At 36.0% G+C, this 71024-nt stretch overlaps 6 protein-coding genes and 1 non-coding gene across 9 annotated transcripts; 5 read left to right on the forward strand and 2 right to left on the reverse strand.

The window, feature by feature from the left end:
• The first annotated feature begins 3636 nt into the window (after positions 1-3636).
• On the forward strand, positions 3637-7282 carry LOC111804554 (ras-related protein RABB1c-like). Its single transcript, XM_023689404.1, has 6 exons — positions 3637-3917; positions 4116-4255; positions 4538-4620; positions 5757-5961; positions 6043-6111; positions 6933-7282. Exons 1-6 carry the CDS (start codon positions 3872-3874, stop codon positions 7023-7025), a joined length of 636 nt encoding a protein of 211 aa, XP_023545172.1. The 5' UTR covers positions 3637-3871; the 3' UTR covers positions 7026-7282.
• Positions 7283-12514: 5232 nt separating this feature from the next.
• LOC111804249 (probable galacturonosyltransferase 4) lies at positions 12515-17704 on the forward strand. The gene is made up of 10 exons (XM_023688983.1): positions 12515-12860; positions 12947-12981; positions 13061-13102; positions 13220-13340; positions 13431-13600; positions 14354-14616; positions 14780-15137; positions 15277-15475; positions 15615-16003; positions 17069-17704. Exons 1-10 carry the CDS (start codon positions 12761-12763, stop codon positions 17342-17344), a joined length of 1953 nt encoding a protein of 650 aa, XP_023544751.1. The 5' UTR covers positions 12515-12760; the 3' UTR covers positions 17345-17704.
• Positions 17705-19104: 1400 nt separating this feature from the next.
• On the forward strand, positions 19105-30912 carry LOC111804246 (sodium/hydrogen exchanger 6-like). The gene is made up of 21 exons (XM_023688979.1): positions 19105-19439; positions 19580-19691; positions 19771-19795; positions 19891-19976; positions 20072-20183; positions 20527-20589; positions 20677-20696; positions 20773-20870; positions 22275-22303; positions 22403-22434; positions 22529-22576; positions 22665-22725; positions 22822-22919; positions 23003-23078; positions 23174-23193; positions 23549-23646; positions 23745-23854; positions 24657-24746; positions 26012-26103; positions 26185-26270; positions 30563-30912. Exons 1-21 carry the CDS (start codon positions 19241-19243, stop codon positions 30583-30585), a joined length of 1578 nt encoding a protein of 525 aa, XP_023544747.1. The 5' UTR covers positions 19105-19240; the 3' UTR covers positions 30586-30912.
• An 8839-nt stretch (positions 30913-39751) lies between these two features.
• LOC111804244 (serine/threonine-protein kinase D6PKL2-like) lies at positions 39752-42661 on the forward strand. Its single transcript, XM_023688977.1, has 3 exons — positions 39752-39838; positions 40277-41270; positions 41558-42661. Exons 2-3 carry the CDS (start codon positions 40402-40404, stop codon positions 42435-42437), a joined length of 1749 nt encoding a protein of 582 aa, XP_023544745.1. The 5' UTR covers positions 39752-39838; positions 40277-40401; the 3' UTR covers positions 42438-42661.
• A 4931-nt stretch (positions 42662-47592) lies between these two features.
• Positions 47593-50701, forward strand: LOC111804248 (phosphatidylinositol/phosphatidylcholine transfer protein SFH11-like). Of its 3 annotated transcripts, none has more exons than XM_023688980.1 (11): positions 47593-47839; positions 47931-47959; positions 48390-48473; positions 48554-48607; positions 48691-48768; positions 49068-49121; positions 49226-49285; positions 49365-49460; positions 49617-49718; positions 49820-49900; positions 50073-50701. In XM_023688980.1, the coding sequence occupies exons 1-11, from the start codon at positions 47785-47787 to the stop codon at positions 50328-50330; spliced, it is 951 nt and encodes a 316-aa protein (XP_023544748.1). In that variant the 5' UTR covers positions 47593-47784; the 3' UTR covers positions 50331-50701. The 3 variants fall into 3 exon arrangements, with proteins under 3 accessions (XP_023544748.1, XP_023544749.1, XP_023544750.1); XM_023688981.1 differs by lacking the exon at positions 47931-47959 and adding an exon at positions 47960-48082; XM_023688982.1 differs by lacking the exon at positions 47931-47959.
• Positions 50702-51047: 346 nt separating this feature from the next.
• Positions 51048-53377, reverse strand: LOC111804245 (WEB family protein At1g12150-like). Its single transcript, XM_023688978.1, has 3 exons — positions 53291-53377; positions 52976-53205; positions 51048-52810 (listed from the first exon to the last, which is right to left on the reverse strand). Exons 2-3 carry the CDS (start codon positions 53162-53164, stop codon positions 51350-51352), a joined length of 1650 nt encoding a protein of 549 aa, XP_023544746.1. The 5' UTR covers positions 53165-53205; positions 53291-53377; the 3' UTR covers positions 51048-51349.
• Positions 53378-66016: 12639 nt separating this feature from the next.
• On the reverse strand, positions 66017-66098 carry TRNAS-CGA. The gene has a single exon. It is a non-coding gene; the product is annotated as a tRNA-Ser (tRNA).
• Between the last annotated feature and the right edge of the window lie 4926 nt (positions 66099-71024).

Below are 71024 nucleotides of genomic sequence, written 5' to 3' on the forward strand. Positions count from 1 at the left end.
TTGTTTTAAATAGCTTTAGGCGGCATTGTTTTTTTTATTTTAAAGGGGTACCCCGCACATGATTTTAATAAAATTCTGCATGATTTTCATCGTTTTCCAAATAAATCTCTTTATCTTTCGTAACGGCCCTGACTGCTACCGTCAGGATAAGTTGGGTCGTTACAGCGCGTGTAAGTGTTTTTTTGCCCGTTCGACTTTCGTTTGCCTGATTTTCAACCTGATTCCTATTCTAACCCAATTTTTATGTGAATTAGGTCCTAGTTGGGCAAAATCAGTATTGTTGGACACTCTACTCGCTTAGGAACGTTAACGTAAGGGCACGCGTCAACCAAATAAGTCGCTACACGATATTTAGGAAGAGATACTTGTAGGAATCGCTTGGTTGCATGCATGCTAGTCTATTTTCTTAGATGTAGCTTTCCATGGATTGATTGTAGATATTTTGGTTGTTAAGAGTACGGATGTATTATGGAGAATTATCTATTTTCTTAGATGTAGCTTTCCATGGATTGATTGTAGGTATTTTGGTTGTTAAGAGTATGGATGTATTATAGAGAATTGTCTGAGTTTGCATTCATGTCTTAAGCTTCCGTCTTATATGTATATGTTTAATTCATGCTCAAAGGAGAAAGGGAACTTGTGAACTCTATGCTCTGAGAGCTTGATGGATGTTATCGCCCCGTTGAGCATGTTTGTTTATTTTTGCATGAATTATGTATGATGATGCTAGATATAGTTGCATGCACACTCGGTTAGCTTTCATGAACCAGTGTAACGATAAGTCTAGGGTTATGTAGTTAGAGTGACAAGTCACTAAGTATAAACCTAACTCTCTCCCTAGGAGCCTAACAAACCACCACGGCATACGGACCACCTCTAGAGTACCCTTAGGCTGCTTTTGTGTGATTGGTGTCAACTTTGTGGGAGAGCAAGGGGTTTCTAATTAGAATCTAACTGCTCTTAGTCGTTTTAGCATGGGAAACGTGTGCCCACGTCATATAGACCATTTAACTCGATGGGTTAAGGGGGGATAGCTCTCCTTGACCAGCGGGACTATCATGAGCCTAGGGGGTCGCAGCTCACTTCCTAGGTAAGATACTGGATAGTCTCAGAGCCATACCGAGGTAGCTATGAACAAAGAAAGTATATTTGATGCAGAGGCTGTTTAATCTACAAATGTCTGAATGTGGATCTGTTGCTGGTCATATAGACGAATGCAATATGATTGTAAGTTAGCTGACTTCGATGGAAAATAATTTCGTGGATGAAATTAAAGCATTGATTTTGATTTCAGCTTTACCCAGTCTTGGGATACTGTTGTTGCCGCAATCAGCAGTTCACGAGGAGCTGATAAATTGAAGTTCGATGAAATTCGAGATGTAGTTCTTAGTGAAAGTATTTGCAAACATGAAATCGGAGATTCATCAGGCAATGCTCTCAGTGTTGATCGAAGGAGAAGAAGTAAATCAAAGGGCCCAAACAATGGGCGATCAAAATCAAGGAACCAAGGAAAATCTCCAAACAAACCAAACGTAAAGTGTTGGAGTTGTGGAGAAAAATGTCACTATTGGGCAGATTGTACAAAGAGGAAGCAGAATCACAAATCAGAGGATGACGATGATTCTATACATTCAACATAAGACATTGGGCATGCTCTAATCCTCAGCGTGGATAGTCTGATTGAATCCTGGATTTTGGATTTAGGTGCATCTTTTCATTCGTCTTCAAATAAAGAGTTATTTCGAAATTTAAAGTCTAGAAATTTCGAGAAGGTGTATCTTGCCAACAACAAAGATTTGAAGATTGAAGGAAAAGGGGATGTCTGCATAAAAACTTCGACAAGAAATCAGTGGACATTGAAGGATGTCAGATATATTCCTAGTCTCAAGAAGAACATGATCTCTATTGGTCAGTTGGATAGCACAGGTTATGCAACAAAGTTTGGGAAGAGTTAGTGGAAATTATGAAGGGTACTATGGTGGTAGTACGTGGCACAAAATCCAAAACCTTATACACCACTGTAGGGTGTATGAACATGGTTGCTGTTGCTGAGAGTGCTTCAAATTCAAGTCTATGGCATAATAGACTTGGACATATGTGCATTGTTGAGTGATCCTAACACTTTGTCCTTCATGTTTTCTTCCATTGTCAAGCAAAAAAAAAAACTAGTCACATATGGACTTTTTTGTTTTGAAACGCTCTTCTTATGAAATATATGATTGATTTTTGAAATTATGTTTTCCTTCGAATTTCATGCATGCGCACTACACGTCATTGTCCTTTTGCATCACGACTCGTAGTAAATATTGGTTCGTGACAAGGGCTGTGTCAGAAGAGATGATAAGTTGGAATTTAGAGGGACCTCATGCATATTGTATGTTCATAAGCATAGGGATACTTCCCTAGAGACGATGAGTGTGGACATGCATAGTATGATGATGAGGGTATCCATGGGGAGCATGACACTAAGGGATTGTGCTGACCTCTAGACGTCGCTACAGATTAGCTTGACCAGAGAGGGTTCAGGGGGTGTGCGAGCCTCCTGGAGATTCACACTAGCATATGTTGGTCGTGTGTAGGGAAGTACTACACATTCAATTTGTCTGAGACTGGAGGCGACCCCTAGAGAACAGAGATAGGTCCCAAGAGCATGATTGCTTGTGCTTTCATTTGTATGGCCCTCTAAAGTGGGACCACTTACTGAGTATTCTTCAAAATACTCAAGCCGTGTGCCACATAATTTCTTAGGTAAAGACAAGGCGCACCTGTATGGAGGACGACGACATCGCGAGCAGAGACTGTGGCACATGCATAGGGTAGACTCATATTTAAATTTCTAGTTTTAGGTTATAATAGGTTGTTTTGCATTTCATCGTTTTAAATTATTTTGTATTTGTTTTTATTTTTTCTAGATTTCAGTATTTCGTATTTAAACACGTAAGACCATTGTTTTTCAGAAAAGGGTATGTTTTAAATGTTTTCGACATTTACACTATAGATGAATTTTCTTTTAAAAGTGATTTTTTTGAATAAGAGATAAGCATTAGACGTTAGTAGCGAATCTAAATATGTAGAAATTTAGGGTTGTTACAGGAAATTTGAACTTTTGAAACCTCGAACATCTATCAATTTAGTCATCTACAAGTCACGAAACTTAGTGGAAGAGAGGAGGAGGGGTCAGCAGAGAGATAAAGGAGGAAAAGGAACAAAAAAAGACGTCGAAAACGACATAGGAAAGAGAGAGAAAGACGTCAGAAAATCACGCTGCGAGTTTGGTGAAGAAGAAACAATCCGACGGATCTAGATCCAGGTCGGACCAAACATGTAACCCACTCAACAGCCATTGGTCTCGGTCCAGTGCCACACTGTCAGCCCAAATCACACCTCGACTCGTGTATCATTAGTTAAATTTTTTTTAATATAATTATTAAAATTGATTATATTGCTAAATAAATATAAAATATAATTCAAATGAATTCTTTTAATAATTTAATTTTGACAGTTTTAAAATTTAATTCCATAATAGAAAGGGAATCAAAGAGTTACGGTGATGAACAGGAAGATCCGTTATTAAATCCCAAAATTAAATTCAATATGTATGGTTCGAACCATAGATCAAGTGGTTCATAAAGTTTCTATATTTATAGGATTTGCCAGCTCGAAGTCAGACATCGTAATTCCATTCCAACACGCAGAGGCGTCCCTTTGCCTTGCCTCGCTTCGTTGGAGCTTCGCAATTGAAACTCCTCTACGGTTTCTCTCTACGTTTCCCCCTTTTTCTTCCGCCGATTCACCATTCCAGACCAATTCTCTTCTGTACACTCGATTCCTCTCGCGGCGGCTTGTGTTTTGCTCTTCGATTTCGACCGGAATGTCATACGCCTACCTTTTCAAGTACATCATTATTGGTGATACTGGTACGCCTTTGTATCTATCTGGTTTTCGTTTTGGATCTGGTTTCTGAATTAGGTCGTTTTGATTATGTGTTGATTTGTGCTTAATCTACGTGGTTGATCTGTCTGTCTGATTTGTGGATGTCAACGCTTCTTTTTAATTTGAGAATTTTCTTGCGATTGAGGGGTTTCTTCCGACTTTTGATTGTGTATATTCTTCAGGAGTTGGAAAATCATGTCTTCTTCTCCAATTTACCGATAAGCGATTCCAGCCTGTTCATGACTTGACTATTGGTGTCGAGTTTGGTGCTAGGATGATCACCATTGATAGCAAGCCAATCAAGTTGCAAATATGGGATACGGTTAGCTATCTCTCTTTCATCTCTTCCTTTTCTTTTATTGAACTGAATGAGTTCTATTCTGGTTTATGAATCTGTACGCTACCTAATCTAGGATCCGTCTAAGGGAAAATCATCCCTTAGACGAGTGGGTGATCTTCTGCTATAAGCTTAAATCTTGGTTCAAATAAAATGCACAAACAAGAACTTGTAGTAAAACCAGGAAATCTCCATTCATGCTACTATATAGAGTTCATACTATCTATGAGACTTATATTGATGTCAAGTTTCCCAAAAATTTTACAGGCTGGTCAAGAATCTTTCAGGTCTATTACAAGGTCCTATTATAGAGGGGCTGCTGGAGCATTGCTTGTCTATGACATTACCAGGTCTTGTTTCCTCTTTGTTCCTTCCTAAATTAATACTACTTTCGAGTTTTGATGTAGGAATATTACTGTACTTTAGTGATTTGTGTTTGTTGCCTTCTGTAGCCGTTGGGTTGTGACCGTGAGTATGTTAACTTTCACAGTTCATTATTGATCTTTTCCGAGGAACCTAATATTCAATGTATTAAAACAGTCATCTTGAAGTTGCAATATAATTCGTGTTGGGAGTGAGAGTTCGTTAAAATTCCTCAGTCGCAGGAAACTTAGTACTTCTCATGTCACAGGAAACTTAGTACTTCATGAGAGTAACAAGAGTTTGCCAGAGAGATTATTGGTTAATGGAACTGACCAATGTGTTAGCTGAATGCTGTTCGCAGTAGATTATTAGTTGTGGTATGTTTTTGTGAGATCCCACATCGGTTGGGGAGGAGAATGAAGCATTCTTTATAAGGATGTGGAAACCTCTCTCTAGCAGACGCGTTTTAAAAACCTTGAGGGGAAGCCCGAAAGGGAAGGCCCAAAGAAGACAATATCTGCTAGTGATTGGCTTGAACCGTTACAAATGGTATCAGAGCCAGACACCAGGCGATGTGCCAGCAAGGAAGCTGAGACACGAGGCGGTGTGCCAGCAAGGACGCTGGGCCTCGAAAGGGGGTGGATTGGAGGGTCCCACATTGATTGGAGAAGGGAACGAGTTCCAGCGAGGACGTTGAGACCCCAAGGAGGGTGGACTGTAAGATCCCACATCGGTTGAGGAGAAGAACGAAGTATTCTTTATAAGGGTGTGGAAACCTCTCCCCAGCAGACACTTTTTAAAAACCTTAAGAAGAAACTCGAAAGAGAAAGCCTAAAGAGGACAATATTTACTAGTGATGGGCTTGGGCTGTTATAGTTTTTGTCTTGTATAGTGTTGGTTTGTGCGAATAACATAAGCAAGACCATAATTGTTAAAATAATGCAGTCACTCAGATTTGACAATAGTTCTTACCTGTTTCAACTGCCTGAAGTTTGATGTGATTCATTCTACCTTCTAATTTAATTTGATATACTGTATAAGCTGAAATGGGGCCTCATACTTTAAATTTATTGAGTCAATGAGGATCTCAGACTGAAGGTTATGTGGCTATCATTTTTTTCAGGAGGGAGACTTTTAATCACTTGGCTAGCTGGCTTGAAGATGCAAGACAACATGCTAATGCAAACATGACAATAATGCTGATTGGCAACAAGTGTGATCTTGCGCACAGAAGGGCTGTCAGCACCGAGGAAGGAGAGCAGTTTGCAAAGGAGCACGGTTTAATCTTTATGGAGGCCTCTGCTAAAACTGCTCAAAATGTTGAGGAGGTGATAGAATATGACGTGTAGATTTATAATATTCAATTTTTTTATCTCACAATTCTCCTGATGACCAATCATTTTTAACAGGCATTCATAAAAACTGCTGCGACCATTTATAAGAAGATCCAGGAGGGAGTATTTGATGTATCTAATGAGGTATGCAGTCTGCCTTAACTTATTGCTAGCTGTTTTGTTTTACCTTCGTCATGTGGCTTCGTGGCTTCGTGTAACAGTCCAATTCCACTGCTAGTAGATATTGTCCTCTTTGGGCTTTCCCTTTTGGGCTTTCGAGCTTTCCTCTCAAGGTTTTTAAAACGTGTCTGCTAGGAAAAGGTTTTCACACCCTTAATACTCCCCAACCGATGTGAGAACTCACAATCCACCTCCCTTCGGGGCCCAGCATCCTCGCTGGCACTCGTNCCCCCCCCCCCCCCTCAAGGCCCGGCGTCCTTGCTAGCACACCGCCTCGTGTCCCCCTTCAGGGCTCAACCTCCTCGCTGGCGCATATCCCGGTGCCTAGCTCTATTTCATTTGTAACAGCCAAAACCCATTGTTAGCAGATATTGTCTTGTTTGGGTTTTTCCTTTTGGGTTCCCTTCAAGGTTTTTAAAACGCGTCGGCTAGGGAGAAGTTTCCACACCCTTAATAAAGGATATTTCGTTTTTCTTCCCAACCTATGTGGGATCTCACACTTAGTTTTTAGTCTAAATTATTTAGGACCCATTTGATAATAGTTTCATATTTGTAGTTTTCGATTGTTTTGAAGTTCATGCTTGTTTTCTCGCACGATTTTTTACTATGGTTTCACGGTTTTTAAAGAATCACTTGAACAGTTAATCAAATTAAAGAAGAAAAACCAAAACTTGGCTTGGATTTTGAGAGAAACTCATACTTAAAAGTAGTGTTTATAAGCTTATCATGGATGAATATGATGAGAATGTTGTAATTGATGCTATGTTCTATCTGATATGGTGCAGTCATATGGGATAAAGGTTGGATATGGTGGAATCCCAGGGCCATCAGGAGGCAGAGATGGCAATATAGCTCAATCTGGGGGTTGTTGCAGTTAAACACATCTTGCTGCTCAATCTAGTACAAACTTTGACGATATCTTCTTTAAATTCCTTTGTTAATTATGAGTGTCAGAACCCATCACAAAAAGAACAAAACAGAAAAAAAAGAAACCCATAATAGGTTATCATCAGGTACTTGTATAATCATTTGATGTGTCATGTTTTTTCTTTTCTTCTTTTCAATAAGCTAATTATGTCTTCATCGTATTTGATTGTAAAGGTAAATTCATATTAATGCATGTTATTTGTGACAACTGCCTCCTACTTTGTTTTATTGGTTAGTATCTGATCTGTACTTGAGTTTATGAAGCATTTATTTTTTAGTATATTAGGGCTTTTAAGGATCGACATTCTTTGAACAACTAGAATAGAATGTTTTTAATTTTAAACGTTTATTTATTTTATTTAGTTTTTTTTTGTTGTCTTCTTTTAAAAGATTCAATGTTCAGGACATGTATATCATAGCGATTTTAGATTAAGTATAGAATTTCGAGTTGTTGCCGTATTAGAATAAATATGGGTCTTGGGGGGACGTGGGTGAAAGGGACGGCAGCGGCTACATTCCAGCTGTGCCGTAGTTTGTGGCGCCCTGCATCCCAGCTGTGCCGTAGTTTGTGGCGCCCTGCATTCCAGCTGTGCCGTAGTTTGCGGCGGAGAAGAAACATCTGAACGGGTTGAGTTTAGGAAATCTAGGAGGAGCTGCAATTCTCAAAAGCTAAGGGCTGGAACCAAAATCAATATATATTATTTAAAGGATTAATCAAAATATTCAACACTAGAATTAATTACTAAAAAAAAATTAATAAAAATACTCATAAATTTCAAACTTTTATCTTAAAAATACAATTTTCAAAAATTTTAATAGCAGCTTTAAATTTCTTTTTCTTTTAACTTTTAAATGAAATTCTTAAAAATATCCATGTCTAGTTTTAGATGAAAAATGTTATTATTTTGTTTAAAAAATAACCTTAAACTTTAAAAGGTTTTATTAATATCTTTTTATTTTTTCAAAAAATTAAAAGTATTTTTGCCGTTATATTAAAAAAAAATACTGATAAAAATTTAAAAGTAACATCAAAATTTTTTACTTTTATGAAAAAATTCAAAAAATTCTTATCAATCATCTATCAATATCTCAGGAATTATCTATCAACAAGTTAATATTTTTAAAACGGATTACTAATGATGTTTTTTAATTTTTTTTTTTTAAAGTTAAAAGTATTTTTAAAAGTTATTTTTGAAATAAACTATTAACTATTTCCATCTAAAATTATTCAAAATTAATGGTAGNTATATATATATATATATATATATATATATATATATATATATATATATAGTTTTAAGGATACTTTTTAGATTTTTTTTAATTATATTAGACAAAATGGAAAGTTGAATGTATTTTTATTAATTTAGCCCAAAAAAATTATCTTGGTTAATCTTTTTATTATTATTATTATTTTGGTGACTATATCTCTCCTGTATCTTAACAATCTTAATGAGTCCTCGAGTTCGACCGTCAATACATGTCCTTCTCTAGCTTTCGCAAGCTTTTGAAGCAAATCAGAAGGGTAAGTTGATATAAATATAAAATCCTCCAATCAAAGTTAATAAAAAAAAAAAAAGAAACCATAAGTTTTGATTTTTAATACAAGGTATATATTTAGGTGACTCAATCTAATGAGAAAAATTATTTAGTTTATAGTATAAGGTATTTACATAACAGTTATTAGCTATTACAAGATTTTGCGTAGAGATTGAATTAATGATATGGACAAGAGACGGAGAACACCGTAACGAGTCTTAATGAGAAATTTAATACCCAATTTTTCTTTTAACATTTGTACTTCTCANAACAATAATCGTACCGGACGACTATTTTGTCTCATACAACTAAAGTATTTGTAGTTGAGAATCTTTGCTTAATCCACCCCCACCATAGTGTAAAAGTTGTCTATTTATAATCAAATAAATTACAAGAATATGGAAAGAGCAATAAATGGAAAGATACCTCGAGTAAGAACGCGAATGTCTAGATATTTGTCTTATAATAAAATATCAAATATGATATATATGGTAAACTATAATTTAGTATCAAATATCGTTAACAGTAGTTATATTGATATATTTATAAATTGAAGTGTTTGATATCTCACAAATGTTATATAATGGATCTCACGCTACTCTTTAGATAACCGTAACGAGATTATTTGTTACCCGAAAATTATTTTATCTCATACGGCTAATGTATATGTAGTTATATTGATATATTTGTAAATTGAAGGATTTGATATCGATATTTAAAATCAATTGATATCGCGTATGAATATAGATTGAAACATATAATATATCATTAATTAGTCACTAATGATAAAATTTATAACTTAGTTGAGGAAAGTAAGGAATTTTCTTATTAATTTAAATAGTTTTTATAATTTTTTTATTTACAAGAATATTTGTGGGGCACTCATTAAAGATAAATGTATTTAAAAAATATAAAGGCTAAATTAGAAGAGCAATTTTTTTTTTTTTTTTTTTTTCAGGTACGTGAGGCGTTCAATCGAGATAGTACGTGATTTGAGGGGCGGATTGTCACAGAGGAATGCATGTCCCGGGGTGTCAGTCTAGTCTTTTCCTTTGTATTTAAATTTTCATATTTTTGTTCTTAGAACTTTCGATTTGTTTGAATCTTTGTATTGCAACTTTTTTTATTTGAAATAAATGATTTTGCCTTTCTACATTTTCAATTGTTTTCTTTGCATCCTTATTGTCGTTTTGAATCACGACTCATAATAAGATATTGGGTCGTGACAGGTGGAAATCTAAGTACATGGACATTCAAGATGCTTAATGTATCGTGGACGCTTGGGAGAGTTTAGAACAAGAACTCCGCTCACCTCTTTCCAGAGAATGTCAAGATAATAGCAAGAAGGAAGTTAAGGGAGGTGAGGTATATTGAGAATATCTGAGACTACGTCAAACAGTTTTCTTAACTTATGTTGGATATTCATGACATGTTCGAGAAAGACAAGGTCTTATGTTTGGTTAAAGAGTTGAAATCATGGGCAAAGGCCAAGTTTTATAAAGAAAGGGTCAAAGACAATTCCACGACCTATACTACAACCGTACGACTATTTGACCTTAGTAATGATCAATCCCAAGATGAAAGGTGGATCCAGACTTCCACCAGTGGGGATTAATAAAAATTACCAACCCAAAACTCCCCTAAAGATACGGAAGGTGATAGACTTGAAAATATAAGAGGGGAAAACAAGTACTCCGAACATTAGGTAGAACTCAATGGAAGAGACTTCACAACCAGAATAGAAGGTTCCTTGTCTTGCTTCATATGCAAGGGGACCCATCAAGAATCTGAATGCCTACAAAAGGCCGCACAATATGCCTTTTAAGCAAAACTTGGAGTAAACTCATAAGCTGAGTATATAACGACAGAAACTGAAACACGGTTAGTTAAGAACGTTAAACAACCATGCGAGCGCACTAAAGTATTTGTGAACATTAATGAAAATCGGACTTTTAATTCCACTTTTGTTTCTCATTCTTAACATGGTATCAGAGTAGGAGAAGAGGAAGAATAGAAGAAAAGTGACAGAGGAGGACGGATGAATTGGGATCACCTTCCACGAGATATATCATCCTTTTACGTCCACATCTCAAAAGTTTTAATTTCTAGTCTCTATAGCGATTGTCCATGATTGATCACGACAAATCATCAATATTTTTTCTTTCAACAATAAGATCAAGAACCTTATGCTTAGAGTAGCGATTGTCCATTTTTATTTTATTTTTTATTATTATTATTTTTTTTTTTTGGAGAAACATCATTATTATATTCACCATTCAGCCCGAAAATTCATTTGTTCCAATAAATTAAATGGGACATATACCAACGTTGGTTGGAGTAAATCATTTATGCATGAACCAAGAAAGAGCTCTTCGAGTTTCGAGATACATCAAAGGTTGTTTATTTATGGGATTTGCATCTTTTTGGGAAATTCAATAATTTCTTAAAAGTCTTAACTGGGTAAGACACTTGATCTTCATGCGACAATAAGAATAAGATTTGTTTATTAAGGAAGACTATGTCCCGAAAAAAAAAAAAAAAAATTACACACCAGTGTGGTGCTTGTCATATCAGCTCTAATGTTTGAGTTGACACTCAGAATTTAAGTGTAAAAATGGTTTATGTATGAGATCTATATATGACAACCTTTTTTGGTTTTTTATGTTTTTCATATTAATTAGGTTAAAGAACTAGACTCGATTGAACCAGGACGTCATGAGTTGAGGACATGCATGACGTGTGCCCTTTTAAAAGATCGATCACATGATAGGCTGAGGTCGAGGAGTTGTAATTTGGGTTTCACCCAAATCCTATTTTCTTCTTTGCCTCATGACTCGGTCCTTCTGTATTGTCTAACTTTATTCTAAATAATCAATCAATTATAAATTATAAATTAAAAAAAAAAAACACACACACATTTGTAGCTGTTAATATAAACCCTAAGTTAATTTAATATTTGCACATTCAAATATTAAGTTTTAATTTATGATTAATTAAAAAAATTATTAATATTATTATTGATGATGTTTGTTGTCAATAAGACATGTGGAATATTTGACTTCTTGTCCATATGCTTAATGAATTGAGTTTGGTTTATATTAGCATTATTAATTTATTTCATTTTTCATTAATTTAATAAAAATTTGTTGTTTAGATTATGTTTAAATGACTTAAATAAAAAGGAAATTTCAATATATATTTAAAAGTTAAAAATTAAAACATTAAATTAAATATTTAAAAATCTAGAGATGAAAAAAAAAAAAAATAGATACACGTGGTTACACATTTATAAAGCATCACTAACCGTGGTTACAAAATTAAATTCTTAGTGGTATGGTTTAATTGTTAGATAAACACGACTCTCCACAGTAGTATGATATTGTCCACTCGGAGTATAAACTCGCTTTGCTTCGGGCTTCCTCAAAAAGCCTCGTACCAATGGAGACACTATTTTTTTTTTATTATAAACCCATGATTATTCTCTAAATTAGCCGATGTGGGACTTTCATCCACCAACACCTCCACTCGAACAAAGTACGTCTCCCCTTAACCGAGACTCAATTCCTTTTCTTTTGGAGTTCTTTGTTCGACATTTGAGAATTCTATTGGCATGGCTAAGTTTAAGGCATGACTCTGATACCATGTTAGATGAACACGACTCTCACAATAGTATGATATTGTCCACTTTGAACATAAGCTCTCGTGACTTTACTTTGGACTTCCTCAAAAGTCCTCGTACCAATGGAGACGATGATTCCCTAAATTAGCGGATGTAGACTTTCATCCACCGACATGAATAACTATGGTGTTTTTTAGGTCATTGTCTGTGAACTCCTATCTTTGTCTTAATGTCTTTAATTTCTAATTTATGGTGTTTTTATTTATTGAAGAAAATGGAAAATGGGAATAAAAGTTACGTCAGTCTCTCTCCCTCTCTCAGTGTGCCGCATTTTTTCTTACGAATGAAATTCTGGGTTCTGAAGGTGAAAGGAAAGTTTCTCAATAATCAAATTGGTGTGGCTATGGTTGATGAACATCGATAAGGACCTCAATCGCAATTGCAATCGCGTCGTTTCGATTTCTACTGCCATTGTCTTCTTCTTCCTTTCATTTCTCTTTTCAAATCTGACCGATAGAGGGAGCAACAATGATGGTGAGGAATTTGGTGCTGTTTTTGCTTTTTGTCACTGTCATTGCTCCGATTGTGCTTTACACTCATCGTCTCGGATCCTTTAATTTCTCCTCCTGTAAGTTCTATGCTCGATTGAACTTGGTTTGGTGTTCGTCAATATTTCGTTGTTGATTTTTGTTTTTTGTTGTTCTTCTTTCTTAGCGAGAGGTGAATTTCTGGAAGATTTCTCAAGCTTTGTAAGTGGAACTATGTGATTTTCTCTTTAATTTGTTGAATTATCTGAATCAATATGTGCATTGTTACTTTTCTTTGCAGACTCTGAGCAGTCATTCTGAACATTTGAATATACTTCCTCTTGTAAGTATTTTCGTGTTGTTGCTTTCTAGTTCTCCTCCTCTTTGTGATTTCCTGCTCGGCTTATTTCTGCTTTGAACTTGTAGATCTTTGCTTATTCGGTCTTAGTTCTTGTATCAGGAATCCTCTAGGACTCTTAAAGAACCCGTCGGAACTGTGTACTCTAACAATACAGCTCATCCAGAACCGGATGCGTCTGCTACCGAGCATAATTCAACCGATGTTCAAGGCGCAAATCAAGGTGATTTTTAAAATAATTTTTTCTTTGAATCGAACATTTTATTATGTTGTCCCTTGCGCCTTTATAAATTTGCGAATCTTATCGTTACAGATTTGCAATTGCCTGAATCGCGGGAGCATAAATCTGCTCGTGCACTGTCCACCACGAAGGAGAACGTCAGTTCGATTAGAGAGAATCCCCTCAGGCAGATCACCGACCAACATGCGCAGAAGAATCTCCGCAAGGGCAGTTTGGTACAATTCGACACGAAGCGTGTGAAGGTAGAAAACTCTACAATTTTGATTTTTTTTTTTTTTTTCATCTACAATTTTGACTTGGTTATAATGAAAAATTCCTCTAAAACCTTTTAAAATTTGGTGAAAACGTTTCATGTCTCTTAAATAACGTTGATGGCTTTGGAATATAGAACATTGCTTCCTTTCATCGTGCCTTTTATGTTATGAATGATAAGTGCAGGAGAGCGGATTCTTCTTGAACTGTTTTGTTGTAGTTGATCAAATTAGTACTTCAGCTAGATGATAGTGGAAGATAAATAATCTAGATGAAAGGTCTTGGATTTTCTTAAGTTACATTTATTTTGGAGTGCTATCATGCAGACTTCAGTATGCGTTGTCCTAGATCAAAAGTAGGATAGATAATAATTAATAGTTCATAATACTCGAAAGCTTTAACCATTTGTGATTAAAGAAAAAAATATATTAATCTAATCTTTGCTGGATCAAGCTTAGCTATTTATGGAATCAAAATTTAAATTAAGCTGTCCTGTTGCAAGCATGTTAATTAATCAGTTTACTAGCTTAAGGAATCGTGATAGTTTTGCTATCTTGTGTAAGGTTATGGATTTTTTTTACTGAGTAACTTCGATAGTTATTCATTCTCAGTTGCAGTTCTTTATGATATCTGAGTTCAGCGATCAACTGCTAGATTGATGTATGATTTTCTTTCCAGAAGATGTACATCTCAATTATCTTCTTTTTTACCCTGTTCCTTCCCCTCTGTGGTTTGATTTCCAGGTAAGAAAGCGTGAACAACAATCCATCCAATCCACTGACCGCAAGTCTAGAGAATCATCTAAATCAGAAAAAGGCAATGATGAAGCTGTTGCACCAAATGCAAGGGTTCAGTATCTTAAGGATCAACTTGTCCAGGCAAAACTGTATCTTTCCCTTTCAGCCACGAGGAATAATGTTAATTTTATTAGACAACTACGCCAACGGATGAAAGAAGTCCAACGTACTTTAGGGCGTGCAAACAAAGACTCACAGCTGCCCAGGAAGTAAGTGTATTTCTCTGGAGCATGCTACTATGTGACATCTTGCAGTGCATTTTTATATTTCATGTCATTCCTTTCTACATTCTTATTTGTAATAGTTAAAGACTTGGTTCGTAGCCATAGCTTTCAATATTTGATTATTAATTACATATCTTGATGATTGCAGTGCCCTAGAGAAGTTAAGGGCAATGGATGGAGTATTGAACAGAGGAAAGCAGATTCAGGATGACTGTGCTTCAATGGTCAAAAAGGTTCGGGCTATGCTCCAGTCAACAGAGGAGCAGCTGCGAGTTCACAAAAAACAAGCATTGTTCTTGTCACAGTTAACAGCAAAAACACTTCCCAAGGGCCTTCATTGTCTTCCCTTACGCCTAACTACAGAATACTATAGCTTGAATTATTCACAGCGACCGTTTCCCAATCAAGAAAAACTAGAAGACTCCAGCCTGTATCATTATGCATTATTCTCAGATAATGTATTGGCAGCAGCAGCTGTTGTAAATTCGACTATTGCTCATGCAAAGGTACATCTATTATCCTATGCATACATATAATAGTTCTAAGCTTGAAAGAAAAAGAAGGGAATGTGAAGAAGTGTGACATGTGTTTCTGAATGTATCTTTGCTACATCACCACTTATTATATCTCATTGAACTTTGGTAGGATGCATCAAAACATGTTTTGCACATTGTTACCGACCAGCTCAATTATGCTGCAATGAGAATGTGGTTCCTAGTTAATTTGCCTGGTAAAGCGACTATTGAGGTTCGGAGTATTGAGGAATTCTCATGGTTAAATTCAAGTTACAGTCCAGTTCTCAAGCAGTTGGGTTCTCCATCAGCAATAAATTATTACTTCAAAGNATTTTTTTTTTTTTTTTCATCTACAATTTTGACTTGGTTATAATGAAAAATTCCTCTAAAACCTTTTAAAATTTGGTGAAAACGTTTCATGTCTCTTAAATAACGTTGATGGCTTTGGAATATAGAACATTGCTTCCTTTCATCGTGCCTTTTATGTTATGAATGATAAGTGCNATATGAAGTTCCGGAACCCAAAGTATTTATCTATCTTGAATCATCTCCGGTTTTACTTGCCAGAGATATTCCCGAAACTGAAGAAGGTGCTGTTTTTGGATGATGACATAGTTGTGCAGAAAGATCTTACTGGCCTTTGGTCTCTTGATCTAAAGGGGAATGTAAATGGGGCTGTGGAGACTTGTGGAGAAAGTTTTCATCGTTTCGATAAGTATCTTAATTTCTCAAATGAGCTTATATCAAAGAATTTTGATCCTCGTGCTTGCGGTTGGGCATATGGAATGAATGTATTTGATTTGGAGGAATGGAAAAGGCAGAACATCACTGATGTATACCACACGTGGCAGAACCTTGTAAGTTTTCATATATCACTCATCTTATCTTAAACTTTTTTCTTACATAAATCCAGTCCCATTGGTCTGCTTAAATTTTTATTTTTTGCCTCGAGTGTTGATATTGTTTTGCACTATCCTGGTTTGTTCATTTGGGGATAATTTAACCAAATTCCATGTAGTTTAATTCTCTAATGGTGACAGTGGCCACATTGTGTGAATCAGATTCTACTTGAGTAGTTATACGTTTTAGTGATTATCTGACTGTGGCGATTGTTGAGGATTGTTGGGTAGGAGTTCCACATTGGCTAATTTAGGGAATCATCATGAGTTTATAAGTAAGGAATATATCTCCATTGGTATGAAGCCTTTTGGAGAAGTCCAAAGCAAAACCATGAGAGCTTATGCTCAAAGTGAACAATATCATACCATTATGACGACTCGTGGTTTCTTACATGGTATCAGAGTCGTGCCCTTAATTTAGCCATGTCATTGGAATCCTCAAATGTTGAACAAAGAAGTTGTGAGCCTCGAAGGTGTAGTCAAAAGTGACTCAAATGTCGAACAAAAGATGTACTTTGTTTGAGGGCTCCTGAGAAGGAGTTGAGCCTCGATTAAGGGGAGGCTGTTCGAAGGTTCCATAGGCCTCAGGGGAGGCTCTATAGTATACTTTGTTCGAGGGGAGGGTTGTTGGAAGGGAGTCCCTCGTTGGCTAATTAAGAGAATGATCACGAGTTTATAAATAAGAAATACATCTCCATTGGTATGTAGCCTTTTGGGAAAACCAAAAGTAAAGCCACGAGAGTTTATGTTCAAAGTGGTGGACAATATCATACCATTGTGGATATTTGTGATTCCTAATAACGATATCTTCTATAGAGTTCCAATAAGAATTAGAAGACAAAGAAACTGAAACAAGTCCAGAGAAATATTTCGTATGACATGAAACCATTGAATCCTTACTGTCCGTGTAAAATTAGTGATTCTCTTATCTGTTCTTGAAATTATGGTATTCCCCTGGCCTTTTTTCTGCAATAATCAAACTTGACATGGATTCTGTCTAAAATTCAATTTCTATTGCATCAGAATCATGACAGACAGTTGTGGAAGCTGGGTACCTTGCCACCAGGTCTCATAACATTTTGGAAGCGCACACATCCTCTCGACCGATCCTGGCATGTTCTAGGCCTTGGATACAACCCCGACGTCAACCAGAAGGAAATCGAACGAGCTGCTGTCATACATTACAATGGAAACATGAAACCCTGGCTGGAGATAGCCATACCCAGGTACCGTAACTATTGGATGAAGTATGTCGATTTTGACCACGAGTACCTTCGACAATGCAACATTAATCCATAACAGGTACACACCAAAGCTCTCTCTTGGTAACAACACTCATACGGTTTCGTAGGTGGCATTCGTTTCCCCCTTCGTTTGTAAATTTGATTTTTATAGGTCGATTCTTTCGGTAGAGATGACGCATGTTTCTTCTAAAAAGTTAGATCCTGTTAAGAAATCACCATATGATCAGTTAGTAGCTTTGCATCATTTGTATTGTTGTGGGTACCTGGGATCCCAGATGTGGTTCAATTTGTAAATGATTGAGAGTGTTTTGTGTCTCCTTGAGACTTAGTGGGCTAGGCAAGGATTCTCAAAGGGCAATGTAATATGTGCATTAAATTTTACTAGTAAGAAATCAAAGCTCCCTCAATTTATTCAGAGCAATATGCTCATAACTTAAGAGTTTAAATATATATATAATTTTTTAATTTAAAAAAAAAAAAAAAACTTATTTTCTTTTGTGAAGGGGACTTGATAAAATGGTGCAAGAGTCATAAATTTATATCTTTTTAGTTTAGAAACCCTTAAAATATTATATATTTATTATATATTGACGCGTATGTGATATAAGGTGTTAGAATAATAAAAAGAAAATTAAATTATAATTTTATTTTTAATTCAACACCATTGGAGTGAAGATTTGTGACCAATAACACCATCGTTTAATCATTAAATTATATTCATGTTTGACGATGTATTGATTATTTAAATCAAACTCCAACTTTCTTCTAACGATAAAAACCAAAAAAATAAATAAGAAAAATTATTAATCGGTTATGTGATTAGAATTGTATTCAATTAATAGAAAAAAATAAAATAAATAACAAACCTCAAGTAGAAACAAGGTCTTACGACCTTTTTCTTATCTCTCCTCTATAGAAAGGGGGAGCGTGGTATACCTTATCGTTTGGTCAACGAGACGTACGTAAGCGAACTCAAACCCATAAATAGAGCCTAGGGCGACGAACATGGTTCAAGGGTGTCTATACAAAGCCCTTTTCTTCTCACTCAAAGATTTGAATGAAACTTGATTGATAAAGAATGCATTTTTTCGTTAGAAGCTAGATGGACTAACTAAAAGGAAATACCACACTCCGGGTGTCACGATTGTAGGTCGTGTTCAATTATAAGTGACTATATTTACTCCATTTTGTAACGAAAATAATTGTGGGTTCTATGAAATCCATGCAATTAGAAACATCCGTGTAAGGATGGGGAAACATTTCCATCTCCATCCCTCATTTTTCATCTCGGTGAAAATTCATCATTTATTCATGTAATAATTCGAGATTTTTGCAAAAATTTGAGAAAAAAAAAATGTAATGGTAAGAAAAAAGAAAAAAAAAACTTATTAATTACCATTTATAATAATATATAAATATATATATAAAATGGGAGTGACTAAAAATATAATCTTTTAACTTCATTCATTTTTTAACGTTTTTTTCTCCTCATTCTTCATTCTTACGTATTTTTTTTGTGGGTGGAATAATTTATTTAGGTTATAAAAAATATTAAAATCTGTAAGTATTTAAAATTATTAGGTAAAAAGTGTAAAAGAATAAATTTTGTGTTATAAAGATTGATTTTGATTATGATCAGATTTCATTTTTACTATTAATAGAAATTTATAATTTAAAAAGATAGTTAGAATTACACCATCAATAAAAACACAAATAAAAAAAAAAAAAAAAAAANAAAAAAAAAAAAAAAAAAAAAAAAAAAAAAAAAAAAAAAAAAAAAAAAAAAAAAAAAAAAAAAAAAAAACAGAAATTATGTTCTTTCTTGAATCATATAAATAAGTATAGATTCTGGAGAAGCGAGTTTCCGAATCCTGTTATTCGCGTCATCATCTTCATCAACGTATCAAATTCCGAAACAGCCACAGACTTGAGCAGCAGAAGAAGATCCATCATGGGCATGGAGGACGAAGCCCAAATTATGGTCATCTCTCCGGCAGAGCCCAAAGGCAGTCCGGTTAAGGATCAACAAGCTGCCGGAGTTGGCATCCTCCTTCAGATCATGATGCTTGTTCTCTCTTTCGTTCTCGGCCATGTCCTTCGCCGCCATAGACTCTATTTTCTTCCCGAAGCCAGTGCTTCTCTTCTCATCGGTATCTTCTTCGTTAAGTTACGACTCACTTCACAACTTGCCATTGCTTTTTTTTTTTTTTTATGTTCTTCCTGTATTCGCGTTTGTTTTTCTTCGTCGTCTCTCCATTTTCTCGCTTTCCTTTGTTCACTTGTCTCTCAGGTTTAATCGTCGGCGGCCTTGCCAACATTTCGAATACTCAAACTAACATCAGGGCGTGGTTCAACTTTCACGAGGAATTTTTCTTCCTTTTCCTTTTGCCTCCGATCATATTATATCCTTCGTTGTCCTAATTTATTTCAAAGCCGATCTTCTTTTTTCTCCCGTTCTGTTTCCTTAACACTCTTGCGTACTCAATCAGGATTTAGTCTCTCACCTGTAAGTGCAAAATCTCCTATCAATGCTTCCATATTTCCCCTTAATTGTGATGTTTTGGTTGAGAATAGTATTGCTTAATGTTGCTGCTTTTGTAGAAACCTTTCTTCTCAAACTTTGGGGCAATTGTGACGTTTGCAATCCTGGGAACCTTTATAGCCTCCGTTGTTACGGGTGGTCTTGTGTAAAGCTTTTCTTCTTCCCTTTTAATTGCAAATCCTTCGTTTCATGTACCTTTTAATTTATGCCACCATAAACTGGTTGCTCTTTTCGTTGCAGTTACCTCGGTGGATTAATGTTTCTCATGTATCGCCTTCCGTTTGTTGAATGTCTTATGTTTGGTGCTCTTATTTCGGCAACAGATCCTGTCACTGTCCTGTCCATTTTTCAGGTGTTCACATGATCCATTTGTAAAAAAGTACATCATGAAATAGTTAAAAGTGCTGACAATAGAGACCTCTTAAATTCATAATCTAAAGTTCAGGGATGCAACTGATACCTTTCCAAATTGAAGGATTAAGACAAAACCTAGAGGTTCAGGAGCTTAATTTGTGACTTAAGCTATTGTGATTTTCTTCGGGAGATTATACACCAAACTGCCCCTTATTCTTTAAACTAACTCATCATGTATCTGCCTAGAGTTTCATTGATACCATATGCTGGCTGTTAAATTTTGTAGATGATATTTTGTTTTACTCATTATGTAACTCATTATTTTCATGTCATCATTCTAGGAACTTGGCACAGACGTGAACCTTTACGCTTTGGTGTTTGGAGAATCTGTATTGAATGATGCTGTATGTTTTTCGCATTAAGTAATTATTGATATTGGTTGAAAATGACTCTATTTAATATTTCTGGTTCTCTTGTTGGATAATTGGCAGATGGCAATTTCCTTGTACAGGTATGTAAAGTAGTTGATTTGTTTCTTGTATTTCCATTATTATTGAGTTTATTCTAATTAGTTTCATCTTTTGCAGAACAATGTCCTTGGTTAGGAGCCATGCTTATCATGGAAAAAACTTCTTCTTTGTGATTGTTAGATTTCTCGAGACTTTTGTTGGCTCAATGTCTGCAGGTTATCTTTCTCTTATCTTTTCATTAAACAAACATCTTTTGCTACTTTATTTCCACTTCCACATTTTTTATAATCCAATTCTAGAGAACTTACGAGAAGCAACACATTATTATCATTATTGTGAGATCCCATGTTGGTTGGGGAGGAGAACGAAACATTCTTAATAAGGGTGTGGAAACCTCTCCCTAGCAGACGCGTTTTAAAAACCTTGAGAGGAAGCCCAAAAGGGAAAGCTCGGCATTGGGCGATGTGCCAGCGAGGAGGCTAAGCCCCAAAGAGGGGTAGACATGAGGTGGTGTGCCAGCAAGAACACTGGGCCCCAAAGGGGGGTGGATTGTGAAATTCCACATCAGTTGGGGAGGAGAATGAAGCATTCTTTACTGGGCTCCGAAGGGGGTGTATTGTGAGATCCCACGTCAGTTGGGGAGGAGAGCAAAACATTCTTTATAAGGGTGTGGAAACCTCTCCTTAATAGACGCGTTTTAAAAACCTAAGCTCGAAAGAGAAAGCCCAAAGAGGACAATATCTGTTAGCGTTGGGCTTGGGCCATTACAGTTATGCATCTACGGGATATTGAAAATAACCCTATTTGATGTTGTGAGAGTTGGTACGTAGCTGCTTTTAATAGCTTGTTGTTTGTTACTTCATTGTTGCTTGCTAGTCCATACTGATTCTTATTACTTTATTGGTTTATTAATTAGTTGAGTTGTTACTGTTAGTTAAGAGTTATCATGTGTTACTTTGTTATCTAATGGTTAATTGACAATTCCTAAAGGGAACTAAGCTTCTGTCGGTATAACATTTTTTTTTTTGGGAAATTTTTTTTCCAATAATTTGGAGGAAGGAAAAAGCATGGAAAAATAGTTTTACAGAACTTTTTTCCTATTATTGCATTTTTCAGGATCAGGATGTAATTTCTCTTTTACGACCCTAATCGAAATGCATACATTTGTCTCATACACTATGTCCGCCCCTCAGTCTTGGACATTTTGGCGGGACTTTGGCTCAAACAAATCAATTATTTATGAAACCTACTCATTTTCTCCGATTATAAAAGTTGCTTGTGTATAAAAAAAAGTAGTCAATGATTTGGAAACCATCCAAGACTACAATTCTGGCAAAACAGGATGCCTTCCTTCACTATACAGGCTCCTCATTAATCTCAACCATAAAATCCTCTAGAAAGATCAATTTTCTTGTTGTAGGTTAATGAAGACTTCTGCTATACCAATATAACTATCAAAGCATCAGCATTATTTAGATGACTACTTTCATGTACGCCTCAAATTTCGTGCATGACCTTGTTTTGTAACTTCTTTATAACAATTAATACAGTTATCTTTACTGAATAAATAAACGGAAGTTCTTAAGGGTACTTATCATGGAATGCCTGTGGATCTGCAGGTGTTGGAGTTGGATTTACCTCAGCGTTGATATCCTTTTATGATCAATGTTATCTTTATTGCCTGTAGCTATATTATTTATTTTCATTCTACTTTTCTGATATCATGTTGAGCCTTAATTCTCAGAACCTTTTCAAGTATGCAGGCTTGGACATTGACAAGTAAATTCTATGCACTTGAAGTGTTTGTTGATTACTAAATTATAATCTATTTTTGTTTGGACGAGAATCTGAATTTGGTCGTTTCTTTATCCAGTCTTCAAAATTTGGAGTGCTGTATTTTTGTTCTTTTTCCATATTTCTCGTAAGCAATCTTCTTTTCCCGTTAAGTTTTATAATTTTTATTTAGCTATTTTTACGTTGGTGGATTTTAGCATGAGATCTTTTACTAGGTACATGCTTGCAGAAGGTTTTGGGTTGTCTGGTATTGTGTCGATATTGTTCACAGGAATGGTGAGTAAAGCTGACCGTATTCTTTACGACGTTCTTTTGTTCAATACATCTATACTAGTTGTTGGTGTGCATATAATCCTTGATGTTCTTTGTTAGGTGATGAAGCATTATACATATTCGAACTTATCAGAGTCTTCACAACAGTTTGTTGCAGAATTTTTTCACTTATTTTCATCTCTGGCAGAGACATTTATGTAAGGGAGACATGACCAAATTTTATCTAGCCTTAATCAAGGATCCTTTACCCACTCGATGCTCATAAGCTTTTCTCTTTCAGCTTTATATATATGGGCTTGGATATTGCAATGGAGCAACATAGCTGGTCACATATTGGATTCATTTTTTTCTCGATTGTATCCATACCTTTACGATCAGTCTACTTTTCCCGTTTTTTCTTTCTTGATCTCAAATTTTTGTGGTTCCTTAATCAGTTTTATGTTCACCTCAGTTATTTATTGGTGTTGCAAGGTATTGCTGCCAAATTTTCTCTCCTATTTGCCAACCTTAGATCATTAAATTCTCACATAAGTTTGCATCTTTGGAGATACCATCTCTTTCTTTTATTAAAGCTTTTGAATGGAGTTTCTCATGTAATCTTTACATTGTGTTCTTATTTTATACAAACCAATTGGCTAGGCTTTTTACAGTTGGTTTAGTTTTCAGTTGATTTACCCTCCATTACTTTGATGCCCCTTTTCTATATCAATATACTGTTTCATATCCATAAAGAAAAACTTCACTTTTGACACGTTTTTTTTTCTTTCCACTTTCATAGGCTCCTATCTGTGTGTGTGACTATAGTATTTTGTGTGATATTTCCTAGGGCTGCAAATGTCTTTTCTTGTGCATATTTAGTCAACTTAGTTCGGCCTGCACATCGGCAAGTACCTCCAAAACATCAGAAGGCACTTTGGTACTGTGGTAAGGAGCATTATTTCTTCTTTATTTATTTATTTAATAGAATTTGGAGAGAGGAATCTATTATTCTCGAATAGGGTTCTAATGTGTTATAAATGTAGGACTTCGTGGGGCTATGGCTTTTGCTCTGGCTCTACAGTCGATCCATGATCTTCCAGACGGACATGGGCAGACAATTTTCACTGCTACTACTGCAATCGTTATTTTGACGGTAGGCAGTCTAAGTTTTGTCACTTGTATCATATTCTGATGAACAATTTCGTGTAATTTTTGTCAAAAAAGCGTATTTTTCTTTCCTTAATGGTTACAACTATTAAAAATTGAATTTAGATATCATATAAGCTATTGTGCTACTGTGTTCCCCACGCTTCTGTTGTAATGATGCCTCAAAAAGTTGCCAATTTACTGCATAATGCAGGACTGAAAGTAGAAGTTTGAAACAGATTAAGTTCCTCAATGCGTTTTTGAAAGAGGCAATCTTTGACCAGATGATTCAAGTCAAGGGACCCCATCCAATGGATACAAAAAGAATGGAGTGGATGGCGAAAGTTCGAATGACAAAAAGTTTAATGTAGTATGGTGGAAGAGGGTGTAACAACCCAAGCCCACCGCTAGCAGATATTGTTCGCTATGACTCGTTATGTATCACTGTTAGCTCACGGTTTTAAAACGCGTCTACTAGGGAGAGGTTTCCACACCCTTATAAGGAATGCTTCGTTCCCCTCTCCAACCGATGTGAGATCTCACAAAGGGGAATGCGGAAGGGAAGATGCGGAAGGGAAGATGGAGAGACAAGCTAGTGAATGGAGGACATGAATGACTCATGTTTCGGAATAGATAAAACCAGAAGGGTAGCTTAAATATTCTTTTCTGAAAAAAAAAATCCAATTAGAAGCATAAATCTTTATCCCATAAATATTCCATCAGTACTATTTTTTGTCTCCTTCCTGACTGGACTTAAGAAAATTCATTTTCTTCCATTTTTCTCATCAGTTTCTTTTAAATATTTTCAGGTGTTACTTATTGGAGGTTCAACTGGTACAATGCTAGAAGTTTTACAAGTTGTAGGTGGCAATGATAACCATGAATACGCTTTGACTGAAGTAAGTTTTATCTGCATTTTGACTCTTTTCTTTCTTTGTTTATCAATGCTCTTGGATACGCAGTTGTTTTAATTGCATCCATGATCTTTATGAATGTTTTTAGTTACACGTTTTGCGAAATGTGCAATGCATGAACACTCTAAGATACACAATTATTTTAGACAAGGTAACCATGAATTTGCTGTGCCAGTCATATGCACGAGTAAAGTGAACATAGAATAGCATTGGAGGAAGAAGGTTTGCACCCAATAAAAATACTCCACCCAGGATTATGGAGTTGGGTCGACCACCTCCCAAGAGGGTCTCATAGTGAAAAAGGTAGACTTCCTTGTTTATGAAATGGTTTTGGAGATTTCCTCGGGATGAAGGGGGCCTTTTGAAGGACAGTTTTGCTAGTGTTTACGGATTGGGATTTGCATGGTTGGTCTACTCAGCCTGTAAATTTAGGGAAAGGGAATTTGAGAGAAAATAGAGAGCATACAAAACAATTATTGTTTGATTCACTGGGCTGGGCTAAACCTTCGACACCAGCATGGATACTACTTGCCTAACCCCTCGCTCAGAGGGACCGTAGATCGGAAACTGATCGACCTGAACAACATATATGAATCCCCTCAACCCCTTTTTTCATTACTAATGGATAGGGGCTTATGCACTCCACTCACTGTTGTATAAATGAGCGTTAGAGCGAGCAAGGGAAGCCCTCTAACGCTCGAACTGTCCTCGCTTCTCTGGCCAATTCTTAGAAATTCCGGTTCTTTTGGGTTAAAGAGCTCCTCAAAAAGACCCTGGAAAACCTAAAAGAGGCTGAAACCTCTATAGAACTAATCCGAGGAAGACCTCGCAAAATCCTAGTTTGAGGTCTAAGTTTTACCGACACAATGAATTGTTAAAGTTGTTAAAAAGATTAAATTTATTGTAACACATTGATTTAAGCTTTTAGGTTTGACACTGATTTAACTTGGTATTAGAGCGAGACTCTTATGTATGAACCCTTGTAATGTCATTTCTTCCTCAATTATTATTATTATTTTTCTTTTGGTACGAGACAATTTCATTGATGATTGAAAGTTACAAAAGAGATGTAATATCCAACGAAAAAGTTGTTCAAGGGGTTCTTCTAACACTCATTATTAAATTATTTGATATTTTTGGGTGTTTAAGCTGGAAGGTTCATGCATTAATTTCTGTATACTTTTCGAATTAACCATGATAACCGGGCAGTATTAGAGACCTTTTAATCTTTTGTTCCCTCTTACTATCAGAGTACTGATGTAAGCCATGGCTACATTACTCATAATGAGGAAGGATCATCAAGGAATAAGACCAAAAGGAAACTTAAAGAGTTTCATGAGAGGTGACATCTAATATCCGTCTTTCATTTTCGGACTTGTCTGTTTATGGGGATACATCGCTAAAATGCCTCTTTTTTCCTCAGCTCTACGATATTTACTTCATTGAATAGGAACTACCTGACGCCATTCTTTAAGAGTCGCAGTGGTGATGATGAAGAAAACGGCAACAGTAAGAATGACTTTGTTTATCTCTCGTAGTTCTAGTTTATTTTTTTACAAAAATTTCCTATATATGTTTTATTTTTGGAAAAATATTACCATTTTCTTAATTGAAAAGTGAATTATTTGAAGAATGGAATTTTAAAAATGAAATATTGGATTCAATAGTAAAAACCGGGTAGAGATATATAGGTGGTAGGTGGTTAAATCTGTTGGGATATGGTAGATAATTTGTAGGTCGTTAAATCTGTTAAAGCTATATTTAGTAAACTGAAACCAGACCCCATTCGACAGAGCTTTAAAATGTTCTATTTCATTCTCTATATTCTATTTTGGTGTACATACTTGAAGTCATCAATATTTCTCCTTGCATTTTCTCTCTCCTATTTCTTTGTGTTCATCTTGATCGAGTGTGTGCATGGTGAGTCTCCCTCTTAAGTTATATTCCACTTTCCAAAAGAGCCTTGTAGACAAATTACAAAATAAGTTTCAACCTTCCAAGAGGGCCATTCTCTTGTAAAGACTCGTCCATACGAGCATAAAAGCATAGCAACACAGAAGAAGGGACCCGATCTATAGGTTTTGTTGCAACAACCCTGCCGGTGAGGTTGATAAGTTTTGTTGCATTAGCAAGTCACACATTGTGTCTCTTTTTCCTGTACATTATTTTCATGTCGACCAATATGAATCTCTAGTGATATGCTTGTATATTCGAAGGAACCCCAAATTCTTTCCCAATACTTAGTTGTGGTATGCATGGAGGATGATTTTAAGTAACTCTGAATGTTTCGAGATGACTTACCTGTTCTTGTATAAGAGTGTTGTGCTGTAGAGTATACATATGCACTATCTGAGTTTTCCTGAAGTTTTTGTAAGATTTTGATCAACTTTTGGTCACAGAAAACTTACCCCTTTACAATTTCTACGTTCAGAATGTGAGGAACCACAAAAACTCGTAGTTGGCTTTGAAAGAGACTCGAGATAGGATGTAAATAACTTCATTTTCAAGGTTCGGTTTGATGGTGTTCTGCTCGAGTAAGCCTTTCGATGAGTGTTGATCCATTTGAATATAAATGTTTGCCCAAGAGATAGGGTCGCTACTTTTAAATTGATAGCCCAATCGCCATTAACTTTTGTATGTGATATGAACCAAGAGACATCAATCATACAATAAGCATATTGTATGATTGATGTCTCTTGGTTCATATCAGTATGCCTAGCCTGTATTCGATAGTTTTTTTTGGCTAAAGTAAGCAATTGGGCGATCATTTTGGGAGAGAACCGCCCCAATCCTTTTCCGATGTATTTGTCTTTATTATAAATGGAAGATTCAGTAGCTCCTTTGTTTCTTATAAAAGCGCCATTCTTGAGAAGATCTAATTAAAGAGCTAACATTGCCCTTCAATTGGCCACAAATCCTAGTACTAAGTTGTGAGACCAAGGAATCCCTTTAGCTCCTTTAGGTTGGTGGGAATAGGCCATCGTAACATTACTTTAATCTTTTTCGGGTCTGCTTCTATCCCTTCAGAGAAGAGAAGACACAGTGGCCCAAATACTCTATTCTCTTCTAAGCACATTAACATTTCTTAAGGTTGGCATATAGGTGGTTGTCCTTCAACTGCTAAGGTGGTTGTCTTTCAACTGCTAAAAAAACGAATCATCTAAGTGATGTGGGAATGAGGACCAAGACTACCAAAATGTCATAAAAAAAGTACTAGCATAAATCTTAGGAGGAACGGCTTGAACATACAATTGATAGGGACTGGAGCATTGCGGGGGCATTCGTGAGGCTAAAAGGGCGCCACCAAAAATTCATAATGGCCATTGTGGGTCTAGGAAACAGTTTTGAGTGTCACAATCATGCTATGAAGAGAGTAAGTTGTGATTCTCACGTGCGAACAAGCAAGGTGGTGACACAATAGTGGCGCCTAGTTGGCCATGCGATGGCTTAGACAAGATGAATGTCATGATGTGACCGAGGAGAACGATGCATCATCTAACACACCACAAAGATGTGCATGAAAGCTAAACCGAGACATAGGCAAGAGAGAAGCAACAATGTCAACATGATATCAGAGCTTGTTGAAGGGTTGGGTAGGGCCCCAAGCCTTAACCTCGAAAGTCGGGGTTCTGAAGGGAATTTGGGCATGCGGTTCTGGAGTCAAGTCCTTCCATATGAATTATGAAAACTCGCCAAATCTGGTGTTAATCGAACACCGGACGGATGCTCCACGACACCGTATGTTTGTTCGCCAAAATCATGTGTACACTTGCCAAACCAAGAATGTCTCAAAATATATCTTAGGGGGAGGCATGGTGTCAGCTTTCCCCCATTCTTGGGTCATGTGGTCTAAGCGAGCTACCCCGTGGCACATTCGTGTGTGATAGTGAGGGGTGAGCGTCGCGAGACGAGTGTCTCGGGCGACTTTCTTTGAAATAGGTTTTTCAAGACAGTGTTGAACGACACAAGTATGCTAACATGGTTCTCCTGTCCATGTGTCGAAGGTTGGATTATGCACCTGCTATCCGGAATGGATTTTGTAAGTGAACTAGTATGGACACGAGAGGGTCCAATGCCTTGATATAACCCAGATGGATGAATGTTCAGGATGTCTTGATATTATGAACGACACATGGACCTGTTTTTTATGGGCAAGACCGAGTGAGCTATGATGGGTGATGACATCTTAGTACTTGAGATGACATCATGACATGAAGTCCATGTCAATTGGGATCTAAGAGATGCGGCGTTGCATTGAGATACCTTATCCCTGAGTAAAGCCAAGGTTGAGCTGAATGTCCTGGCCTAGTGTAGAGGCAAGTTGATTAAGTCTCAAATGATTGAATATGCACGTACGGGCAGCGCGTATGGCCCAACAAGCTTGGATTCCGCACAAGTTGTGTGTTGGTGAAGATGAACCTCACCTAATGTTCGACGAAGCCAGGAGAAAAAATGAATATGGGGCTTGGGTTCCCTTTAAGGCTTGTCGTGAGCATGTCAAGATCACGAACCACACAGTTGAAAATGTACGACCATGACACTGAGCACATCCTCCTCATGTACTCATATTTAATGATACCTCGACTTGAGGTCATTCTTGGCTTAAAACCGAGTTCCTACAGCAACTGAAAGTTACGGTGATGTTTAGAAATTAATCGATCAACTAACCTGGGAGGATGGTTTGGGAGAGTGATCGTTCGTTCCATTATGCTCGTGGGTGTTCTAGTGAGAGCTTGAAGTTCAATCAAATAATTCACGAGTCCTGCCAACCCGCTCTTACATATTCAATGGTTTTGGTTAGAACCAACTCTTACATATTCCTTTTCCTTCCACTCTCCTTGCCCTTTGTGTGCATACTTTCTCTCTCTCTCAAATAAATATGGAATTCTGTCTCATATCCAAAAAACAAAAAGAAGAAGTAAAAAAGAAGAGTTCTAGCAAGCTCGCAATTACTATTACTTGGGTTATAGTCGAGCATGAAATATATAATGACCCAAGTCCAACACTAGCAAATATTGTCTTCTTTGGACTTTTCCTTTCGGGCTTACCCTCAAGGTTTTTAAAACGCGTCTGCTAGGGAGAAGTTTCCACACCTTTATAAAGGATGTTTTGTTCTCTTCCCCAACCGATGTGGGATCTCATAATCCACCCCCCTTCAGGGTCCAGCGTTCTCGCTGGCACTTGTTCCTTTCTCCAATCGATGTGGGACCCCCACCAAATCCACCCCCCTTCGAGGCCTAGCATCCTTGCTGGCACACCACCTCGTGTCTACCCCCTTTGGGGAACAGTCTCCTTGCTAGTACATTACCTGGTGTCTAACTCTGATACCATTTATAACGGCTCAAGCCTACCGCCAGCAGATATTGTCCTCTTTGGGCTTTCCCTTTCAGGCTTACCCTTAAAGCACGTCTCTTAAGGAGAGGTTTCCACACCCTTATAAAGGGTGTTTCCTTCTCCTCCCCAACAGATGAGGGATCTCACACAATCTCGATAACCAACTTTTTCGAAGGCATATTGTTACAATCCTTCTAGAACTTTAATCACTTTTACAGAGTTGCAAGTTTTAACATGGCGTTGCGTGGTATATTAGTTTTGAATTAAATTGGCGGTAGAACCAGTTGAACATATTTCTGCTTTTGATAATCTATTCTGTATGATGTATTTCATTTATAATATATGAAACTGTACTTCACCCAAAAGCCTTAAAACACTGTTGTTGAAAGTTAGGTTGGTTCATTGTGGCTAACTTTATCATTATTTAGCTTCGAACTGATTTGATTCTGATAATTTTGCTTCAATAGGCAGGCCAATCCGTGGTTCTTGAAAGCTTGTTCTGGCATGACTAACACTCGGTTGTAGTATTGCGATATATCATACAAGCTGGAGAACTCTGTGTATAATGTTATGCATCCCATCCGCTCTGAATTAGGTGGAGACGAACCAGTCGAGCACGCAGTTCGGAAGTTTCGACTTCGAGTGAATGATTATGATAGAAATTAATTCTTTACATGGTCTGTTTTGGACTGAATGAATAAATGAAGTGAAAAAGTTGAGTTTGATGTTCCGTTATAGGCTGTCAATGAAGTGGAAACTATAGTTTAATATGTCTACCTTCTCAAATGGATCCTTTATACAAGTACCCTTACCCTTACCACAGGAAGGAGTCCATCTATCTGCCCAGCTTCGGTAGATTTCGCCCTTATTTTTATATCTAGACAGAGACGTTATTACATGCATAACATAATTAATATGTGCAGAAAATGCATTAAAAACGAAGGTTTGGACTTATACGTTTGTTTAAAATAATAATGTCAACATGGTAAAAGAAAATATTAATATAAGTTCAAATGCAACAACGAATATGTGGAGCAACCTACAACCACTACTAAAAGAAAAGGATGAATACTACTATTCTAACTTAGCTTCAATGGCCATCACAACATCGCTTCATCCATGTAGGGGTGCCTTACTTTTGTATTTAAAAAAAATAGCTTTTAAGAAATAATCAATAAGTAACTTTAGGGGTCAGGAAATGCATACACAAACCATCAATAAGCAATAAGTAACTCTATTCTTTTTAAAATGTAATAGCATGGTTTTGAACTCCTTCCAGTCTTGAAAGGGTTAGATGTGTGATACTTCTCCACCCATGGCCCATGTACGGTGTATATGGACCCATCAAGTGGACTCGTATTCGTACCCTTGGACCAAGCTTTGGGCTAACGCACTTATGCACTGCCAAACATCACAGAGGGAGAGGACATGCATGATATCGTGACGAACATAAATATTGAAGGTATGCATTTACACTAAACATAGCGAGAAAGTATTTGGATGCATATGACAGGCATAAAATGCATGAGGTCCTCTTAGCTTAAAATCATAGCATATACTTAAAATACAAATTGTGCTTTCTTTCATTCATGACATAATGTACATACAAATTGTGTATACATAATACTCATCATGTCTTTCATCATATCACCAAAAGCATAGTATAATTCCATAACATGGCATAGTATAGTATACATAGTATAACAATCATAGACATGTAGAGGTCACGAGACACGTGTCATACATCACCAATTCGTTCAACCAATCCAACAACAGAACTACTTACTTGGTTGACCTAAATCGAAACCACTAAATAATCTAAATCGAAACCACTAAATAATCTTAAAAGTTGTTCAAATCGGCTCCTTGAAGTCCAATTTAATATATCTTACCCACATCATCAAGTTAGGCATAATATACCATCCAATTAATCCATCAGTATCAACTATTTAAAGTCGTCAAGTCGATAGCAGGAAACTGATTGGGAGCGAGCCGAGGTCTGGAGCCGACTCGAGTGAGGGCCGGACTACGGGTTGAGTAAGTGGTTCGGGCTCTGGTTCGGTCACAAGCGGCGCGCACGAATCTCAATTCCAGATCAAGCCGGGTACACGGAGTGGACACGCGGGTCAAGATGCACGTTGGATTGCAGGTTTGAGGCGAGGTTCGTGGGTCGCGCTTGTGCGACTCTGAATTGGGCTGCAACGGGTTTGGGTGCGTGTCATGTGGAATACGCTGTGTACCGATTAGAGGGACATCCGTAGATCTATTATATACGCCACTAGTCCAATTCGATAGAATTTCGAAGAGTCCAATGAAGCGTGGGCTTAGTATTACAATCCCACTTTGATAGCAGCGAACTTACGATTGTGCGGCACTCACTTTCTAGCAAGTGAGTTAAGCCTATTCGTTCTTGCGTCGCCTACGGCCAAGCGATGCTCCATCCTCTGCCTCCGATTCAAGAGGAAAGTTTTAGAAAACTAGGGCAAATATATTTCAAAAGAGAGTTTTAAAAGCAAGATTTGAGAAATTGGAAATGGTGTTATATGGGAATGTAAGCATAAAAGCAACAATAACGGCTTACTGCATATAAGTATCGGGTAGGAAGAGGTTGACAACTAATCATATCACCCTATAGTACATTTTGAGGCATTTTAGCTTTTGAAGATGTAGACACGATTTTGGTGAACGGTCATATACCCTCATACTGACCCAATATGAAATGGTAAAGACCTATCTAGTATGAAAGCATGTAAGAGGGGTTTGGAACGAGCATGCAACCATAAACAACATGTCCTGGACAAGCAAGACCGGAATATCTGACCGTGACACTCAGCTTGCCCTTCCGATCAAACCTCAGAATGTCTTTCATTGGAGTTACAAAATTGTAAAGACCCGTCTTTCCCTACCTCAAAAAGTAGACCATTACGTAGACACGGATATAAAATATTGGTAAATTTTTTCAAGTTTAAAATAAAACATACTGCAAGACGTTAAATATATTACATCAAAAATAAAACAAAGTTAAATATTTACATGCACACACATACAATTTAATTACAATGATCATTTACCAATGAAAGGGTTTTTTCTTTTTTTCTTTTTTTCTTTTTTTTTCTTTTTTCCAAAAGACATATACAAATAAACATGAGACTCAGGTCGATGGTCTCTTCTGCAACCCCATGGCTCGACGCACCCCTTATTATCGTCAGTGATCTATTGATCACCTGAAAAAGAAGGTGTAACAAGAGTGAGTATTAAAATATTCAGTACCCAACCTACTTATAGAATCTCGTCGAACTTATTCCTATACACGAAATCTGAAGCCATGTGCTCCTTGTTTAGCCAATTATGTGGCTCAAGATTTATACTACCCTTTTCAAGTTCTTATATACTGAAACCCTACACGTACCTCCTCTTTGAAGTATTTTATCCCCTTTGGTGTTCATATCTTGAGGGCTTTAGGTACTATTAACTCTATGTTTTACGTTTATCTGGGTCCGTCATTAGCCTTGCATGCGTCTGAGGTCCAGTGTGGCCCATGGAAAGGCCTCAAAGTACTTTCTTTAAGTATGGAGGAGTCCTTTGCTATTAGAGTAATATTTATTCTCTACACTTAACTACCTACTTGGATCACTTTGCCCTTTCCAGCTGAATCAATAATCCACATGTTCTTACACCCTCCTTGGGTTAGAATAGTCCTGTCTAGGAATAATAATAACATGTTCGTTGTCTTTTCAAGCTAAAACAGTGGACTACCTGTTTAGAAACAATAACTACCTATTCGTTGCTTTTTAAACTAGAACAGTAGACTACCCATTCACTGAGGCTACCTTGATAAGGTGCATCCTATGATTCATAGAGTTACTTGTAGGTGACAACTATTTCTTATGTACCAAGTAGACCCTAATCCTTGTTGGTTAGTCTACGAATAGGGTTAGAGCGGTGGGCGCACGAGTGTTATATGGCGAGTATGTGGGCACACAATTCCTAATCATATGGCACAAGCATGTCCTTTTTTTTTTTACCATTATTATCTTTTCAAGTTCTTTCTATTGCCATTTACACTAAGATCTTTTCAAATAGCATATACATGTTTTGGTTATCACATACTTTACACCAATAGTCATATGAAACCATTAATCACCGACATTTCTAGTTTTCTCGGTGGTTTAGGGTATTTTGAAAAATGTCACTTACCTCGAACAATTAGAACACTAACGACTTCGTCAAAAAGAGCCTATATAATATGTATTTAAAGACTTAGGTAAAATAGTCTTGGAGTTCAAAGGTCTATGACAATCATTATCCACTTGTCCTTTTTTTGCTGATTCGACTTTAAATAGGTTTGAATTCGTAGATAGGAAGACAATAGGATATGAAAATGCTAGTCAATCCAAGAAGATTTGCAAACCTCTAGCTCACAAATGCTAAAACGCCAAAATCAAGAAGACCTTTAGATTTAAATATTAAAGAATTTCGAGATGATAAAAAATCAATCTTATTGACTTGTTGGCCCTTAATCTCAAATTACTCAATTAATTGGTGTTTTGATGATAACAAACATGTTCTTAACTCCTAATAACTTCAAAATTTTGAAGTGTCCATAGCGTAAAGTTGGGAATAACGACTAGGGGTGTACATCCAACCCGACAACCCAGACCAACCCAACCCGAACTATAAGGGTTGGGTTGGGTTGGATTAGCATTTTGGGTAGGGTTGGGTTCATTTTTCTGAACCCGAACTGAATTGTTACGGTTTCGGGTTCGTGGATAAAACCTTCGAGTTGATCCGAGCCAAATAAAATATAGAAATTATGTTAAGAATCTTTCCGTATTAATAGGTTTGCTAGAGTGTACCTCGACCTCTCTAAGGACACTGACAAAGTCATAATTAATATGTTACAATCTTCGCTTCTTGTTTTTTATTGATTTTTTTTTATTTGAATAATGAAAGATCCATTTGTGTTTATTTGTGAACTTTTAATATATTTTATCTAAGATTGTATCGGAATAATTATAAAGTGTGGATAAATAATAAAACTTTTAAAAATCTTTTTTTGATCCCTCGACAACCCAACTCGAAAATAGAGGGTTAGGTTGGGTTGTGAAAATTTTTGGATTGGATTGGGTTACCAATTCAACCGACCCAAACTTTTAGATTGGGTAAAAAAAAATCCTTTAACTCAACTCAGACCACGTACACCCCTAATAATTATTCTAACACTTTTTGAATCACCTAAATCAGAACTAAAATGGATGAGTTATAGGGAAAACAAAATGTTGAAGCACCTTATGACATGATAGCTGGGTTGGCATCATGGACCAATCAAACTACGACGCGTGTACTTACCTTTTTAGTTGTTTTTTAAATAAAACAATATTATAATAAAAGGAATAAATTTAAAACTTATGACTTTAATTATTATTTTAAAAATAAATGGAAAGAAATTTAAATTTGTTCATCATTACTACTATTATTACCATTATTACTATTATTATCAAAAAGATATGGTCATTGATATCATTATTATATTATTATTTTAAATTAAAATAAAATAAAATAAGAAAAAAAAAAAGGAAACTTTTTAAATTTGTTCATAATTCTATTTAAACATATATATAGACGCCATAGGCTGACATTTCTTCTGTGACTACTAAGTTCCTAGACACGCCCTCACCTCGACCAACATCCTCATGGATTTGAAAAGGAAAAGTAGAACGAAGTAAATAAGCTACTTGTAGGCTCTTATCGCGTCCTTGGTATACAGATGACCAAGGTTAACTTAGGCTTTAGGCTTGTCGATCTTGTGCACAGACTTTGTGTCACGTTAGGCTTCACAACGATGCCCAAGTGCTTGGAGTTGAGGTGCTACCTCAAGTACACTCTCACGAACATCACCCAATGGCAGAAGCCATTAGAAGAAAATCAAATTCCATTAAAGGGATAGGTTAGAAGAAAAGGCATCCAATGGCCCTTCATTGTTAGGGGAATTCTATGGAAGATTTGCATCTTTGTTTGGTGTTCCTTTGACGAGAAGGGAAGAAGGGAATATCTCACCTATATTTGGGTTTTGTATTTAAGTTTCCCATGTTAGCTTGTTCTTAACATATTAAGTGTTGACATGTCACCTAATTACACAAGTTTGCTTCCTATTGGAGGACACAACAATTAAGTAATAATTATGGAGCATTTAACTTCTTCTTCTTATTATTATTATTTTTTTATTTATTGTTCTTCATAGACAAAAACAAAACAAAACACATGGTATAATTTAATATTTAAGAAGTACAGGAGCACGGGTTGGATTGGGGTTCCGAAAATCTTTTGGACGAGTGATCTAAACAATCCAAATAGATGTCATAGTTCAACCCAACCCTTTTGTTTATGGGTTAGATTGAGTGTTTTTTGTTTAATTATTTAAAAAAAATCATATTTATTCACGTGTGGGTTACAAATATTCACAAATCGATTGAGTTAATCTTAAAAGTAGAGTAGGATTGAGTTGAATTGTAACCCTATTTTCAGGTTGGTTGGGTTGTGTCACCACCTCCTAAGCCCATCGCTAGCAAATATTGTTCTCTTTCAGCTTTCCCTTTTGAGTTTCCTCTCAAAGTTTTTAAAACGCTTATGCTAGTGAGAAGTTTCCACACGCTTATAAAGAATGTTTTGTTCTCATCGGAATCTCACAATAAACCTTGAGAGGAAACCTAAAAGGGAAAATCCAAAGAGACCAATATCTAATTGCAGCTTTTCCAAGTTTACCCATGAACTGGTTCAAATTTTCGGTATTATAAAAATTTAACCCAACCCATGATTTGAGTTGGGTAGTTCAGGTTAGGTGACTTATCGAGTCATATAAACACCCTCGAAAGCTGTATCAGATCGTGACGTCAAACAAAAACTTCTTTTTTTTTCTTTGTTTTTGGTAATTAGGAAGTGAATGAATCATATTGGAATCCCCTTTTATGGTATATATCCGAATGGCATAGTGTGTTGGAAGCACATGTGATATGGGGTTTAAGTGATCCAAATGGGATGCGTTGTCCCATCGACAAGGGGCCATGAGGGGCCTCCTTGCCTTCTCCTTCCCCAACACAGCTACCAAATGCAACCTTCATTAAGCCACAAATCAATATATGCCCACTTCCCTCTTCTTCCTTCCTTCTTTCCTTTCTAATCCCTTTATTCACTTGGACCACCACCAACTTATGTATCTCATCCATCCTTCTCACCTACATCCACTTGTTTGTCTACCAAAACTCGGCTTTTTAAAACCCTAAACTACTCTAACTTCGTGTCATTTCATACATACAGGTTGCAAATGCGTACGTTTCAAAAAATAACTAAGTTTTGTATCAGTTACCCGTTTCAAATCAAATCTAAAAGACAATACATCCAAGTTGTTTAAAAACGTAGAATTCTATATATAAACAGTATGAGGATAGTCTCTCATGGTAACTAACGATCCCTCTCGTCACACTGCTCTTGCACGCACTTACTCTTACCTAAAAAAAAAACGTAGTTATTTCTTAAAATGTATGAGCTTACAACGTGTATGTTTTTTTTTCGTTTACTTTAAAGTGGTGTCAACATGCTTATGATAACGAACTCGAGTCGATCTAGGATTATAGAAAATCCAGTTCTTAAGTCGAGTTGGTATTTGTGTATAAGGAATTAAACTTTTTAATGTTATATTTTATTAAGTCAACTTTAGTTCGGTCTTTATGATTATAATTTTTTATTTTAAAAAAATATTTTGATTATATTTTTGTATTATCCATCTAATATTTATATCATCTATCATTATTGTCTACATCTTTTATACATTTGACTGACTCATATGACCCCTCTGTGTTGTTAAAGTGTTAGCTAACCCTCTATTTTTCGACTAGAGTTGGATTGAGCCGTTGATTAAAAAGAAAGATTCAGAGTAGTTAATCTCATTGATTGGTAAAGCGTTTGACTAAGAGTGAGAGCGGGAGCAACGTGCGACAACAAACGACGAGCAACATGCGAATGAACACGATCAAGAGAGGTGTGGCGTGGCGTGGCGTGTGATTGTTGCAAGCCAAGCAACTTACGGCTACAAATGGGACAAGTGCATAAATGGAACAGAACTAGTTCATTTCTTAAAAGGGGAAAATATATCAAACCTAAACCAATATTATATGTAAACGAACTCAACCCAACCGAACACTTATAATTTAAGTAATTTTTGTTTATGGATTAATAGTTTTATTTATAAACTTTTGAAAGATTTATTTATTCCTTTTTAAGTTTGATTGGATATTTTGTGTTTGCATTAGAAGAAATAGGATAATTAAATTTAAAAAAAAAAAAATTTAAAAATTCCGGTTGTCCTAACAAGTGTGTGCAATTTTGAATATAACTATTTATACCAATTATTATTATTATTAAGTAATTTATAAAAAAAGAAAAAAAGGAAAAAATCCAACTATTTAATATTACTGTGGATTTCGTAATTTATATCCTTTTAATTTCCAGAAATGGATTGCAAAAAAAGTACATATTTTTAATGGATAACCAAAACAAACTACTTTCACTTGTGTCAAAATATAAAATACAAAATATCTCCATATTTCTATTATTTAAATTAATTTACAAAATTACAAATTCATCCTCCCATTTTTAAAAAAAAAAAAATCAAATTAGTCCTAATAAAATTTTGAATTTTGAAAAATATTAAAAACACTAATTTTTGGAGTCAGTTGGTGAGAATGAAAATAATAGTAAATTGAAAGAATAATAAATGAATACACACCGTGAAAGACAAATATTTAGATGTGATAGGTGTGGTAAAATATAATTTAGGACTAAATATCATTCTTCGAATCTTTTAACTCATATTTCAAAATTTTAAAAAATATTTTGTAGGTTAAAAATATAGATTTTTTTATTTTTTTTTTAAATAACAAGATATTATAAGTTAAAATTTTTTTTATTGGACTTTAAAATATTTTATGTTAAATATGTTGTAGTTCAAAATTTTAAAAATTTAAGATACTATTAAACTCAAAATGGAAAGCTACATAAAATTCAATAAATTTTTAAATTTTCTATTAAATATGCTAAAAACCTAATCAATAGTTTTTAAAAATTAAAAGGCTTAATAATAATTAAAAAAAAATTAACTATTTTTTTTAAGGTTGACAAGAAAAAGAAAAAAGGAAAATGGAAGGATTAAAGTTATAATTGAATGGAAATTAGAGGAAAGGAAGCAAAAAGAAATTGGACTAAAAAAGAATAGAAAAGAAAGGTAAAAAGAGGGTCTTTTGTGAAGGAAGGGAATTGGATAAGTGAAGTTTATAGGCCCCATGATATCTTTATGCATAAACTGGATAGAAAGAAAAAGAAAAGGAAAAAGAAAAAGAAAAAGAAAAAGAAAAAGGGAAGCTTTTTAATAAAGGGTGAGAAATGAAGGGTTTGGTTAATAATGATTTCACTCACAGAAATGGAGGGTTTTGGTTTGGAGGCATCACAGACAGCTGCTGGACATCAGTCGTTTGGTGATTCGGACCCCTTTAGTTCCTGGACAAAATACCGATGCTGAATTATTGCCTTTCTCAAAAACCCCTCTCCCTTTTAGCTTTGACNAGTATAATCTTCACCCTCGATCCTATTTAGCTCGAGAAGTATCTCTCTTCCCCCTTTCTCCATTGTCAAGGACTCGAGCTCTTCACCAAAACCAACCAAGCTCTCTAGCACGATCCCCTTCAATTTGGGTATTCTTCTCTCTTCTTCTTCATCTTCATTCTGCTCTTGATTTCCCCTCTTAATCCTTTGATTTCTTCTTGTTCTTCTGGTTTTTGCATCTGGGGTTGCGTTTTTCTCTTGGATCTGTTCTGGGGTTTCACTGATTAAGCTTCAGGTTTTGATTTCAAGATCTGGGGTTTCTTTTCTCTTTCCCCCCACCCTTTTTGAAGCGGTTTTAGGTTCTGAGTTGATTCTAGTTTGTTGGCTAGGGTTCTTGATGACTTCTGTACTGTTACTGAGTGTTTGAATCTGTCTGAATCCTTGGTTTCTTGTTTTGTTTCTGTCTGTTTTCATGTTTTTCTTCACTTCTTCGTTGTCTTGTCTGTGATATCTGCTTTCTGCTTTGTCTCTGACTGAATATTCATCTTGATTTTGCTTTGCTAAATCCTTGGATGACATGTTCTTAGGACATCGTTCTCTGGATGGAAGACCAAAAGACAGACAGGAGAGCTCTTGATGGTGTGTGCTGAAGCTGCTGATTAATGAATTTTCTCAAATCTGGTTTGTTCCAAAGCTCTTTTTGTTATCCCTGATGGCCTCAAAGACGAGTTTGAAACCTTCTGCAAAGCAAACTAAGGGGATAAGCACTGTTAAATCGACTGATGCTAGTGATCTTAAATCCTTACCTTCAGTTGTTTCTGGAGGAGATGTATCAAACTCCACACACAGATTCTTGAATCATTCTGCTTTGATTGATTCGTCGAAAACCAAATCCTCGACTTTGAATCCTAAAGAATCTACTGAGTCTTGTAATCAGGAAGTCAATGAAAATTCCTTGAACTCTATAGATCTTGAGAAGAAAACATCTGAATGTGGGAGTGGGAAGGATAGTTCTGCTTCTGCCAAAGTCAATGATGGAACAAACAGTCTTGCCAAGACTAGTGGGAGCGCGAAAGTTAGTGACCGTGTTGAGATGGTCGAAAGTGGCAAGAGTAGTATATGTCGAGGAAGTACGAGTAGCGATATCAGTGATGAAAGCACCTGTAGCAGCTTTAGTAGTAGTATCAGCAAGCCTCACAAATCAAATGACTTGAGATGGGAGGCTATCCAAGCTGTACGTGCAAGGGATGGGATGTTGGGATTAGGCCATTTTAGACTATTGAAGAGACTAGGTTGTGGCGATATCGGAAGTGTCTACCTGTCGGAATTGAGTGGCACTAAGTGTTATTTTGCAATGAAGGTTATGGATAAAGGGTCTCTCGCTAGTCGAAAAAAGTTGCTTCGTGCTCAGACCGAAAGAGAAATATTGCAGTCTCTTGATCATCCATTCCTTCCTACATTGTATACACATTTTGAGACTGACAAGTTCTCATGCTTGGTGATGGAGTTCTGCCCTGGGGGAGACTTACACACTCTAAGGCAGAGACAGCCGGGGAAGTATTTTCCCGAACAAGCGGTGAAGTATGTTCGATGCTTCGAACTCTATGAACGTCTCTTTCAATTTTGTTGACTTGCATATAATGGTTCAATTCCTTTTGATTTCCCATGATTCCATAGACTATCAGCATCATTTCTCTCTTTTGGAGAGATAGTGGCCCCTGTTTTACAAGTAGAAGAAACAGTTAATACATGTGATTCTATGATAATATTAAGCTTTGAGCATAAGACAGCATTACATTTCTAAGGTTTAGTCTTACATGTTAGAAGACCTGCATAAAACTTATTAATGGTATGATATTTCGGTGCAGATTTTACGTAGCGGAGGTCCTCCTAGCACTCGAGTATCTTCACATGCTTGGGATTGTATATCGGGACCTTAAGCCCGAGAATGTTCTCGTGAGGGAAGATGGACACATTATGCTTTCAGACTTCGATCTTTCCCTAAGATGTGCTGTTAGTCCAACATTAGTGAAGGGCTCATGTTCTGAGTCCGAACCCTTACGAAAGAATTCAGCTTACTGTGCCCAGCCAGCTTGTATCGAGCCTTCCTGCATCCAGCCATCCTGTGTAGTTCCCACGTCGTGTTTTACTCCCCGACTTTTCTCTAGCAAGTCAAAGAAGGATAGAAAACCCAAGACTGAAATAGGAAACCAGGTAACACCATTGCCAGAGCTGATTGCAGAGCCGACGGAGGCGAGGTCAATGTCATTTGTTGGTACACATGAGTACTTGGCACCCGAGATCATTAAAGGCGAAGGTCACGGAAGTGCTGTTGACTGGTGGACTTTTGGAATCTTCCTATACGAACTGTTGTTTGGTAAAACTCCTTTTAAAGGATCTGGGAATCGGGCGACGTTGTTCAACGTCGTTGGTCAGCCATTGCGGTTTCCAGAATCCCCAGTTGTCAGTTTTGCTGCAAGGGATCTCATCAGGGGATTGCTCGTCAAGGAACCACAGCATAGGTTAGCTTACAAAAGAGGGGCAACTGAGATCAAGCAACACCCGTTCTTTGAAGGTGTTAACTGGGCGTTGATACGATGTGCTTCGCCACCAGACGTACCGAAGCCTGTTGAGATCGAGAGGATACCATCACCAGCACCTCCAGTCAGTGGAAAAGCAGTGATGGCTACTAGACCTGCTCCTGATTCCAAATTATCTGATAATTATCTCGAGTTTGATTTCTTTTAGTAAAATATGGTTCACATCACAGACACAGACACAGACAAGTTCCTCTCGGAAGATGGGTTCGAATCATTCTACCTGTTCATGATGAAGTCGAAGAAGTAAAGTTATTGATAGATGGGTTGATGAATTGTACTTGTTTTTGCCTGTCAACGATTTCAATTTTCACTTTGCATAAGTTATTGTATGTACCTTTTGTCATCTAAAGCTTCAGTACAGTTCACTGCAAAGTGAATTCAAGGCTGTCTGTTAACGTAACATCAGTGGATCAGGAGACATGAAGATGATGTTCTCCAAGAGAAGAAACCACTGATGTTCTTGAATTGGATGTTAATGTTGCTGTTGCTGTTGCTGTTGCTGCTGAAATTCGGAGATGAGGGAATATGTGACAAAGACGACCGAGGAGGACAACTCACTCATTTCGTAGGTGGATTCCTTTCCTTCATATATGATTTTCACATCACAGAAATTTTCGTACTCGTTAGAAATCACGACCTCCACATTAATATGATATTCTCCACATCGAGTATAAGTTCATAGCTTTGCTTTGAAACTGAGGATTAGGTTGTTTGTTGAGAGAGGGAGGAGACAGACCTGGGTTTGATGCTCCCTACTAGATCAAGAATTGCCAATTGGCCACCATATCATTCTCAATCATCACAGCCCTTCACCTTAACCTGTAAAAAGTTGGTGACATTGTCAAAAACTTGTTCACAAAATCGAACTGAAATGCACAGGACGCAATCTTATCTACCTGAGCAGAGCATTCATCAACAAACTTCTGAAACATTCCCACTTTTAATTGCCACTAAATTGCTTAAAATCAGTTATGTTTCGCATCAAATTCTACTGATTCTAGGGTTCTAGCAGAACCGAAGAAAGCTATTTTAAATCTGAAAGAAACAGAGAGAGAGAGAGGACATACATGGGCTGGGGAAAAACTAGGCGATAGAAGATTGGTAAAACTGCGAAATCGAGATTCCATTGTGAGGCGTCCATACTGGAATCGATGTTATCTCCGATCCCGACGTAAACGCAGGGGTTCGATTTGCGAAAATCGAAGGAAACCAATTTTCCTCAACCGCAATCCCTAGCTCGATCTCGAACAGCTCGCTCCATTTCTCCTCTTCATTCTTGATTAAGCTTCGATCTAATTGGAAATCTTCACCGGCGAAGTAGTGCTTCCTCGTCGATCCTTGATCTTCAGAACAAATACCTCCTTCCAGCAACAGAAATTGATCGGTGGAAGCCAGTATGTTGGAATTCCACTTTTGAAATTTCTCAGTTGTTTTCCTTTTCTGCTGAAAAGGATAAGATCCACTACCAAAATCAAAGAAATAAGAACAGCGACTGCGGAATCTAGAACAGAAAGGCATGAACAACGACGAGGAAACTGAAAATTTGCAGTCGAATTTGTATGCGATTCACTGATTACTTGATTTCATTATGCCGTCTACTCTCATCTACCATTAATGTGGGATTTAAGCTTCTAACGTACAAGAATTGAGCATTAAAGCAATTGATCTAATACCGGTTTTGAAGATTGAGTGAAGCCAGCAGCCCGGATTTGACATCATAGCCGAAACCTCTCTTCTGGTAACCCTGCAATCTGCATGCATGTTAAAAGGATCACCTATGGGTGGAATATGTAAGAAAACAATTTAGCATCGTTAACTGGTGTACATTCAACCTGGACCAACCCAACCTAAACTATAAAGGTTGGGTTTGGTTGGGTTGGATGAGTTTTTCGGATTAGTTTGGATTCATTTTTCTGAACCCAAACTCACTCGGTTCGGTTTCGGGTTCATAGAGAAAAACTCTCGAATTAACTCAAGCCAAATAAAAATATATAAAATATACTTAGAACTTAAACATTCACATCTAAATTCAACCCCAATCAAATACATTAATTAATTAATTTTTTTTTTTAATAATTATAAATTGATTTGTGTTTATGGTACAAAGTCGTATCAGGTCCAGTTGCTTCGTAAACTTTTAATTATTTATTATTTCAGATTGTATTCCAATAATTATAAATTGTGGATAAATAATTTTTTTTAACAACTGACAATCCAACCCAAACTAAAAAATAGAGAGTTGAGTTGGGTTGGGTTGGTTACTATTCTAACGAACCAAACTTTTGGTTTGGAAAAAACAGATCTCTGCACCATCTAACCAATCATTTTTTACCAAATTTATCTTAGCATAATGCACCATTAAAAAGCTGACTTTTCTACCTTTTGAAGGAGGAAAAAAAAAGAAAACACTAATCATTTGGAATGCATTAGTTTTATTCTTTACAAATTCTAGTTTTCTTCCCTATTTTCTTTTTTACTTTTTCTTATTCTATTTTCTTTTTTTATTTATTTACATTTAAATGGTTTCATTTTCATATGTTAGCATTGGAACGGCTTTACATGGTTTAGAACTTCATGTTTAAGAAGTCAACTTTTTTGGTAAGTTGGAACTCAGAATTCGTAAATTTTGACGGAGAAACTCTCCCTCTACCCTAAAAGTCGTGATATGGGTCTTATTTCTTTCCCTTTAGAAAATAAAGTGGAACAATATTGCTGAAGAAGTTGAGGGGAGAAGAGGCCTGTATCGACTAGATCGAGAAAAAGTTTGGAGCGTTTTTAAAAAAATTCATAGAGGTGAGTAGACACTATCTCCGAGTCCTAACTTTGTGTAGAGTGAACCAAATGCTGTGAGGATAAATCCTAGACCTTCATGGTTGATATGTCTACATTTTTTATAAAGAAACTATCGTAAAATAATGGTTAAAACATTCGAACATGACCTTAATTTAGCACTAAGTGCATCTTTTAGGTGATTATGCAAGACCGGGTAGATTAGTAGAAAAAGTGTCACCCTGATCTATCATCTGTCAATCTGTATAGTGTATGTGCGGTCCCCTACCACTCAAAGCATAATCATCATTTGAGTTCATGTGGCGAAACTCTAGTAGACTCCACATTGTTGTCATGAAAAGGGGGTGTTTTCCCTCGGTAGTACACATGTCGTGATAGACCCATAAGCATAATCTAGAAGAATATGAAAGGTACGTACCATCATTAATCCCTAACATACTCATAATCTAGTCATACGAACATAGTTACCAATGGGTCATGCAACCGAGCACATATCAACATGGCTAAGTCCCTATTTACATGGTCAACCTGCTTATTTTTATTATTTTTATTAAGTTAAATAGGTAATAAGACATAAATTAAATTTAGAGGGGTAAGAAAGAAAATAATTATATATAAATAAAAAAATAAAGAGAAACTGGCGTGGAGACACGTGTACCCCCAGAAAAGGGGTATGTGGAGGGTAAATTGAAGAGTCCAGAAACTACAAAACTAAAATAGAATTTGAAGAAACGAAGCAGCCATTTTGACGTTGAATTCAAATCACCAAAAAAGAAAAGGTGTAATTTTGTAAATAAATAACTCATTATTATTCAAATGTGGGCCCCACCTATCCGTTCATATTAATTATTATTATTATTATTATTATTTTCTTTTATTTTCCCTCCTTTTGACATGTTTGCCCATCTTGATTCCTTTTAATTATGTAAAATTCATCATATCTCCACCTTTTAAAAAAACTTTTTTACTTTTTTTTTTTTGACATTTTGTATTAAATTGGAATATCTTATTATATTTTTTATTTTTACTTTATCTTCGCTTTTCTAAAATATATATATATTTTTATTTTTTTATTCACTAATCAATATAAAATATACGTGTATAGAATAGGTAGAATATTTAACTTTCTATCAGTAAATATAAAAATTTTAAAAATAATTGAATATTTTTTAAAGACGATAAATACTTTTATTTCTTTAAATTATACCCAGATTGATAATTAATCTAAATATTTACTCATATTTATATTAATACATTTCCAACTTTTTAAAAATTTAAAATATACCCATAAATTTTTATCGATTATCTCTGAACTTTTTAATGTTACTTTATAAAAGTTCTATATAATGTATTTTAAGAATGTGGTACCATAAGAGTATTTTTGAACTTTTTAAAGAGTTCAAAGGTATTAATGAAACTTTTAAATTATATTTTTTATACATAAAAGTTCAAGAGTATTTTTGAAATAAAATATTAATAATTTTCCTTCAAAGTTCAGGATATTAGAATATTGGTAGACAAAGTATAACGTGGAATGATATTTATTTTTATTAATTTAGAGTATTTTATTTTTGTACAATACTTTTAAATATTTTATTTTTATTTATAACTTTTATATGGAAAATTTAATATGGGTCCAAATAGCTTATTACTGAAAGTTTAAACAAATATTTATGTTGGCATATATTGATTTAGATTCTTGTTAATTATTTTTTAAAATAATTAAAGTGATTAACTAAAATGATTATTTATACATAATTCAAACATTAATATAGAATCTTAGAAAATTTGAAAACTAAAATAGAGAATAGGGTGTAATGTTGAAATTTTGAAAAAAGATTTTGATAAAAAATTATTAATGACTTTGAATAAAATTATTCTCTTCATTTTTTTTCTTGATTGGTAATATGAACTAAAATAGAATCTCCAAAATTTATAATGGGAATATATATATTTTTTTAATTTATTGATTTTAACTAATTAAATTTATTATAATTAAACCAAATATATATAATATAAAGTTATATATAAAAAAGCCATTTTAAACCATAATTGAGTAATTTAATTATTTTTGTAGATTGATAGAATACGTATTTTGAAAAATTGTTTATATGAAAATTGAAAAATACTTTAATTTTTTTTTTATAAAATTTAAAAATATTTTTACAAATAATTTTTTTATATAAAGATTAAGCTTTATAAAATTAAAAAATAGGAATGAATTTTAAAAAATAACATTAACAATTTGGAATATAATAAAACTTTTTTAATGATATATTATTATTAAAAGTTGAATATAAAAAGTTTGGGTCGAAATCTATTAGAGGTATTTTTTTAATTTTTTTTAAAAGTAGAATATTTTGAGAGGAAACCACGTCCTTCTCTCTCCTCTGACTCGCAGAGAGAGAGAGAGAGGACATGGCGTTGACCTGCCGCTTGTGTTGACGGGTCTGTTTCCCTTCCCTTTCTCTTCTCTTCTCAGTCTTTAAATGCAACGACGGTATCTGTCCTCTGTACTTAATATCATGTAAGGAGTCACAACAACACAAATTTCAATTTTCTTTTCCATTTTTTTTTTAATTTATTCAAAATTTAATTCCAGTGAAGAACAAACACCCAATTTCTCTGTTCTTTAATTCATATTTGCTGGGATAGAGAGCATTCTGAAGAAGAAGAAGAAGAAGAAGAAGAAGAAGAAAGACGAAATGGAGGTCCGTTCTGAGGAGGCGATCCGCCAGCTTCAAGCTTTGATGGATCACGGTTAGCGCCTAATTTTTCTTTCTTCTTCTCTCTACTCTTTTAACTTTTGTTTTTCTCTCTTTTTTTCAATCGGGTTTTTGTTTAATGCCAGTTGAGGAGCGATTGATGTCCACTTTTCAGGTTCGCATTCTCTTTTTCCCCTGTTTTTTTGCTCCGATCCGTGTGTTTTCTGCGAGTTTCCTGTTTTTGAAGTGGATTTCTGCTTCCCCCTCCCCCAATCCCATGAGCTTGAAGAAAGGGAAGGTTTAGTTTCAATCATCCTTGCCTGGAATTTGTTGTTTCGAGAGATTTGTGACTATGTTTGTAGCTTTTTTCGTGATTCGAACCTAGAATCGTTCAAGTCATTGTGAAAGATTCAAGAAATTGGGGTCTAGGGTTGGGTAAATTGTGGGATGAAACTCGAACTGTTAATCAGCCTGATGAACTTATCCTGTTTTAAATGGATTTAAGATATGAGTTTTCCTTTTCTTCTCAGGATGACTGGTTTGTGTTTATTAAGCTATTTTATCAAGTATAAACAGCTCAGAATGATCTCTATGTATGGTTGTAGAATGTTCATCAAGGCTATCTAGCTGAAACGTTGGAGCGATTTCTGAAGGCGCGAGATTGGAACGTTAGCAAAGCCTACAAAATGGTTAGACATGGTTTACTATTATTCTTACAGTTTGAATCCATGTTTTGTGTTCATCTTGATGTACTTTTATGATATTGCAGCTGCTAGATTGCTTAAACTGGCGAGTAGACAATGAAATCGACATGATGTTAACAGTAAGTGTTTATCCTGCTTAGCTGTTGAACTTGATCATGGTCCCCCGAGTTCTTGTTGGATTCATCGATTTCTCTGCCTGCAGAAACCCATAATTCCTGTTGACATTTACAGAGCGGTTCGTGATTCTCAGCTCATAGGACTTTCAGGTTATTCAAGAGAGGTGCATACAAAAGTTCTTCTTGTTCTGAAAACTTACCGAGTTAAGTTAGAGCACGCAATTGAAATATTGAAAACTAGAGAAAATGAATGAAAGCGATCATCCAGGAAACTTGATGTGATCTCCATGAACGTCGAAAGTCTTTATTAATATCGAAAAAGCTTACCAATGAAAGGAAGTTAGCTTACAAATTAAGTCACTAACAAACTCAACTAAAAGTTACAAATAACTACAACACTTTTCTTCCTTGCTCGTTCGTACTTTTTCGTTTCTATGAGTAATTTTCCGGTCGTTTCCTCTAGGGCCTACCAGTCTTTGCCATTGGTGTTGGACTCAGCACGTTCGATAAAGCGTCTGTGAGTATTGTTATGGAATATATGGTTTTGTGCTGACAAACCATCTTCTGCATATTAAGAAGTGTCATATTCGGTTTTTTATTCTTCATTTGTTTCTGTTTCAGGTTAACTACTACGTTCAGTCACACATTCAAATTAATGAATATCGGGATCGCGTAATCTTGGTGAGCTATAGAGTTACGAATCTTATCTATGCTCCCTTAGGCATTGCTGCCCTGTATTGACCTTTATACGTTTTTGTAGCCTTTTGCATCGAAAAAGTATGGGCGGCCTATTACAACTTGTGTTAAGGTATTAGATATGACCGGTTTAAAGCTATCATCACTGAGCCAAATTAAGGTAAAAACACGTTAACGTAGTCAGGTTCAAGCTTATTTTTCCTTTGGAACGATGACTCAGAGTTCGGAAAGAACTTTCTTGACTACCTGATTCGATTCTTCGTGGAACTTGTGAATTCTTTGATTTTCAGCTGCTATTTGCACTCCCATTTTGCAGTTATTGACAATCATATCAACTATCGACGACTTGAACTACCCGGAGAAGACAAATACATATTTCATAGTAAACGCCCCTTACATATTTTCATCTTGTTGGAAGGTAAGTCGATATATGGTTGGTCCGTGAAATTTTACTTCCAAGTTTTTAACACAACTCTGAATGAACTTTTAAACAATGGGTGTGATTTGTATCTCTTGTAGGTAGTCAAGCCTCTGTTGCAGGAGAGAACTAGGAAAAAAATACAAGTTTTATCAGGCAGTGGAAGAGATGAACTGCTGAAGGTAAGTTGATTTTGATTGCTAATGGAAGTACAAATTTCTCATGTTCGATATAATATAGATTTAATTTCGATGAAAACGAACTGGGTTTGAATTATATACTGCCTATGTGATTCAATCTCTTTGATTCATTATCGTTCAATAACAAGGAGGTCGAATTTTATGCTTTTTATAGATAATGGACTATTCGTCTCTCCCACATTTCTGCAAAAGAGAAGGCTCGGGATCATCGCGTCATTCATCTGATGGAGATGAAAATTGCTATTCTTTGGATCATCCCTTTCATCAACAACTCTACAACTACATCAAGCAACAAGCGGTGCAGGAATCTTCGAGACCGATCAAACAGGGATCTGTTCATGTAAGTCTACCTGAACCACCTGCAGATGGAGCTGAAATTGTTAAAACCATTGAGTTAGAGTTGCACAAGTAGGGGAATAGATTAGGCAGCCTAAAAATATGAAAGCCAAGGTAATAGAGATGACGACTCCGTCTACGGCTTGAAGCAACAGAAACCTAACTCCATGCATTTCAACAAGACGTTGATGGCTGCAGGACCGAAGTTCATTTTGGAAGCCCTGCCTACGACATTAACACGACATGGCCAATGTACTACTATCCCAAGAAAAAATCCAGGTTTAAGATAATATATTGCATGTAATTTCACATATAGGCTGACTAAGTAGGATTGTCCTCTAGTCATTGTTCTTTAGTTAGCTCCCTGTTGCGCAGACCATTTCATATATACTGAAATGCACGGTTTCTATTGATATAATAAATATGTTCTTATTTGTTTGTCTGATATCCCACGTTGGTTGGGTAGGAGAACGAAACACCTTTATAGGGGGGTGTGGACCTTTATAGGGGGGTGTGGACCTTTATAGGGGGGTGTGGAAACCTTTCCCTAGCAGACCATTTTAAACCCGCCTTTCCTTGAGGGGAAGTTCAAAAGGGAAAGCAGGCTTGGGCTGTTATAGTTTCCTTTTTTTTTAGCTCAAATTTGACCGTGTCTTCGTGTTGGTAGCATCAAAATATGTTATTGGGCATAGAGATGGGTGGAGTTTGCAACTTGAGTAGAACATGAAGCTTCAGATTTTGTTTGATGGGTTCTGTTTCTTTCTCCCCATCCCTTTAGAATCTCAAGAATATATTTGCTTAAATGTGCACCTGCTATGTCTTTCATTTTACAGCCATTGATGCGTGAATATACACAAAGCTTGTGGAAAGATATAAAATAGGGGCAATGCTTAAATCTATGCCAACCATTTTTGATGATGATGGCAAAATGTGACTTGCTTCTATTCCTAGAAGAATCCAACGTTTTCGATCATTCAACGAGATGCTCGGAAATCAGGTTTGGCTTTAGATTCTGAAGCTGCTTTGACCATTTTTAGAGTTAAAATTCTACTTTTTGTAGCACTTTTTTGGTTTTGAAAGCTAGAAATGAATATGTCAAGAAGTAACTTGAGGTGCCATCTTTTGTTCCTCTTGTCGCCAACGCTGGAGTTCGCCTTCTATCACCATTTTTGCCGACTCGGCCATCTCTGCACCCTTTAACGCCATATTTGTTGCTATCTTGATCTCCTCGATCGCTTTTAAGTTAGCCTCTAGCTTTTTCATTGCTTCATTTTGCCTTGCAGTGATTACCTCGACCTCGGCAATGCTGTTTGCCTCTTCCTTTTCTGCCAATATTTTCGATTCTTTCACCCTTCTGCTCAATGATTCGAACTCGTCCACTGTTATTTTGATTTCGGTCGATTTATCGCTATGTTTTGCATCTATACTCTTCATCTCATCCAGAGCTTTCTTCTCTGCTGTTTTTGCTTCTTCAGCCTCTTTCTGTACAATCTGTAGTTTGCTTTCTGCTTCCTGTATGAAGCTTCTGCTATCGTCTGCTATTCGCTTAAGCTCGGCTGCTTCTCGCTTCATCTCTAGAGCTTCTTGCTTTGCCATTTTAGCTTCAGATAGAAGTTGTTGAAGCTTCAAGCTCTGTTGTCTTCTGTCTTCTAAGATCTTTTCTTCTCTATCAAGCTTCTTATGCAGCTCCTCTCTCTCCCTCTTCACAGTCTCCACTTCTCGTCTCAACGAACTAACGAAGCTCCGAAGAGAGCTTTCTTGTTCGGAAACTTGTTGCAGAGCCCGAGCAGCTTCGTTAAGCTCCACCGTCAAGGCTCGAACAGTTTTCATTTCAGAAGCATGGATTTTCTTCATCTTCTCTTGCAGAACTTCGATCTCTGATGTCGTTTCTTTAAGCTTTTCCTCGAGAGAAATGGTCATTTGTGGATGGATTTCATTCTTCAGAATCATCAAATTCCTCTCTGCTTCTTCTTTAGCAGTCTTGTACTCGTTGAAATACACTTCTTTCTCTGTCAGAATCTTAACATGGTCTTCTTGTGCCTCGAACGAAACCTGCTTTAGCTGTTCGATTTCTTGTTGCGTTTCAGCAATTTGCTTTGAAAGTTCAACCAACCGATCGCTGTTGAGTTTCGCTGATCGTTGCGCCTCAGCAGCTAGCTGTAATGCAGCCATCTTCCCCTCCAATGCTGCATCAAAATCCTGGCGGATTTTCGTTAGCTCCTGCTTCGAAGCGTCGAGTTCAGCTACGATGATCGCATACTCAGTTCTCGCATAATCCAGCTCCTGTTTCCAAGCGCAGCCACTGCTAGTGTCTGGTTGTTTAGTGATCTCGAGCTTCTTGGATTGGAGTTCGACAACTTCAGCAGCGTCCATTGTAGTTTTCATCGACTTGTTGACAGAAGAAAGCTTCATAGTGAGATCTTCCAGCGTTCGTTTGGCGGTTTGGAGCTCGGAAAGGGCTTTAGATTTAGTCGCTTCGGAATTCTGAAGCTGTTGCTTGATCTTGCTAAGCTCCCTCTGAGCCAAAAGAAAGTCTGTTTCATTTTCCAATACATTCTGTTTGGAAGATGATACAAAATTCTATTAGGATCATCCAAATTCATCATTGATCTTCAACATTCTTCAAATAATCTTATAAAAAAAAAAAAAAAAAAAAAANAAAAAAAAAAAAAAAAAAAAAAAAAAAAAAAAAAAAAAAAAAAAAAAAAAAACAAGAAAAACCTCAGATGAAAGCTGCTTAGCCCTTCTAATGGTGCGCTTGTCCTTGGAAGAAACAGCAACCTCTCCAAACAAACTAACAGCTGCTTTCACAGATTGAAATGGTGCTCTTGTATCAATCTCCCCAACCTCTGTCTTTGAATTTGAAGACCCTTTTGGTTGTTCTTTGATTCGAATGTTCGCCATCGCCATTTTCTATCTCTATATAATACTCCTCTTCGAGATCTTTTAACCTGCAAATGTACAAGGGACGAGGATAAGAATACCCAGAACGATGAACCTATGAACCTATGATCTGATAGAGGAAGACAATCTCACCGAGATTTATAGTGATAGTGCCATGTCCGAACCCGAATCCGTTATTGAAATCTTGGTGTTGTTTAGTTTGAAATATAAGAATTTGAGGAAGGAACATGATTGATTATATATGGTTGGAGAGCTTTCCTCAGGTTCTTAGGTGTAGATAACACCCAATAACAAGAAAAAAACTCATTATAAATAATTAGGCAAACAAGAAAACAAGTTTTAAAGACTTTAGTCAAGAGTGTCCTATTGGGAGGCCAATGCTCCCTACGTTTCTCCTTCTTGTTGGATGTTTAAGAAGCTTAAAATAACTCACAAATTCCTACAAACTCTCCATTACCACAAATTTGTGTATGATTCTAAACCCCTCTTTACCTGTCCACCCTTAATTAGCCAACTCATTTTGTGGTTCATAATCATTCATAAACATATTTTTGACTCATTTCAAACCATTTTAACTAAAAAATGAACACTTTAATGCTTTAAGTTCTTCCTAAAAGAAGGACAAAAAATAAATTATAATCTTGGTAATGAAGTAAAATACATAATCAAATGAATGAACCAACCACTAATCCTTTGTATGTATTCAAACGAGCGATTACAAGAAGCCATTGACTATTGCAAAATGTAAGGATTGAACTTTAAGTTGACTTTGATACAAAGAACTAAATCAGCTCAAACAAATCAAGTAAGTGGCCTTATTATAGGATAGACTCGAAATTATATGAGTAAACTCTTAACGTAGAAAGAGAGTTATCATCGTTCTAACTAGCTCTTGGTTGAAATCAATTAGTTAAGTTAGCTTTATTTCTGAAAGTTTGCTAGCCAAAGTATGAGGATGGAATGAAACAATATATATATATTTTTTTTGATATTTTTATTGAGCATAGAAGCTTAGCCATATACTCAAATCAAATTGAAAGGGAACCTTTGGGTACGTCTACAAAATCATTAATTAGATGCTAAATTTTGTAACGACTTGCTTCTCGGGAGATTCAAGCCACGAACTATTACATGCCAATATGGAAGGAACATGTTTAAATGCGTAAATAAATTGTAAAACTATGCAATTACAAAATGATCGTGCAAGAGTACATTTATAAAAGACATATTGTATGAAAATTTATACAAATCCAAATGTCGGGGAAGAAAAATATGATTCGGATCTATTTGCTTTCTATAGTCGCACGACTTGAACACTCCCGCTATTGATTTGTTAAATTAAGTTTCATAGGAAAAAGAAACGTAGCATGCACATGAAAAAGATATGTTTGGGACTAAACTTTAAGATCTAGAGCTCTTAATGAACTTATATAGGGTACTAAACTGTAATTACTCCTCGCCTGATGTAATTGATTGTTTTTCTACTGCTTGTACATAATCGTGTTGAAATGAAGGATGAGAATTTGTGTATATGTGCTCCAAGTTCTTGATAAATGTTATCACCTTGTAGAGTATGTGTGACTATATGCATGATTTATTGTACAATACCTTCAGGAGATTAAATGTGTGATTCTCCCTGTGGAGCGTAATTAGTTGTGAGACAGAACAAGAATAGTGTGTGAGTATCAATTTGGATAGACATTAACCTAGGAGAGAACACCTCAAGTAGTCCAAGCACATTAAAATGTAAGAGATTATTAGAGGGTGTAGCCCTAATGCTCCCGGCTGAACCAGACTCGAGAATTCGAAACTGAGAAAAGCTAGAGATGTCAATTAATGTCAAGACCACCAAACTTGTCTAAGGACCTAAAAAGCCACCATGACAACCCCAGTAGACAAAGGTAACCTAGGCTGATGGCAGCTAGTACAGTGTCGGTAAAACTTCCACTTTCATTTTCACTCTAGTACGATATTGTTGAGCTTCGTAAGGTTGGTTAGGGACGTGTGACTTTATAGTTTGTTTAACCTTTATTTTTGTTTAATTATAAATAAAATCAAGCAATGCTTCCGCTACATGAGTAATGTCTATTCCCTTTGTGGGTGTTTTAAACTTAAGAGAATCTTAAAGTACCTTCTAGCACAACTCTCCTTCTCCAATCCCTTCGAAATTTTATTTCAAGAAGCTCCCACAAGCCTTGGCCTTGTGTTTTAGTCATATCGAGGAAGACTTTACGGAGGAGATTCATCAATTAGAGGAGTGGAGCAAGTAGATTAAAGCCCCGCCAAAACTTTCTCTATATTTCTTCAAGGCATGTTTGTTTAACCTTTAATTTTGTTTAATTCTAAATAAAATCAAAGCTGATTCCAATGCTTCCAGTCAATTCCTTTTAGTTGGTGTTTTAAAGGTAAGAGAACGTTGGAGAATCTTCTAGCACAATAAAAAAAATGAAAAAGGGAAATAAAATAATGGAAGATAAGAACACTTTAGAATCTCACGAGTTGACTTAAAAGAAAAAAAAAAGTGAAAATTTTGAACAATTTTATCACTGAATACTAAAGTGATAAGTCCACCACAACCAACTAAAATTTTCTATTGTAATTGTTAGGATTGCACAACAACACACACTCGATTTAGATGAACACAAAGATAAGAGAGAGAAAATGCATGAGAAATATAGTTAAAAGTTTATTGATAACTTAAATTATGTACACTAAGAGATAATATAGAGAATACATAAAGTACATTTTAAAAGCACGACCTAATATATGGTTCAGTTTACTATATATGATTTTATCAAATATGGTTGTCTACTGTATATATAACTATCTATCATATGTATCTTTACAAGTTTTTTATTATAAACAATTGTTTATTGTATATTTTCTATATATAACTTTACTATGTATAACAATTGAATTAGTTATAAATAGGCGCAAGCTCCATAACCCAACAATTCTACCACTTGGAGGCAGATTGAGTCAACCAAGAATTTCATTGTCAAACGACCATCAATATCTTCTCTGCACTATACCAATTGAGACTTTGCACAACCTCATTTTTTCAACATCAACACATTTTGTCAACATGTTTTCTGGATTCTTTGACCCTCTATCTTCTCCAAACACATCACCATCTTCCACTAACCTGCGAGTGAAATGGTATCGTCTTCTGATGTGTTTTGTCTTTGATAGACCAGGTTCTTCACCAACTGTATGACACTTTGACTATCTACATGAAGAATCTTCTCATGCTGCTTCTTGCCTAATTCTTTACATAATCTGTCATCAGTATCATTTCCTTTCTTGTTTTAGCTATTGCCACGTACTCAGTCTCAGTAGATGAAGGAGCAACACAAATCTGAATCCTAGACATCCAACTCATCTCATCATCCACGACTTGCTCCCACTTGGTTGTATCCTCCAACTGTAGGGCATCACTAATGGGCTCTGGTTCCTCTTCATCAGTCAACAACATATAGTGTAATGAAGGTATATACTATCTAATACGATGTATCTTATATATCTTTTTCCTCCCACTAAGTATTTTAGATGGTTGGGTATACTTATTACTTAGGTATATTCCGGCTAATTAAATATAACCTAAGTCTAGGTGATTTTTCCAAAACTTACATCACTCAAGCATGCTCATAAAACTGGGCTAACTAAGCTCAAGTACTAGTCCGATCTCCAGGTAATAGGTGTTCCGTAAACCGTCAACTTAAGTACCTCCAGCCTTAGACAAGATCGTGCCAGGTGAGCTTTCTTGTGAGCACAATTTTACAAGACATCGACCTATTTTAACTATTAAAATTGATCGTGCTTGGTTCTTAACCCTAAGTGAGCATGTACTTATCTTTATTATAGATTTTAACGTCTATCTCGTTTTATGACGTTAAAAATAACCTATAACATGCATCTAACATGCTTTATATAACAATTATATAATCATCCATTCCATGCAATAATATAACAATTTATATCTATCACTCATGGAACCCTAAACATGCATACTATACATTATAACACTTATAACATACTTGGAATGCATGAAACATGCTTAGCCTATGGTGGGATTTTAAATCTATATGACATACTTTATGCATATACATTTTCTATTTAATTAAAACATACATTCATAATGCATAATTAATTAAACACACTAAAGTGGGTTGGTTTTGGCATTTTAAAGCAAGCAATTAACTAAATTATTACATTAATAATTAAAAATAACTTGAACCGCTCCCGAGGATCACGAACTGGGCAAACCAACCCTTAAAAACGTTGAACCGGACCCCAAAGGCAGAAAAAATATCCGAACCGCCTCTTCCATCTTCTTCTTCGGTTCAGCTTGCTATCTCTTCCATTTTCGATCAATTACAACCTAAAATGGACTCTAATGACTCCATAAAAATTACAGGCCTTTCTTCGTTTATTAAAGCCCATACACAGGAGGCTTATTACAATAATTGTATCAAATGGAAGCATAAAAAAAATGCCAAAACCAAAACCATCCACTTTAGCAACCACAAATTTCATGCATGAAATGGTACCCACCATGATCAAATTAATGTAAATAAAGTGCCTAAAACTTGCTCTGATACCAATTGATGGTGTTAATATAACACATGCGGAAGCAATTTGGATCTTAGGCACTTTTAGAACATCAATTATTGTAAATGACTAGCATGTTCATAAGTATTAAAACTTAATGAGTTTAAATACTAACCTTTTGTAGTTCAAACTCCTTTTGCCTCACGAACCGATTTCGAACCACCACTAGTGTCTTCTCCACTATTCTCCGGCCTTAGAACGGGATTGTGGAATCCGGTGAGTGACTAAACTTGGGAGGGATTTTGTATACGTGAAAGAGAGTGCTTGTGAGAGGTTTTTCATCAAGATGAAGAATCCCTTCCAAGTATCATGATCACTCTATTTAAAGAGTCAAGTTTGCATGTTCATGCAAACTTGAGATCACCAAATTTTGACACTTAAAATTCCACTCAAATGTTTGGGATTATGTGGCAAGCATGCATGTTTGAGTTAACCAAATTTTGACACTCAAAATTCCACTCAAACTTGTGGGGTTTATTTGGCAAACATGCAAGTTTGGTTAAACCAAATTTTGACACCTCAAAATTCCACTAACATGATTTTTCCATTAGATGAAAGTCAACATTTTGACTTTCTTCATTTTAATTAGATGAAAGTCAACATTTTGACTTTCTTCATTTTAATTCAACAATTAATTTGAATAATGAATTTCAAATTAAAGTAACATTAAATAATTAATTAAACTATTTAATTAATATTTAATATTAATTCAAATGCCAATCCCAATCAATTCCGACACATAATTGATTAAGATATTTAAATCTTATTTAAATATCTCAGATTCTCTCTTTTCGTTTAATTCGTAAATAAAATAAAATTGCGGTTAAATATATCGTATATATGTAACGCATATTCCCTAATTTGAATTCGAACACTTCGAACTCACTCGTCACACTGTTCTATGGTTTAGTCCGATATGAGCTAGCAGAGGGACCTAATGGACCTATAGATCATGGGCTCCAACGATTCAAGATTAACCGATTAAACTCATTAACCTGGTTAACCAACATTCGTTAACTACTAGGACACTCCACTATAGCCTAGTAGTTGCACTCCCCTCACTATAGATATATTTCTGTCCATCTGATATAACCATGATTAGTAAGTCGATCCTTCACAGGTTGTTCGTAACTAGAGCTGGGTCAATTTACCGTTTTACCCCTGAAGTTACTTCTTGTTCCTTATGTCTCACTGATCCTCTAATAAACAATTGGTTTGTGGTCCAACCAGTAAACCGAATCCCTCTCAGGCCAATGAGAGGGTGGGGCCCCTTGTTCAAGACCTGGAGTCAGTGCTTAAGGGAACTACCTTTCTTCTATCCCTAAAAGTGGGTAGGAGTGAATTCCGTCTTGCACCCCACGTCCCCAGCCATTCACCCAGTCTTACCCCTGAAATGGGAGGCCTGTTGAGTCGGCGAACTAGAGCCACTCTCACCCATGCAAATCTAAGGATAATTCCGAATAAACAGGAGTTCATGGTTAGCTCAGGATTAAAACCGAGTTACCTAGGTTATCGAATGAAAAGAAAATCAGTCTCAACAGTAAACGACTTTATAAAGTGAGAGTGGTTTTCTTCATGGTCCGATCTTATGCAATACTCATTGCATAGGACGCCCCCACTCACATGTCTCCACATGCACAATTTAGTGATCGCATTGTTTATATCATATACAAAAGTGGGCCGCATCCATAGTGTCCCCAGAATAAGGTACTCAGCCTTATCCTTATACTATAGATCATTTTGACTATATACTTGAACTTGATCCACTCTTATGTCTCTACATATAGTTCAAGTAATCATACTATAGACAGAGTGTTCTTAATTTATTGGATTTAGATTAATGATCGTAAAGTTCACTTTATTCAATAACAATCTTTACTGAATAAACATGAATAATAACTTTATTGAAAATAGAATATGTTTTTGTTTACAAACTATGAGTTTTAGGACATAAAATCCAACAGAACTTTGATTAATCAAGTGATGAAACTAGAGATGGTCCCCAAACGTCTGTAAGAATCATTTCGAACTGCACTTTCTTCGGTTCTATGGTAGCGTTTGTGAAACTGACTCGTTTCTGTTTGTCATAATGTAGCCTCACAAGGACTCGTATCAACAAATTTCAGACCTTCTAAATCTCCGTTCTTAGCCAATATTTTCATTCATTTTACTCTCATATATCCAAGTTTATTGTGCCATAGACTTGAATTTGAAACACTCTCAACAACAACAATCATGTTTATACATCAAGTAGTTGTGTATAAGGTTCCAGATTTTGTGCCATGTTTTACCACCATAGTATCCTTCACAATCTTCCCCGAACTCTTTCCAAACTCTATTGCATAACCTGTGCTATTCAACTGACCAATAGAGATCAGGTTCTTCTTGAGACCAAGAATATATCTTACATTCTTTAGTATCCACTGATTTCTTGCATAAGTTTTTATGCAGACATTCCCATTTCCTTCAATCTCTAGAGTTTAGTTGTCGACAAGATACGCCTTCTCAAAATTTATAGACTTGAAATTCTGAAACAATTCCTTATTTTCAGACAAACGAAAATATGCACCTGAATCCAAAATCCAAGATTCAATTGGACTATTCCTTATTTGGAGACAAATGAAAATATGCACCTGAATCCAAAATCCAGGATTTAATTGGACTATCTGGATTAGAGCATCCCCAATGTCTTTTTCTATGTAAAGTCATTACTATCCTCCGATTTGTGATTCTTTTTCCTCTTTGGTCTTGTACAATTTGTCCAAAAGTGACCATTTTCTCCACAACTCTAACACGTGACGTTATGTTTCTTTTCTTTTAATCGACCTTTGTTTGGGTCATTCCATTTACTTCTTCCCCTTTGGTGAACACTAAGAGCACTTCCAGAGTATACTTTCGCTGAGAGCTACCTTTCTTTGGGTCATTCCATTTACTTTTTCCTCTTTCGTCAATATTGAGAGCACTACTCTACCTTTGTTTGGGTCATTCCATTTCCTTCTTCCTCTTTGGTCAACACTGAAAGCACTACCAGATGAATATCGACGACTCTACTTGGGTCATTCCATTTATTTCTTCCCCTTTGGTTAACACTGAGAGCACAGATGAATATCAACTACTCTACCTGGTCATTCCATTTACTTGTTCCCCTTTGGTGAACAATGAGAGCACTACCAGATGAATATCAACTACTCTACCTGGGTCATTCCATTTACTTCTTCCCCTTTGGTCAACACTGAGAGCACTTTCAGATGAATCTCAATGAATCTCCAAATTCTCGTTTGCGTATACTTTCGCTGAGAACTCTTCTCGAATTTCATCAAACTTCAGTTTCTTCTCGAATTTCATCAAACTTCAATTTCTCAGATTCTCGAGAACTTTTGAATCTCCAATTTCTCGTTTGCGTATACTTTCACTGAGAACTATTTCTCGAGTTTCTTCATCAAACTTCAGTTTCTCAGATTCTCGGGAACTGCTGATTGTGGCAACAACAGTTCAATTTCTTGCTGAGAACTATAAACTTCAGTTTCTCATATCCTCGGGAACTGGCAACAACAGTATCCCACGACTCGGGGAAAGATGACATCAAAATCAAAGCTTTAATTTCATCTTTGAAATTACCGAACTCAGTTGACTTATATAACTATACCATCTATTATGTAGAACTATCACCTTAACCACTCGAACATGTTTCTCAGATTCTCGGGAATTGCTTATTGTGGCAACAACAGTTCAATTCCTAGATGAGAACTATAAACTTCAGTTTCTCATATCCTCGGGAACTATCAACAACAGTATCGCACGACTCGAGGGAAGATGACATCAAAATCAAAGCTTTAAATTATCTTTGAAATTACCAAACTCAGTTGACTTATATAATAACTATACCATCTATTATGTAGAACTATCTCCTTAACCACTCGAACATATTGACACCCCTTATGTTAGACATCAAAATAAAAGCTTTAATTTCATCTTTGAAATTACCGAACCCACTCCTTAACCACTCGGACATATTGACAACCCCGACATGAATGGACATATTGACACCCTTATATAAAGAAAGATTCATTCCTTGTTAAACCGACGTGGGTATTCATAATAAAGCTAAAAATTCGTCAACAGCAAGATTCAAACCTATGCAGATATAGCCCAACAGATATTTAGAGCACAACTCTACCTTGTTTGAGTCATTCCACTTCTTCCCCTTCGGTCAACACTCAGAGAATATCAACTACTCTAGGTCATTCCATTTACTTCTTCCCCTTTGGTCAACACTGAGAGCACTACCAAATGAATCTCAATGAATAGCACTACCGAGATGAATTTCAATGAATAGCACTACCAGATGAATCTTAATGAATCTCCAATTTCTCATTTGCGTGGGTCCATTTACTTCTTCCCCTTTGGTCAACACTGAGAGCACTACCAGATGAAAATAGCACTACCAGATGAACCTCAATGAATCTCCAATTTCTCGTTTGCATATACTTTCGCTGAGAACTACTTCTCGTCGATCTCCAATTCAATGAATAGCACTACTAGATGAATCTTAATGTACTAGATGAATCTCAATGAATCTCCAATTTCGAATCTCAAGCACTACTAGATGAATCTCAATGAATCTCCAATTTCTCATTTGCATATTCTTTCGCTGAGATTTACTTCTCTGCGATTTCCAATTCAATGAATAGCACTGCCAGATGAATCTCAATGAATCTCCAATTTCTCGTTTGTGTTACTTTCGCTGAGAACTACTTCTCAGATTTCATCAAACTTCAGTTTCTTCTCAAATTTCTGATCTCCAATTTCTCGTTTGTGTATACTTTCACTGAGAACTACTTCTTGGATTTCAACAAACTTCAGTTTCTGCACTACTAGATGACTTTCGCTGAGAACTACTGTTTTCAACAAACTTCAGTTTCTGCACTACGAGATGACTTTCGCTGAGAACTACTTCTCGGATTTCATCAAACATCAGTTTCTGCACTACCAAATGACTTTCGTTGAGAACTACTTCTCGGATTTCATCAAACATCAGCTTCTGCACTACCAGATGACTTTCGCTGAGAACTACTTCTCAGATTTCATCAAACATCAGTTTCTGCACTACCAGATGACTTTCACTGAGAACTACTTCTCGGATGTCACCAAACTTCTGTTTTTTGAACTACTTCTCGAATTTCATCAAACTTCCGTTTCTACACTACCAGATGACTTTCGCTGAGAAGTACTTCTTGCTACTTCTTGGATTTGCACTACTAGATGAATTTCGCTGAGAACTACTTCTTGCTACTTCTATGAATTTCGCTGAGAACTACTTCTTGCTACTTCTTGGATTTATCAATAGCAGGATTCAAACCTGCCCAGTATAGCCCAACAAATTTCAAGTTTGTCTCCTTAACCACTCGAACATATTGACACCCCTTGTTTCCTTACCCACTCGTACATATCGACACCCCTTTTATAATTCAAACCTGCGATTTCTTTCCTAACCCACTCGTACATATCGACACCCCTTTTATAATTCAAACCTGCGATTTCGGGCATAGCCCAATACCCTTATACAAAGAATGAATCGTTCCTTGTTCAACTGATGTGTGATTTCACAGGCCACTCATAGCCCAATACCCTTATATAAAGAATGAATCGTCCCTTGTTTCACAGGCCACTCAGACATATTGACACCCTTACGTAAGGATGATTCGTTCCCTTAAACACGGTCATTACATATCGACACCCCTTTTATAATTCAAACCTGCGATTTCGCGCATAGCCCAATACCCTTATACAAAGAATGAATCGTCCCTTGTTTCACAGGCCACTCAGACATATTGACACCCTTACGTAAGGATGATTCGTTCCCTTAAACACGGTCATTACATATCGACACCCCTTTTATAATTCAAACCTGCGATTTCGCGCATAGCCCAATACCCTTATACAAAGAATGAATCGTCCCTTGTTTCACAGGCCACTCAGACATATTGACACCCTTACGTAAGGATGATTCGTTCCCTTAAACACGGTCATTACATATCGACACCCCTTTTATAATTCAAACCTGCGATTTCGCGCATAGCCCAATACCCTTATACAAAGAATGAATCGTCCCTTGTTTCACAGGCCACTCAGACATATTGACACCCTTACGTAAGGATGATTCGTTCCCTTAAACACGGTCATTACATATCGACACCCTTGACACCTTTATATAAAGAGTGAGTGATTCGTTTCTTGTTTAACCAATGTGGGATTTCACATAAAGCTAAATATTCGTTAACAATAGGATTTGAACCTACGCAGGCATAAGCCCAACAAATTTTGTGTCTATCTCCTTAACCACTCGAACATATTAACACCCCTTATGTAAGGAATGACTCGTTTCCCTTAACCACTAGGACATATTGACGCCCCCTATATAAGGAATGATTCGTTCCCTATTCAATCGATGTGGGATCTCATACTAAAGCTAAAAAGTCATCAATAGCAAGACTCTTCAACCCCTCGAACATGTTGACATGCTTATATAAGGAATGATTCATTCCGTATTCAACCGATGTGGGATCCAACAAATGTGGAATTTCCTTTGCAGGCAAAGTCAAATAGAGGAAGGCAAAGCCCAATAGATTTAAAGTCTGGACATACTGACACCCCTTATATAAGGAATGATTCGTTTCTTATCCAACGATGTGGGATCTTCTCCTTAACCACTCGGACATGTTGACACCCCTTATATAAAAAAATGATTCGTTCCCCAACCAATGTGGGATTTAATAATAAAGCTAAAAAGCCCAATGAGATTTGTAGTCTGTCTTCTTAGCCACTCAGACATATTGACACCCACTCAGACATATTGACACCCCTTATATAACGAATGATTCGTTCCCTATTCAACCGGTGGGATCTCACAATAAAGCTGGACATATTGACACCCCTTGTATGAGAATGATTTGTTCACTGTTCCCTATTCAACCGATGTGGGATTTCATAATAAAGCTATCACAACAAGATTTGAACCTGTGCAAGCAAAACCAGCCGATCTATAATAAAGCTAAAAAGTCATCACAACAAGATTTGAACTGTGCAAGCAAAACTAGCAGATCCACAATAAAGCTAAAAAGTCATCACAAAGTCATCGCAACAAGATTTGAACGTGTGCAAGCAAAACCCAACAGATTTCAAGTCTGTCTCCACACTTGTATAAGGAAAGATTTATTCTCTATCCCACCAAGGTTCATTGTGTATCCCACCAATGTGGGATCTCACAATAAAGCTCACAACAAGATTTGAACATCTCACAATAAAGCTCACAACAAGATTTGAACATGTGCAAGCAAAGCCCAACAGATTTCAAGTTTCCACACTTGTATAAGGAAAGATTCATTCTCTAAACCCAACAGTTTTCAAGTTTGTCTCCACACTTGTATAAGGAAAGATTCATTCTCTAAACCCAACAGATTTCAAGTCTGTCTCCACACTTGTATAAGGAAAGATTTATTCTCTATCCCACCAAGGTTCATTCTGTATCCCACCAATGTGGGATCTCACAATAAAGCTCACAACAAGATTTGAACATCTCACAATAAAGCTCACAACAAGATTTGAACATCTCACAATAAAGCCCAACAATGTGGGATCTCACAATAAAGCCCACAACAAGATTTGAACATCTCACAATAAAGCCCAACAGATTTCAAGTTTCCACACTTGTATAAGGAAATATTCATTCTCTACCCAACAGTTTCAAGTTTCCACACTTGTATAAGAAAAGATTCATTCTCAACCCAACAGATTTCAACCTTCGAACCTAGTCTCTCTCCCCAACAGATTTCAACCTTCGAACCTAGTCTCTCTCCCCAACAGATTTCAACCTTCGAACCTAGTCTCTCTCCCCAACAGTTTCAAGTTTCCACAGTATAAGAAAAGATTCATTCTCTACCCAACAGATTTCAACCTTCGAACCTAGTCTCTCTCCTGAAAGATTCATTCTCTACCCAGCAGAGATTTCGAGTATGCAAGCCGAGTATGCAAAGCTCAACCTTCGAACCTAGTCTCTCTCTTGAAAGATTCATTCTCTACCTAGCAGAGATTTCGAGTATGCAAGCCATAGCCCAGATGAACCATTCTCCACCCAACAGAGATTTTGAGTATGCAAGCAATAGCCCAAATTTCAAGTCTCTTGACCCCCAATCCGATCTCATCGGATCTCATCTCATATAGCAGGATTTCGACCTTTAACCATTCAGATGTGAACAGCAGGATTCGAACCTGCGTAGGCATAGCCTAACAGATTTCGAGTCTGTCTCCTTAACCAATCGGACATATTAACACCCCTTATATAAGCAATGATTCGTTCCTTTTAACCATTCGGACATATTGACACCCTTATATAAACACCGATGTGTGATTTCACGATAAAACTAAAAATTCGTCAACAACAGGATTCAAACCTGCGCAGGCATAGCCCAACAGATTTTGGGTTGTCTCCTTAACCACTCGAACATATTGACACCCCTTACATAAGAAATGATTCATTCCCCTTAACCATTCGGACATATTGACACCCTTATATAAAGAATTATTCGTTCCTTGTTCAACCGTGTGTGATTTCACCGTCAATTTAAAATTGAGCAGGCATAGCCCATTCGAGTCGACTTAACCACTCTATTGACACCCCTTTCATAAGGAATGATTCGCTCCCCTTAACCATTCGGACATAATGACACCCATATGGATTCGTTCCCTTAACCATTCGGACATATTGACACCCTTATATAAAAAATTATTCGTTCCTTGTTCAACCGATGTGTGATTTCACCGTCAATTTGAACCTGAGTAGGCATAGCCCATTCGAGTCAACTTAACCACTCAGACATATTAACACCCTTTATATAAGAAATGATTCAACAACAGGATTCGAACCAAGCATAAGCCCAAAAGATTTTGTGTTTGTCTCCTTAACCACGGGAACATATTGACACCCCTTATTTAAGGAATGATTCATTCCTCTTAACCACTCGAACATATTGAGACCCCTTATATAAGAAATGATTCGATCCCAACCGATTTTAAGTCTCGACATGTTAATACCCCTTATATAAGGAATGACTCATTTCCTATCTAACCGATGTGGGATCTTCTCTTTAACCAGTCGGCAAAGCCCATTCGTTTCCTCTCCTTAACCACTCGGCAAAGCCCATTCGTTTCCTCTCCTTAACCACTCGGCAAAGCCCATTCGTTTCCTATCCAACCGATGTGGGATCTTCTCCTTAACCACTCGACAAAGCCCAACAAATTTCAAATCTGGACATATTGATACCCCTTATGTAAGGAATGATTCGTTTCCTATCCAATCAAAGTGGTATTTAACAATAAAGCTAAAAAGTTGTCAACAACAGGATTCAAACCTAGCAAAGCCCAATAGATTTCTAATCCATCTTCTTACCCACTCAAACATATTGACACCCCTTATATAAGGAATGATTCGTTCCCTATTCAACCCATGTAAGATCTCACAATAAAATTAAAAATTCGCCAATAGACGAGTTCCCCCTTAACCACTCGACATATTGACACCCCTTGTATAAATATTCTTTCAACGGCATGTAAATTAGATTCCTTAGGACAAGATTGAAACTTAGCACAAAGACATACACAAAACATAATATCAGGTCTACTAGCAGTCAAGTAAAGTAAAGATCCAATCAAACCTCGATAAGATTTTATGTCTACACATTTACCTTTTTCATCCTTGTCAAGCTTGGTAGATGTGCTCATTGGAGTTTTTGCAATCTTACCTTCATTGAACTTGAACCTTTTGAGTAAATCCTTGGTGTATTTCTCTTGATTTAGAAAGATACCATCTTACAGTTGTTTGGTTTGAAGTCCAAGAAAGAAACTGAGCTCTCCCATCATACTCATCATACATTTAGAAAATTCTTCACATAGAGAAGGATTAGTAGAACCAAGTATAATATTATCCACATGTGTTTGCACTAATAACATATCTTTTTCTTTAATTTTAATAAAGAGAGTAGTGTTGAGCTTACCCATTTTGAAATCATTCTCAATAAGAAAATTACTAAATCTATCGTACAAGCTCTTGGAGCTTGTTTTAAGCCATAAAGAGCATTTTTCAACTTATAGACATGATGTGGTAAATCAAAATTTTCAAATCCAGTAGGTTGTTTTACATAAACTTCCTCCATAATATAACCATTTAAGAATGCACTTTTCACATCCATATGATATAATACAAAATTTTTGTAAGAAACAAATGCAAGTAATATTCTAATAGCTTCTAATCTAGAACCGGGTGCAAAAGTTTCTTCATAGTCAATACCTTCTTTCTGACAATAATCTTGAGCTACAAGTCTAGCTTTATTTCTAATGATATTCCCATTTTCATCAATTTTATTTCTAAAAACTCATTTGGTTCCAATAATGAAAATATTAGAGGGTCTATGGACTAATTTCCAAACTTTGTTCCTTTCAAATTGATTTAGTTCTTAGCTAAAATCCAAAACTCATTATTTTCGTCATCCTTAAACTCTTTGGTTCAATTTGAGAAACAAAAGCAAGATTATTAAATAAATTAATAGAGGAACGAGTTTTCACACCTTGTTCGGGATCACTAATAATCAAGTCCTTGGGATGAGATGAGGCATACCTCCGTACTTTTGGCACTGATTAAGAACTTTCTTCCTTCTTTTCATTTAAGCTCACTTCTTTTTTACTTGAAAGAGTTTCTTTTCCTTTGTCACTGACACGTAAATCTCCAAAATTTCTTTCTAAATCATCACTGCAAATAGACTCATTAGAAATATCATTACAAGATTCATCAAATACCATCCATAGATTCTTCTATAACCAAAGTTCTCTTATTGAACACTGTATAAGCTCTACTAGTAGATGAATAACCAAGAAAAATACCAATATACGTCTTAGAATCAAATTTTCCCAGCTTTTCTTTGTTGTTCAAAATAAAACATTTGCAACCAAAAACTTTGAAATACCCAATATTTAAAATTTTATTATGACAAAGTTCATAAGGAGTTTTATTTAAACAGGGTCTAATTAAAACTCTATTTGAAACATAACAAGCGGTATTAACGGCTTCCGCCCAAAAATATTTAGGTAAATCATATTCACTTAACATTGATCTAGCAAATTCTCGTAAAGTACGATTTTTTTCTTTCAACCACACCGTTTTGTTGAGGAGTACTTGTAGAAGAGAAGTCATTAAAAAAATCATTATCTTCACAAAAATTTTCAAATGGTAGGCTATCAAATTCTCACTCCATGGTCACTCCTAATTTTAGTAATTAAAACCTTTTTGATTTTGGACTCTTTTACAAAACTAGCAAATCTTTTTCAAAACATCATTTTTATGTTTTATCATCAAAACCCAAGTAAATCTCAAAAAATCATCCACTAAAAGTACATTTTCAATGAGAGTACCGTAGTCATTACCTATAGTACCCTTACCAATTATTTTACCCTTCGTGTTGTCGCCAAAAGTTACTAAGCCACCATCCTTCTTGGAAGACTCACAAACTTGGTTTGGTTTCCCATCATGTGTCTTGAGCAACCACTCTCCAAATACCACTCATTTTTTCTTGGAGGCTTTCAAGTAAATCTATCAAACAAACATATTCGAAATTGACCTTTTGGTACCCATACTTGGTTGGGTCCTAACGAGTTAGTTTTCACAAATTTAGAAATCATGTTTGCATTCATATTAAAAAACTTACCACACCAGAAACAAACAACATCCTGCAGGAATTTATTTCTTGGACTAAGTTTATGTATTCTATTTTGAATAGAAAAATTATTTCTTAAAACATGGTTAAATTTGATATTTTGAGAAAATTTTCTTCCCCAAGAAATGTTTTGAGATTTTTTCAATTTAAAGCAATTAGGTCTAATATGACATTCAACACCACAATAATGACATATAGACACAAATTAGATTTATCATACTGAGATATAAATTTGCATGTGTTAGGCTTAGACATAATGGGGATGCTTTAACAAATATTGTTTTAGAACTTGAACGTTAGAACATTCATCAATATAGCCTAATCCTCTTTTATCACCACAAGGCTTATGTGCTTCAATTATTTTATCTAATTTTTGAGCACCTATAGTTAACTTTTGAATAGACTCTTTAGCCTTACCAAGTTGTATTTGATTCATTTTCTTTGAGTAATTTAATTAATTTATCTTTTTCACAACAATCCTGTTCAAGAAATTTAATTTTATGAATTAATGCAGTTTTCTCATCACAATCAAATACATACTTTTTACTGGGTATATCAAATTTTACAACATTATGATTATTCTTTTTTACGCAACAAATTTCATTTAATAAAGACTTATTTTTAATAATTGAAGCCTTATATTTCTTTTGAAGCATAACATACTTTGAACCAAATTTTTCTAAATCAAGTTGATCTACTAAAAAAACTTTAAATAATTCACCTTAAGAAGGAGATTCAAGAATTACCTCGTCTTCTTCATTCTCTTTGTTACTCTGAGCCCCATGACTTCATCCTCTTTGTCACTATGAGCCATGAAACAAAAATTTGCTACTTTTTCATCCCTTTGATATTCATTTGTATACATTTTATTATGAGCTAACCTGCTAATTTTTTATTCTTTAACTTGATTTGTTCCTTCGTGAGTTACTTCAAGAGATTTCCAAATTTCATATGCTCAACAACACACAGATACTCTATTAAGTTCATCATTACTTAGGGCACAATAAAGATAATTTATAGCACTAGCCATAAAAGAACATTTTTTTATATCATGTTCATCAAATTCATTCTCTAACTTAAGCTCCTCAATCTTATTAACAATTTTTATTGGAATGTAAGGACCTTTACTAACATTCAACCATAATTCATAATCAATCGATTGCAAATAAATTTTCATTCTAGCTTTCCAATACGTATAATTTGTTCCATCAAAATAAGGAGATCTAGAAGTTGATTGTCATTCACAAAAACCATTTTTAACACGTAGATTTGCCATAATCTCTAAAAATAAAGTTTATATAAAAAAAATCAATAAGAACAACCTGCTATGATACCAATTGTTGGATCGATATGGCACCTCTAGAGGGGGTGATACCAATTGTTGGATCGATATGGCAACCCTAGAGGGGGTGAAGCAAATTAGTGGATCGATATGTCAACCCTAGAGGGGTGAAACAAATTGTTGGATTGATATGGCAACCCTAGAGTGGGTG

This window comes from Cucurbita pepo, chromosome LG10, assembly GCF_002806865.2.
Source record: "Cucurbita pepo subsp. pepo cultivar mu-cu-16 chromosome LG10, ASM280686v2, whole genome shotgun sequence".
Lineage (NCBI taxonomy): Eukaryota > Viridiplantae > Streptophyta > Magnoliopsida > Cucurbitales > Cucurbitaceae > Cucurbita > Cucurbita pepo.

What these genes read in the sequence shown, in the direction of transcription:
- LOC111804554 (XM_023689404.1), top strand. Translation starts at nt 3,872, where the DNA reads ATGTCATACGCCTACCTTTTCAAGTACATCATTATTGGTGATACTG. An exon ending in CTTGTCTATGACATTACCAG is followed by an intron (nt 4,621 to 5,756) that starts GTCTTGTTTCCT and finishes CATTTTTTTCAG; the next exon opens with GAGGGAGACTTTTAATCACT. An exon ending in TATTTGATGTATCTAATGAG is followed by an intron (nt 6,112 to 6,932) that starts GTATGCAGTCTG and finishes GATATGGTGCAG; the next exon opens with TCATATGGGATAAAGGTTGG.
- LOC111804246 (XM_023688979.1), top strand. Translation starts at nt 19,241, where the DNA reads ATGGGCATGGAGGACGAAGCCCAAATTATGGTCATCTCTCCGGCAGAG. An exon ending in AATCTGTATTGAATGATGCT is followed by an intron (nt 20,590 to 20,676) that starts GTATGTTTTTCG and finishes GATAATTGGCAG; the next exon opens with ATGGCAATTTCCTTGTACAG. An exon ending in GAAGGCACTTTGGTACTGTG is followed by an intron (nt 23,647 to 23,744) that starts GTAAGGAGCATT and finishes TTATAAATGTAG; the next exon opens with GACTTCGTGGGGCTATGGCT.
- LOC111804244 (XM_023688977.1), top strand. Translation starts at nt 40,402, where the DNA reads ATGGCCTCAAAGACGAGTTTGAAACCTTCTGCAAAGCAAACTAAGGGG. An exon ending in TTTCCCGAACAAGCGGTGAA is followed by an intron (nt 41,271 to 41,557) that starts GTATGTTCGATG and finishes ATTTCGGTGCAG; the next exon opens with ATTTTACGTAGCGGAGGTCC.
- LOC111804248 (XM_023688980.1), top strand. Translation starts at nt 47,785, where the DNA reads ATGGAGGTCCGTTCTGAGGAGGCGATCCGCCAGCTTCAAGCTTTGATG. An exon ending in GATTGATGTCCACTTTTCAG is followed by an intron (nt 47,960 to 48,389) that starts GTTCGCATTCTC and finishes GTATGGTTGTAG; the next exon opens with AATGTTCATCAAGGCTATCT. An exon ending in TTAGCAAAGCCTACAAAATG is followed by an intron (nt 48,474 to 48,553) that starts GTTAGACATGGT and finishes ATGATATTGCAG; the next exon opens with CTGCTAGATTGCTTAAACTG.
- LOC111804245 (XM_023688978.1), bottom strand. Translation starts at nt 53,164, where the DNA reads ATGGCGATGGCGAACATTCGAATCAAAGAACAACCAAAAGGGTCTTCA. An exon ending in CTAAGCAGCTTTCATCTGAG is followed by an intron (nt 52,811 to 52,975) that starts GTTTTTCTTGTT and finishes TCTTCCAAACAG; the next exon opens with AATGTATTGGAAAATGAAAC.